Source organism: Rosa rugosa, chromosome 5, assembly GCF_958449725.1.
Source record: "Rosa rugosa chromosome 5, drRosRugo1.1, whole genome shotgun sequence".
Lineage (NCBI taxonomy): Eukaryota > Viridiplantae > Streptophyta > Magnoliopsida > Rosales > Rosaceae > Rosa > Rosa rugosa.
Window position 1 is genome coordinate 4,775,472 of NC_084824.1, and position 59,796 is coordinate 4,835,267.

General features: G+C 38.3%; 11 protein-coding genes and 1 long non-coding RNA gene across 13 annotated transcripts; 5 read left to right on the plus strand and 7 right to left on the minus strand.

Annotated features, from left to right (window-relative positions):
- Positions 1 to 1,566: 1,566 nt before the first annotated feature.
- On the minus strand, positions 1,567 to 4,726 carry LOC133709882 (transcription factor TCP15-like). The gene is made up of 2 exons (XM_062135820.1): positions 3,155 to 4,726; positions 1,567 to 2,073 (listed from the first exon to the last, which is right to left on the minus strand). Exon 1 carries the CDS (start codon positions 4,436 to 4,438, stop codon positions 3,161 to 3,163), a length of 1,278 nt encoding a protein of 425 aa, XP_061991804.1. The 5' UTR covers positions 4,439 to 4,726; the 3' UTR covers positions 1,567 to 2,073; positions 3,155 to 3,160.
- An 8,437-nt stretch (positions 4,727 to 13,163) lies between these two features.
- On the minus strand, positions 13,164 to 15,601 carry LOC133709935 (uncharacterized). 2 transcript variants are annotated; one of them, XM_062135894.1, is made up of 7 exons: positions 15,470 to 15,598; positions 15,342 to 15,377; positions 15,097 to 15,234; positions 14,870 to 14,956; positions 14,144 to 14,191; positions 13,969 to 14,045; positions 13,164 to 13,479 (listed from the first exon to the last, which is right to left on the minus strand). In XM_062135894.1, exons 1-7 carry the CDS (start codon positions 15,542 to 15,544, stop codon positions 13,332 to 13,334), a joined length of 609 nt encoding a protein of 202 aa, XP_061991878.1. In that variant the 5' UTR covers positions 15,545 to 15,598; the 3' UTR covers positions 13,164 to 13,331. The 2 variants fall into 2 exon arrangements, with proteins under 2 accessions (XP_061991878.1, XP_061991879.1); XM_062135895.1 differs by lacking the exon at positions 14,870 to 14,956 and having other exon boundaries at positions 15,470 to 15,601.
- Positions 15,602 to 15,788: 187 nt separating this feature from the next.
- Positions 15,789 to 18,858, plus strand: LOC133709931 (cullin-3A). Its single transcript, XM_062135891.1, has 2 exons — positions 15,789 to 16,257; positions 16,696 to 18,858. The coding sequence occupies exons 1-2, from the start codon at positions 16,097 to 16,099 to the stop codon at positions 18,731 to 18,733; spliced, it is 2,199 nt and encodes a 732-aa protein (XP_061991875.1). The 5' UTR covers positions 15,789 to 16,096; the 3' UTR covers positions 18,734 to 18,858.
- Positions 18,859 to 19,256: 398 nt separating this feature from the next.
- Positions 19,257 to 21,277, minus strand: LOC133709933 (uncharacterized). Its single transcript, XM_062135893.1, has 9 exons — positions 20,977 to 21,277; positions 20,808 to 20,890; positions 20,635 to 20,718; positions 20,475 to 20,550; positions 20,302 to 20,374; positions 20,132 to 20,205; positions 19,827 to 19,920; positions 19,484 to 19,566; positions 19,257 to 19,409 (listed from the first exon to the last, which is right to left on the minus strand). Exons 1-8 carry the CDS (start codon positions 21,242 to 21,244, stop codon positions 19,500 to 19,502), a joined length of 819 nt encoding a protein of 272 aa, XP_061991877.1. The 5' UTR covers positions 21,245 to 21,277; the 3' UTR covers positions 19,257 to 19,409; positions 19,484 to 19,499.
- A 416-nt stretch (positions 21,278 to 21,693) lies between these two features.
- LOC133709932 (probable hexosyltransferase MUCI70) lies at positions 21,694 to 25,580 on the minus strand. Its single transcript, XM_062135892.1, has 9 exons — positions 25,409 to 25,580; positions 25,100 to 25,329; positions 24,917 to 25,006; positions 24,473 to 24,828; positions 23,786 to 23,997; positions 23,419 to 23,675; positions 23,138 to 23,316; positions 22,224 to 22,322; positions 21,694 to 22,148 (listed from the first exon to the last, which is right to left on the minus strand). Exons 2-8 carry the CDS (start codon positions 25,287 to 25,289, stop codon positions 22,254 to 22,256), a joined length of 1,353 nt encoding a protein of 450 aa, XP_061991876.1. The 5' UTR covers positions 25,290 to 25,329; positions 25,409 to 25,580; the 3' UTR covers positions 21,694 to 22,148; positions 22,224 to 22,253.
- An 874-nt stretch (positions 25,581 to 26,454) lies between these two features.
- On the plus strand, positions 26,455 to 30,249 carry LOC133709674 (uncharacterized). Its single transcript, XM_062135489.1, has 9 exons — positions 26,455 to 26,613; positions 26,911 to 27,033; positions 27,240 to 27,437; positions 27,725 to 27,806; positions 28,189 to 28,334; positions 28,769 to 28,882; positions 29,215 to 29,346; positions 29,675 to 29,788; positions 29,911 to 30,249. Exons 1-9 carry the CDS (start codon positions 26,560 to 26,562, stop codon positions 29,959 to 29,961), a joined length of 1,014 nt encoding a protein of 337 aa, XP_061991473.1. The 5' UTR covers positions 26,455 to 26,559; the 3' UTR covers positions 29,962 to 30,249.
- Positions 30,250 to 31,049: 800 nt separating this feature from the next.
- LOC133712163 (origin of replication complex subunit 6) lies at positions 31,050 to 33,645 on the plus strand. Its single transcript, XM_062138246.1, has 10 exons — positions 31,050 to 31,228; positions 31,311 to 31,357; positions 31,433 to 31,537; positions 31,654 to 31,734; positions 31,942 to 32,053; positions 32,146 to 32,208; positions 32,316 to 32,403; positions 32,547 to 32,617; positions 32,940 to 33,036; positions 33,119 to 33,645. The coding sequence occupies exons 1-10, from the start codon at positions 31,109 to 31,111 to the stop codon at positions 33,199 to 33,201; spliced, it is 867 nt and encodes a 288-aa protein (XP_061994230.1). The 5' UTR covers positions 31,050 to 31,108; the 3' UTR covers positions 33,202 to 33,645.
- Positions 33,646 to 34,383: 738 nt separating this feature from the next.
- Positions 34,384 to 36,967, plus strand: LOC133709379 (sphinganine C4-monooxygenase 1). Its single transcript, XM_062135101.1, has 2 exons — positions 34,384 to 34,902; positions 36,144 to 36,967. The coding sequence occupies exons 1-2, from the start codon at positions 34,681 to 34,683 to the stop codon at positions 36,693 to 36,695; spliced, it is 774 nt and encodes a 257-aa protein (XP_061991085.1). The 5' UTR covers positions 34,384 to 34,680; the 3' UTR covers positions 36,696 to 36,967.
- A 1,727-nt stretch (positions 36,968 to 38,694) lies between these two features.
- LOC133712321 (protein PHYTOCHROME KINASE SUBSTRATE 1) lies at positions 38,695 to 40,886 on the minus strand. Its single transcript, XM_062138426.1, has one exon. The coding sequence runs from the start codon at positions 40,383 to 40,385 to the stop codon at positions 38,880 to 38,882; it is 1,506 nt and encodes a 501-aa protein (XP_061994410.1). The 5' UTR covers positions 40,386 to 40,886; the 3' UTR covers positions 38,695 to 38,879.
- An 838-nt stretch (positions 40,887 to 41,724) lies between these two features.
- LOC133712320 (probable methyltransferase PMT2) lies at positions 41,725 to 46,241 on the minus strand. The gene is made up of 7 exons (XM_062138425.1): positions 46,082 to 46,241; positions 44,992 to 45,643; positions 44,638 to 44,848; positions 44,218 to 44,512; positions 43,530 to 43,901; positions 43,057 to 43,134; positions 41,725 to 42,326 (listed from the first exon to the last, which is right to left on the minus strand). The coding sequence occupies exons 2-7, from the start codon at positions 45,634 to 45,636 to the stop codon at positions 42,101 to 42,103; spliced, it is 1,827 nt and encodes a 608-aa protein (XP_061994409.1). The 5' UTR covers positions 45,637 to 45,643; positions 46,082 to 46,241; the 3' UTR covers positions 41,725 to 42,100.
- Positions 46,242 to 49,103: 2,862 nt separating this feature from the next.
- On the plus strand, positions 49,104 to 52,300 carry LOC133709705 (uncharacterized). Its single transcript, XM_062135536.1, has 10 exons — positions 49,104 to 49,427; positions 49,500 to 49,591; positions 49,671 to 49,778; positions 49,998 to 50,080; positions 50,245 to 50,378; positions 50,553 to 50,602; positions 50,745 to 50,837; positions 51,622 to 51,713; positions 51,807 to 51,913; positions 52,048 to 52,300. The coding sequence occupies exons 1-10, from the start codon at positions 49,203 to 49,205 to the stop codon at positions 52,087 to 52,089; spliced, it is 1,026 nt and encodes a 341-aa protein (XP_061991520.1). The 5' UTR covers positions 49,104 to 49,202; the 3' UTR covers positions 52,090 to 52,300.
- A 4,735-nt stretch (positions 52,301 to 57,035) lies between these two features.
- LOC133713176 (uncharacterized) lies at positions 57,036 to 59,027 on the minus strand. The gene is made up of 3 exons (XR_009847852.1): positions 58,933 to 59,027; positions 58,421 to 58,745; positions 57,036 to 57,379 (listed from the first exon to the last, which is right to left on the minus strand). It is a non-coding gene; the product is annotated as an uncharacterized LOC133713176 (long non-coding RNA).
- Positions 59,028 to 59,796: the final 769 nt, after the last annotated feature.

The following is a 59,796-nucleotide window of genomic DNA, read 5'->3' on the forward strand; positions in this document are numbered from 1 at the left end:
TTACTTTCCTTTCCTGCACCAACCAAACATCGGAAGGGAAATCAAATGGTCTTTCCTGGATGCTTTCCCTGCTTTACCAAACACAAGAAAGGAAATCTGACAGGAACTTTAGTTTCCTTTCCCAACGGGAAAGACAAGGGAATTGATTTCCCTTCCGTGAACCAAACGAGGCCTAAAGACTAAAGAGGAAGCATATATGGAATCGACCATAAAGAAGGTGTCTGCAGCAAGTGAGTGTCGACTGTTGACTACAGGAGATCATCAAACTGCAGTACTATTACTGTAACGATCTGCAAATGTTCTAGAGCATGCATGCAGCTTTTGTAGCAATTAATTACCACAATGATCGAGGAATGAGCTCCATTTTTTTTTCGGGGTCTTATGAGGAGGAACGAGCGCAAGCCGTTTGAAGGAGGATGTTTCATATCAAAAAATTTAATTCTATCATCATAAGCAACAGATCGGTCAAACTTTTGTTAATTATCAATCATGTATGAAGCAGTGAAATTCTAATCTGGTGAATCATTAGCAATTTGTACGTTTGAACGAATAGAGAGTCGACCCATTCGATCTTGATCGATTTAGAGAACTATATACTTTGGATTTTTTCAAAGATTACAATGTCGTATGATTAGTTATCAAGATAATTAATATTTTGATGTAGAAAACTATGTTCACCAATTTCTCTGTGCTTGATCATATCCATAGATATTAATTTAGAAATTTTAAACTTTTTTATTTTTACAAGCCGTTATAAATCTTTGAAGTGAAAAGACGAACAACAAAACATCATGTGTACTGTAACATCATGTTTTGATATGAAAAATCACCTTAATGTAGTATATGCAATCAATGTCGTCTTACCTACCCAGTGCCGTATGAAATTGAAAAGTCTTATCACAATTCATTATTGATGCATCACTGTATCAATGTATCATCATCATCATCAATGGTTTTATGAAGTATCGATCAGACGTTATATTCCAGCGAAACTAGCTAGCTAGCTAGTTCATGTGCTAGAGTCCATCTAGCTAGGGAGAAGTAGAACCAACTAAACCTAGCTAGCTAGATAGATTGGTGCTACTACTCTAGGATTTAGCTAATTACAATTAGTAATGTGTGACCAAATAACGAAGGCATGTATAGATGGTTTATAATATGTGAGTCGCCTGCTTCTTATTAATGAAGGGCTATTGCTTTGACCGACAAAAAATTGGGTGATTATTAAGGAGGGCTTTTCCTCTCCTAGTTTAGATTTAAATGCGGATGATCCAAACTATTCGTCTTTTAAGTATTGTTTAGTAAAATTTATTATTGATCGATCGTAAATCTGTATTCGGGGTTAACAATTCATATTTTTTAAGGTACTTATTAATGATATAGAACAAATTGATAGATAAAAAACTCAATAATTTTCAATCTACCGCCATTTTCTCAAAATTCACTAACTCGTAATTTTTGTATTAGCACATCCATCAAACTCCACCATACACTACAAAACAAAACAATTTCGAATCATTCGAATAAGTTGCAAGCTTTAACCACGTTGCTAGAGGGAAATAATCTAGCTAGCAGTGTATGAATTACAGGAATTACAAAATTTAATACTACGTACTTGAAACTTTCCTCTCTGAATGCACAACTAAATGCTCTCGGACCATAAGAATTGCAATTCAACTACGTTCTTAAATACACAAACCTATTTCAGTCCTATATATGGGCAAGCCTTGATTTCAATACTAACACAAGAAAGAAAATAAAACCCACGGAACACAAGAAATTCACAGCTTGCAACAACTTTTTTTTTTTATTGGTCAAAAGCTTGCAACAACTTTGCAGAGACACATTTAAACTCGACATCTCTACGTACATGATCATAGATCATCGAAAACTCAGAGAGGAATGCTCTAGCTCAATCAACTCAAGTGATCGATCATCGTTCCATATATCGATCAGAATTGAGAGGTCGATCAAATACACATATTTTCATGAAGCTCATAAATTAGTCGTTTACCAGAAAACTGCAGCAGTATCGCTGTCCCATAGCTAGTACTAGCTATACTAGAACGGTCCCTGTAAATTTCAATCGTTTGTATAAGAAATATGACGTACATGGTGCAGAAGAGGCAGTTTAATTAACACATGCACCCCTAGCAAGCTAAAGTGCGTACCAATTAATATGAATCAGGTCTAAATGTGGTAGCAAGCAGTAAGGCTTTAATTATATATACGCAGAAGGAAACTAAGCAAGTCCAGAAAGATGAGCAGAGCAGTGACAGTCAGCTTAGTACTACTAGAACTACTGCATGCTCAGCTCAGCTTGTAAAATAATTATGCATAATTGTTTGCTTTAATTTTTTAATTTGGCAAATTTGGCAGGGTCTCACCCACCACCTGAGCTAGTCCACTCGCTCAGTGCCTCCTTAAATTATGTGTGGGCTCCTTCAGCCTTTATAGTGGGTTCGTACAACTGCAGTTGTACAAATATGCATGTATGATCATAGCAGTCGATCAATATTAATTTACAGTGATAGATAAGATAGATTGATTATGGGAGATAGAGAGGATTTGCTTCAAACCAATCAGAGTGGGACAAGATGTTTATTTTCATTAAGTGAATTAACATTGCAGACTGATGCAGTGAGAAACCTAGAACAATCAAGTCCTCGATCACTCCACCAGATTAGTGGAGCTACCGCAAGTAAATGTTTCTGATTAGATTTTCTGAACAACACACACGGAGAAAATTAAAGATGATCAAATCAGATCGAGAGAGAGATATATAGATCAGTGCATGCATGGAAAGTTCATAAGCAAACCATGGAGTCATTGTTCAGTACACACACCCAGAAAAAATCAACCCATCTTGTAAAACAACAAACAGCTCGCATGTTAATATATAGTCTCTCTCTTTCTCTCTCTCAAAACCCTAAACTCTTCTCACTGGTACTTGATCATATATAGTCTCACACTAAAATCCAACATTCAACTCAAATCCAAAGCAATCAAACTCGCGCGCACCTCAACTTGTTGCAAATGATCGAACATATATGCACTTTTAGAAACTTAACTAGCTAATTGCTAAAACAATTAGAAAACGAAAGCACTTAATTAAGAATCAACCAACTAAGCAAGCCATACTCTTGTAGCTGACCTAGGATTAACGTTGACTAGCATTTGAATGCTCATCATGGTGTCCCTCATCTGCATCGTCTGATGGATGCTGCCCATTCACCGGAGCGCCACCGCTGAGAATTGGCCTATACGCGTTGAGCGCCGCCAGCATACCCAAGTGGCTGTCCGCCATTGCGCCTCCTCCTCCGCCTCCACCAGTGCTCAATACCGAGGTCCCCAATTGCACTTGACTTGGTAATATTGCCATTGGAGGAGCAAAATTCATGAAATGCAGCCCATGGTTACCGTTGACAGTAGTGGGAAATGTCCACATAGGTGGGTCTTGATGATGAAGATGAGCACCGCCACCACCACCACCACTCATATTCCCAGCCTGGCCTTGATTGCTGTTGTTACTAGAAGGATTGTTCGCCACCATCCAAAATGTCGCCGGAATCGTACTCTGGCTTGCCGGAATCGACCCCGTGCTCGATTGCAACATGTAATTCCCCAATTGACTATGACTAGTATGGGACGATGATGACGATAACAAATCTTGCTCGTCAGGCCTTCTCTTTCTTCCTATACTACTCCCCTCTCTGGACATATGATCAAGATCAAGAGTAGTAGTAGCACTAGTATTATTATTACCTTGATCGCGCATTTCTTGCTTGGCTTCCAACATGGCATTCACATTTCCGGAGTTGAAATTCAACAACATTGAAGACGGAGACAAATCAACCCCCGGAAACAAGACCCTGCCGCGCTGTTGCTCCTCCATCAACTGCGATGCGCCGCCGCCGAACAACAGGTTGCTACTGCTGTTGGTCGGGTTGAAGTAGCCGCTGGTCCTCAAGTGCGACGGCGCCGACATGCTCGAGCCGGAGCTCCTCAGCGAGATGTTGAGGGATGTGAAGTTGGCGGGAATAGTGCCGGTCCCGGTGGCGGCGATGACGGCCGGCTCGGCCTGCTGGAGCAGCCACTCGATGGTCTCCCCATCCGACTTGTGCCCTAGCTCTCTAGTCAGCTGAAAAACCCTAGCGGCGCACGTGGCAGGCATGCGGATCCGGCGGCCACGACCGTCCACTTTGGTGTGCCTGTCTTTCGTTGACGTCCTCTTGGGAGGAGCAGGCTTCTTTTCTTGAATGCTGGAGACATCGGAAGTGGATCGGGCAACGACCACGGCCTTGGAAGAACCTGCAGGCTCAGCGCCACCGTAGCTGGAGGAGGAGGCAGCTGCTTCTTCCTCCTTTCTCTTGTCGAGAAACTGTAATGGAAAATTGGGCCGGATGCGGATCCCATTTTCATCACCTTCCATGATCATATGACCCGGTGTGGGATCGATAGATACTATTTTTTTAATTTTTTTTTGAATTGTTTTTTTTCTTTGCTGCTGCTGCTAGGACAACTGTAGCCGACCCTCAACTTAGTGGTGGCCTAGTGGGTCAAGCTCTCTATCTCTTTCTCCTTGTGGAGCATGAAATGAAATTCTTTTTCAGATGGGGGAGAGCTGAATTGGCAGCTCAGCAGCTGAGTTGTTTTTTCTCTTTTCTGAGAGAGAGAGAGAGAGGATAAGGGTCAAGGGGAAGAAGGCAAGCTTTAAGCAACAAAAATAATGAGTGGGAATTATATGGGTGGTGGTGGCCTCTGCGATCAGATATTATTTTTAAAGCCTATTTTTTTTCCTTTTTCTCTTTTGTTTTGTTTTTAATGGAATTATTGGAGAGGAGGGGTTTGTCTGTAAATTTTTCATTTTCATACACTGTTTGCTTTTCATATTTTCACCCCCCAAAAATAAATGTAGTTGGACAGTTCCTTGATTCAGACTCCACGTGCGGTGCTCTTTATCATTCAATCTATAGAGACAGTGGTGGCCGGAGAGGTGGGGCCCAGTCCCCCAAGTCAAAAAACCTAAGAGACTGATTGGTATCGTAGTAAAGAAGAAGATGATCACAAGTGGTTCCCATCTCGTTCGGGGTAATCATTGCGTTTTGCCTTTAATTTGCAGCTTTGCCCTTTACCATTGGAGCCCTAACTTCTCCAAATTCCCTAGCCTGTACTGGAATCCATACGTATATATTACTATTCCGGCGTCGATGAGGTAATTTCCATGCAGCTCTTTTGGAAAAAGGTCTGAATTCACTTTCTTGTAAAAATGAAATTGCAGTTACTTTCATTTGTTAAGAATTGATGGTAAGAATAACTTTCTCTTTTCGGTATTTTTCTTTTTTGATTGGCCAAGTGAGGAAGTCGTATAGTAAAGTAAAAATAATAGGATCCGACTAGTGTAGTTTACAAAAACTAGAATAAAAACAAGTAACAGTTGATTTAGAATATAGATGAAAAAGAAAGAAAAAAAACTATAAAGAGCTAAGAACGAAAATATGAAAACTCATAAGCTAAGAAAATGGTGTGACCCTTCTCCATTGGTTGACACTAGATGTCGATGGGGTTGGGAGCTCGCGGTCTCCACCCCTTTTGTCTGGATTTCTTAGCGACGAGTGATGGGATTTTGGCAACCGCCCATAATCTTTTCAAGCAATTTCTTGCTTCCTCTCTTCAGTTTGAAATTTCGAGCTCAGAACCTCCAAATTATAACATTCGAGATGTTTCAAGAAACCTTTTTCACACGTTAACTCCAAAGTTTACAATTAACTCATTCCGTGATGTTTATGCGCTACAATTTCATTTCTTTATTCTTTGGTCTTCGTTTTTTAGTAAGTTAACCTCATTTTGCCTACATCATGAAATTGAAAACGGTCACAGTAATTAATTTACTCAAATATATTCGGTGAAAATTAATCATTTCATCTATTCTTGTAAGAAAAATATGGTCGATAAAGTGAAAATACTAACACAGTTCTTGGCCAATACCCTACATTTTACGGGCACTCTCTAGGCCTAGACATGTGATAGAGCCACAGTGCGCAATATATGTGGTCCTCATGATCCCTACCTCACAAACTTGGATTTTGAAAGTTCAAAGTTCAAACTCTAAAATTTGCTTTCTCTTTAAAGTTTTAAAGGATTCATATGTCACGCAATAATAATTTTTTGCTGCATCACCCCCAATTAACAAGGTTACAGAGCATGTGCATAGCTCAGTGGTCACTCATTGCAACTCAAATGGGAGCAAAAACAAAAAGGACACAAATGGAAACACATAATGCAATCAAGATGACCAAGGATCGAAGTGTTACATTGATATCAACAACCAACACACATATACCTAACTAAATGATCATCAATCGATTTCCATATGTGGCAGCAGAGTAATCAAGCATGTGATGTACGTACAAAAATAATTATAGATTTACACGTAGATGACACTATTAGCAGTTGACACTCGATAATGACATTTCCTGATTCACAGATCATTTTCCATCAATCTTCGATTACGTCTAATTTGTACTGAACTTGATTAATTTGGATGTAAGTTAATTGGTCATGTCATTCATGTGCCATACATGTACTTTCAGGGTACTCTCAGTACCTCACATGAATGATTAGTGCTTAAATGCTCACGAGTTAAATTATTTATTTGACTCTTTCATTTGTATATCAAATTTAGAAGCTGAGACATTGGTCTTTAAGATTCCAAAGTTACCAATGTATCTTCCTCAACATTCAACAGTTAAAATTCCGTAAAGTAAAGTATTTTTTTTGCCTATTCACAATAGTTTTTATGGTATTTTCAGTTTTTTATTTTTCTCGTTTTGAGAAATAATTATTTCTCTTTGCATGCTTTTTGAAAAGAAATTGATTGAATTGATTTCACTGATGAATGAAAACTTGCAATCGGGGAAGCAAGATGCTGGTCGATCTCATTAAAATCTTGGCCTATTAAAACTTTGCCCAAAAAAAAAAAAAGGAATTACAAATCCATTATGCAATCAAAAGCTATAAGAATAGCGATTACCTAATCACCTTTTTTTTACGCATGTAGGTCATATAAATTATGCTAAGAGCATATTTAGCAGACTCTCTATTTTGGCTCCTTAGCCATTTTGAGGAGTGTGTTTAGTTTTTTATATATTTTAGCAGCTGCATCAAACTCCTAAGTGGCTATCAATTATAACTTAGCTATCTGGCTCCTAAATATAGAGAGCGAGATGAAGCTCTCTATAATTTAAAACATTCATTTTGAGTTATTTTATGTAACTTGTAAGTACATTTTAAACTATTTAATATTCATTTAAAAAATAATATATTATAAAACTAGTTAAAATAGAGAGCACTGGTGCAGACATATTTCTAAAGTGGCTAGTCAAAATGACTTTTTAGCTACTTTGGCTAAAATCTGACTCAAAAATGGCTAGCATTGTTAAAGATGCTCTAACATTTTATATGAACTCCACGCACATTTTATGTTAGTTTTATTTTTATAAGAAGCAAAGTTGTTGTAACAATAACAGCAATAGGTTTGAAGACCGCAATTCGTTATATAGAAATAGAAGCAAGGTGAAAAATTAGACGTAGTGTTTGGCAGCACCATAACAAACTAAGATCGATATATGGTCCTCATGCTATATTGTGGTTCTATCGCCAACATCACAGCCTTGAATTGAAGCCAATGACCTGTTTGAAGGGATATGATATAGAAATAAACCAATGGATTAGTACTTGAAAATCATTGGCATGAAATCACGTGCCTCTGCTACCTAGCTATCATGACAGGTGATGAGGATGGCTTACCTTCCCCCCACATTGGCTAATCAAATCATATAGCCAAAATTGTCGGAATGTTGGTGGTTGGCGATCTATAAATAAATCATTTTCGTCTCTCATTTCTGGCCAATCCAATCCCCCTTTTTTCAAACTTGATAAATGCAATTCCCATATCTATTATCCATCCACCATTGTGGTTAAGCTGTCCTTCCAAGTTTTGATATCGATGACCTTGGTACCAAACTACCAATAGAAAGACTTTAATTAGTATTAGAAAATGATGTACGTATCAAAGCGTCTGATGTGAGTTTATTGAGAAAGTGCTTTTCAATTTGAGCAAAGCAAGTTAGTTTATGACGCGTGAAATTAATACACTAATTAAGGATGTAATTTTCTATATTCTTAATATCCATATTCCATAAACATATATATATATATAATTAGTACCGCGATTTGCGGCATATATTAAGTACGTGTGTTGTGTTATTCAATAATTTCATTTAAAACTAAAACGTATTATTATTTATTTGGCACACTAAAACTTTTTGTTTATTGTGCAAATAGTTTCTTTTATGTATATGGGCCAAAAAAAAAAAAATATGGGCCAAAAGAAACAGATGTATGTACAACTTGTGAGTACGTAGGTTTGTGTGGAGCATCACTTTTGTAGTATTGGAATACTATGTACGTGTTTGTGGTCTCAACAAATATAATAGTGCCACTTCTTTAAGGGCGAGTGATAGGAGAAAAAAGAAAGGCAATACATACATCTTATATAATTAAGTCAATTCTTCAAGGAATGGTTAAATTTTTGAACTACCATATATGCCCTCATATAATATAAATATTAATAAATAAATTATTTCTATATGAGGATAAGATAATCAATACACTATATTATATTTGAAAAATCTGCAATACCTCCTATGAAAAAAGCCTAAAATTAGGAGATAAGTTACTGTAACTTTTTTAATTTTAAAAAATAAAAGTCAATTGACATTTGCGGAGCACATGTTAAGGGGCTAGTCTATTATATAAAGCAAATTGTTAAATTTTTGATACTCTTATTATACGGTTTATACCCTTTATTGATTGAATTGTTTAAAAAATAAAAATGATATTACAAGGCTAAAATAGTAAATAAACAAAATCAGTTTCTTCTTTTCAAGAAATTACAAACAAAAAATAAAGGAAAAAAAAACCCACGTTTGTAATTGTCAGTGGTAATTTGCTGCCTTTACATTTTTTTCTTTTTGTTTAATTTCCTTAAAATTTTCAGTTTTTAAATTGTTTTAATAAAAGCAAATTGGCAAGCACGGAGTGCATGTCAAAATGCTAGTATTAGTATTAACATAACTGCCATATGAACTACTTAAATTGTCTCAAACCATAAACTCGTGATAGTTCCAGACAACAATATAAAGTCGAGGTGAATTAGTGAAATGCAAGCACCTTAATCGACAAGCTAGCCAGTGATTAATCGATACATAATCATACGCAGAGTGAAGTATTCAAGTACGAGTAGAGAAGCGCGCCAATTGGAAGAGTCCAGGTATCCTTTTGTACTCTGCACAGAAAGCAATGCATTGATGTATATTGATGCAGGTGTGGGTCAGTAATCAATTCCAATAACTCTCACTTATCACTTGTGGCGGTGAAATTTACCAGGTTGCTAGAAACTGTGTCTCTCTGTGATATATGGGCCTCTGGTTCCTGATATTTCTGATGCGCTTTGCTTCTGTTCTTCAACTCCTACGTACCGCGCGCTTTCATATTTTACAGGACGTACGGCGCGCCTTAACAGCTAGCTACGTACCTAGCTACCCTCGAGCCTTTCTGAGAATTCAATCGACTCAATTACTGTGTCCTGAAAACTCACCAGTACGTCAGTTTCAGAAAACAATAAATCAATCTACAGTTCATATATAGGCTCATAGCCTCATGCATGGATGTTATTTCTCTTCTACGTAGAATAAATAAGTTACTATGTTTTGATTTTAACAGCGCCATAACTAGTTAATTTCTTTGTTAATTTTCTTCACATATCAGAATTAGTCTCTGTCTATTTGTTTATGACTTTATGTCTGGTGCAGAATGGACTTTTGCGTAATGATCCTGATGGGAAAGGAATTGACTATCCTAAAGTCGGTCAAGGTTTTTCTGTTTTAGTGTAAGAAATCTTTTTATATTATAAATTCTCCATTAAAATATGAAAACCAGAGGATTCTAGCAAGCTGATCGAAGAAGATTAGTTCTGAAAAAAGGTCGAGTGCTAAAACCCTAATCCCCAGTCACGCTGACGTCACAGGAACTCATTTTATTAAGTTAAATTTTGGCACAGAACTGGTGGGGGAGGGTGGGCCCCACGAGCCAGCTCAGTAAATGGGAATGTCCTTCTCGACTCTCTCTGGAGTGATTCTTGCGTGGGGCAGCCGCACCGCCACGTGGTGCGGCAGGCCAATCATTCCCCTAGCAGGGGGTATTTTGGGTATTTCACATTTAAAAATCAGGGACAATTTCGGAACAAAGACAAAAATTTCTTAAATTTGATTGGGCAGCCGCACCGTACACGTGGTGCGGCTACCCACACCGTACACGTGGTGCGGCTACCCACACCTAAGAATTGGCCCTCTCTCTGGCGCAGTTGGTGGGTCGGCTGACAACGCCACATCAGACTCGGACAGTTGTTATCTACTTGTCTACACCTTAAAATAATTTCATGTTCTTTTCTTTTGATTACAGAAAGTTTACCTCTGCAAAAAAGAAGTTTAGATGTTGATAATCTTCTTTGTTTTTGTTCTCTTTTTATAATTTTTTTTCATTTTTTTAGGAGAAAAAGGAAAATCAAACAGAGAAATCTCTGGGAGATCCAAAGTTAAATTGATCTAAATTAAAGACATTCAACGCTGGAAAATGAAGTTTCTTTACCAAAGTTGTGGAGAGGAGGACTTAGAGTAACTCCAACAGCTTCCCCATATTTTAGTTTTTCTCTATTTTAGGGAAAAATGAGCATCTTTTGCTCCAACAGATTCCCTATAACTTTCTCCATTTTAGGGAAAGTGAGGAGAGAGAAAACAAAATTCCCTAAATTTACAGCAATCTCTAAAATTTTAAGGAAGAATTTAGAGATTTTAGAGATTGCTGTAAACTAGGGAATCTGTTGGAGTTGAAGAAGAAAAATTGCTTAAAGCTTTGACTTTTGCTTCCCTATAATACAAAAATTATAGAGAAGCTGTTGGAGTTGCTCTTATGAGCTATTGAAGTGATAGCATCAACAACAAATTTTATTTTATTTTATTTGTAAGCCTCAAGGCTTAGTTTTATGACTTGGGTTTTCCCTATCAGCGTGATACCTAAGGGTTGGTGGTCTCATGGTTCCTTTGCAGCAAGGATTTACTGCAGCACCACATGTTTATGGTTATGTTGTAGCCTTTTTAGAGTAGCCGATGGAATTCAATTTTTCTATCTTTTCTTTTTCTGCATTGTACTTGGGGGTTCATTTTTGCCCCATGTTTTTGTAATTTTAGCTTTTTCTTTAATAAAATTTTACGATAAGGGGACAGGCGGTGGGTTCCCAGAGTGAGCGAAATGGGAGCAGCCTAAACCGTGAAAACGTTGTAAAGTTTCTTTAACTCTTTGCGCAGTTTCATAATGTTCTTCACAAACAATCTGAGGTTGGAGCATAGTTGATGTTGAATCTAAAGGGATCTTCCCCAAGAGTTCACATCGACGGGAAGGTTTGGCACCTCGATGTCGGCTCTTCGCCACCTAGGGGCATCGGTCACGCATTCCGGTAGCAGCCTATTGAGTCTCGTGTCTGGGTGCGATTCCTTTTTGATTGGATGGGAATGAATGAAGAAATACTAAACCGTCCCATATCAAATCTTGAACGTTGGCCCCTCTCCCTTGGTATTGAGGGTGGGACTTGTTCCCTACATCGTCTACCTCTGAGGAACTAATATCGCCTAATCCATTTTCGGTTTAAAAAATAAAATAAAAATAATAATAGACATTCTTTTGTTGCTTTTATCTCCATTAATTTTAATGGCACAATCTATTTCTGTAAGATTTAATCTTAAATCTTTTCATTATGAAATTACAATGTTAAAATTGTTAGCTGTGGCCTCAACAGCAAAACACATTCATTTCATGATCAAAAGCTATAAGTCTTTGTCGGTGAGTTGTGACCTGTTGGTAAGTTATAATTCTAACATTATAAAGATTATGATCGAGTTCAATTCTTACTGACATATGTAAGGGTGGGGTGGGCTAAGGGATTTAAAAAAAAAAAAAAAAAAAACTATAAGTCTTTCAATAGAAGTGACATTCATAAGCCAAATGGGATAAATTCCCAAATTATACACTTACCTATAGTGAAAAGTAATCAATCTCAAATATCACGATATGACATCACCACTAGCATAGAGACAAATCACTTCATCTTCTTTCACATAGGATCTCAAAACATGTCAAATCACTTGCACGATTCATCATCACGTTGATAATCATAAAATGCCGACAATTGAACACATAGTTCATAGGAAGAACATCGTAGAATTGGCACAAGAGCAGGACCAAAAAGAAATCGGAAGAACTCATTCCTGTTAAAAGGCTGAAAGCAATTAAACCTTAAATATATGGAAAAAATGGCGTAAAAGAGAACAGAAAGAAAAGAAGAAAAAAAATATAAACCGGGTATGTAAATGAAAAATGGAATGGGCAAGCTGATATTATAGGCAAGACTGGGATAACTGCTCAAAACGATGCATTTTTTTTTTAATGAAGAAAATAAAAATTTCATTAAATACAGACAACAAACTCAGCATAATATAAAACAATGAGTCCCAATAAGGGAGTTTTGTTTCTGGTCTGAAAAAGGGAGTTCAATTCAACATTGTGGGGAAAAAAAACAAGAAGGTAGTGGTGCCGTTTCGATGACTTGTTGAAATAGGACTTCATTTGTCAGAAAGGTTGACGATGATGAAGCTGCAATGAAGATATAAAATTTGATATAAAATTTGCTCATTTCTTCTGGTTTATGATAATGTAATGTGAAACCTTCAGATTCTATACTTTTCAATGTCACACTCAAATTATTACATATAGATTTGGCAATGATTTGATGTGAATTTGCCACCCATAATTTCAACTAGTAGTCATCATCTGCAGACTATTATATGAAAACACAGTGCAAGGGCAACAATATTGTATAGGCTATTGGACCTACCAAGTGCATAATTCAAACAAGTTGCCTGCCTCGTGTTTTTGACTATAGTATAGGACCACAGGTTATCTTAATTTATGTATATTAAGTGCGTGGATTGTGATCTATTATGTGCGTCTCTCCTAGTATATGCTTATCTGAAGTGACCTAGACTACATTCAAGTAATGGTTGGATTTGATTCAAAACGATAACTGATCGACAACTGCAAATGGTGTGAGAACATCACGCTACCAGAATCAAGCTATAGCAGAAGAGGCCTTCACAATGAAATAAGGTCTATAACTACCCTAATACTCTGGAGTACATAACTGTTCGGAACACATCTCATGGCCCAGAACCAAAGAGATTCCAGTCATTGATTTTGAAGCTCGAGACAGCGAGTCTAAAGACCTCAGCCATTGGCACATGCCCAGATTGTAATGCAGGAGCAGCAAGACCAGCCCCGACTGTGTTAGCACTTTCGCTCAAAGGACTGCAACCAAAATCACACAAGCGTTTCAACATCAGAATGCACGAGTGACAAATAATTGCCAAATTAAGAGTTTACATCTACACAAATATTGACATGCCCGTATTCCATATTCTCTTTCTGAACTGTTTAACTCAGTACACTGGATTCTAAATCCTAGTCATAGCAACCATGATACTTTTTTAAAGATAAGTGCCGACAGAAGACTTCTTGGACCTAGATTCATTAAGGTATTTAAGGACTGTCATGGTGGGTCTTGTTTTATAGATGTGCAAGCACATCACAATACGAGGTCCAGATCTTTGATGATAACACCCCCACCTCCCAATATTCAGGAACGTCTACCATCAATCTTACTAGATCTGTCCATAGAATATCTATGTTCAGTAAGCACACAGAATAAGACATCTTTGTTTCTAAGAGGCAATTTCTTTATTCTATATTCAGTAACCAACAAACTATAATTTTTGGGAACTCACTCCTGATACTTACTTGATATGAATGGGTTCATATGCAGTAATTAGCACATCTGTATTAACTCCCTTAAGTCGTAGGTTTGCCACATAGACCTGCAGGACTCAAAACAATAGACCCTAGTTAGAATATTTGCCACAATCAGCATATCCTGAAACAGCTAAGAATGCTGGAGAACATGAGAATTACATACCCTCACAGTATTTTGTGCTTCCCTTCCTTGTCGCCCCTTGGAAATTGCCTACAACAAGAATGAAAGCATAAACTAGAGTTCAAGAGTCCAGAAAATGTGCTATGGTTCATGCTATTTGTTAATAAGCAAGAAAATGCTTCTCTTTGCAAACAATTAACTATCAGAAATTAGATCCTGAGGAAGTTTGGAGTTATATGAATATTGAAGAACCTCAATATCAAATTTATTTAACAGACAAACTTAAAATAGAAATGGTATAACAGAATCTGCCAGAAAGTTAATACAAGGGTAGAGTAAGGAAATCATCAAAGTTAATTAGGTATATGCGTGTCCAAAATTCAACATTAGATAGAGAGAGAGAGAGAATGTCCAGATAAGTGTTTCTAGTTCATAGTTTGTTTCTCATCTTTTGCTTTACTATTCTTCACAGTTGAAACAAACTTAGATGGTTGATTCTGATAAGCAAGTGGTATTTTCGAAATCCATTCAAAAATCATAACAGCAATGTGTGCCCTGATCGAACTATAGAAGTAAGATGCCATTGCAATGAGCCATATGGTAACGAAGTTACATTCAATTCAATATGGGTATACCTCCGTCATACATAATCACACATAACAACACTCAGGCCAATCAGAGGTAACATTTATTTATCACCAATAGCATTGAAAAGGTTAATTTGCAATATATAAACCGCACAAAGCAGGGCAATCAAACGCAATATACCATTTGGGCAACTGCAGTTGTAACAACAGCAGGTATGTTTCTGTAACATAGCCCAGGAGCCTCAACTACTCCCGACTGCTCAACCACCTGAAGATTAATCCACCACACATTGATAAATCATCAGCTGCTAGTGCGAATAATACCTCACACTCCATTCGCAACTCAAACTCGAAAAATAATTAAACCAAGCCACGCAATTCGTAATGCAGAAGTTGAGAATCACTCACCACACTTCCCTCAGCCTCTTGCTCAGTGGCAAGGTCCTGAAGAAACCAGGCAGCACTTCCATTGTCCCCAACTTCAGGCTTCAAATCCAACAGCTCAATGATCAAGCTCTCGTCGCGGGCAGGGTCCACAAATGCCTCCTTCAAAACCCAACCCAACCCAACCCAACAATAATCAACATGAATTTCAATCAATCCACAACACTGTTACACGCAGAAAACACAAAAAAAAAAAACCATTGACAAACCTGGTGATCAGGAACCTGACGAACATTGCTCACATCCTACAATTTTTTTTTTTTTTTTCCACACCAGCATCAGTACCTCAACATATAAAACACAGCCACAAACAAATTGCAAAGAAACAAAGCCCAACCTGAAATCTATTAGGGATGATGCTGGAGATGGCCCCGCCGAACAAAGCGCGTTGAGAATACACTTCCTGTGCCATAACCAAAGAGAGTTTTGGGGCTGTCTGCTTCTGCCGATCGCCGTTTGTTTGTTTGTTTGTTTATATACGAGCTTCCGTGGTAGCTTGAATTTCACGTCCGCGTGAAGTTGACGAACCGCGACCGCTTAATTTTCAAGCTAAATTTCGCGGGCTTGGCCCACGATGGTTCGGCCCAATGAAGCGTTTCGTTATAGACGCGCGCGCCGAAATATTTTTGACGAGGAAACGTCCAACAAAAGAAACGAAACGTTTTTAACGACCAAAGAAAAATGAAAAGAAAGGAAAGGAAAGCAAGCCCAAAGAGAAAGTTCTGAAATGAAAATCAATCACAGGAGCCAAAGCCGTTGCTTGCCTCTCTCCAACCTTGGATTCCCCTCGTAATTTAATCGTTAAATTTCCCCCTCGTAGTTTTTATTTCTTCGATCGCAACTGTCACGCGGTAAATCACCGACGTCTTTGTTGTTCTTAAATCCGAAGAAGCCAAGTTTTGGGATTCGATTCGAGGCTTGACGACTTTTGGAATCGGAGGTAATAATAAAAAGTAGAGAAACGATGAGTAACCAGAAGAAGAGGAATTTTCAGATAGAGGCGTTCAAGCACAGAGTGGTGGTGGATCCGAAATACGCCGACAAGACGTGGAAGGTTTTGGAGCATGCAATCCGTGAGATTTACAATCACAATGCTAGTGGCCTCAGCTTTGAAGAGCTTTACAGGTTCGTGCTCTTCGTTTTTGATTTTTTTTTTTGATGATGATTTGACTTTGCTTCTTTTGCCCGAAATTAGTAGTTAGGGTTTCGATTGCTTTGGTTTTTAATTTTTTTTGAGAGATTTTGGAATTCGATTGCGATCGCTTGTTCCTGTTAGGATTGATTGACCTAATTAGGTTACTGATGTAGATGATGGTGATCATTAGGTGCCTTGGATACATGAATAGGTTTAGTTTTATATAACGATTCGAGTTACGAAATGATCAAGGAAGAATTAAGATAAGTTTAGTAACAGAATGCGAAAGAATGGAGGTATGAGTCGTTACGATTTTACAGTTTTGCACACAGACATAAGCATATGCTAGTTTAGGGCTTTGTGATTTTGGTTCCTTTTGTGAGAATGGATTGTCACGTTGCTATGCTCTTGTTGTTTTATGGATATAGAAATGCCTACAATATGGTGCTTCACAAATATGGTGAGAAGCTGTACTCGGGGCTGGTTAAAACTATGACTTGTCATCTCAAAGAAATATCCAAGTGTATTGAAGCTGCTCAAGGAGGGATGTTTCTGGAAGAGATGAATAAGTTGTGGACGGATCATAACAAGGCGTTGCAAATGATTCGAGACATACTGATGTACATGGACAGGACTTACATTCCGAGTACCCAGAAAACCCCTGTTCACGAGCTTGGGCTGAATCTTTGGAGAGATAACATTATTCACTCGAGCAAGATCCAGACGAGGCTTCTAAACACACTTCTTGAACTAGTACTCAGAGAACGGACCGGTGATGTTATCAACCGGGGTTTGATGAGGAATATAATTAAGATGCTAATGGACTTAGGTCCTTCAGTTTACCAGGAAGACTTTGAGAATCCTTTTCTTGAGGTTTCAGCCGAATTTTACAAGGGTGAATCTCAGAAATTTATTGAGTGCTGTGATTGTGGGGATTATCTGAAGAAGGCTGAGAGGCGCCTAAATGAGGAACTGGACAGGGTGACACATTACTTGGATGCAAGGAGCGAGGTCAAGATTACTAATGTGGTGGAGAAGGAGATGATTGCTAACCACATGCTGCGACTAGTCCACATGGAGAATTCAGGCTTGGTGAACATGCTTCTTGATGATAAGTATGAAGATCTTGGAAGAATGTACAACTTGTTTCGTCGGGTTGCCAATGGTCTCTCAACAATACGAGAAGTGATGACTTCTCACATCAGGGAAACTGGTAAACAGCTGGTTACTGATCCAGAAAGGTTGAAGGATCCAGTGGAATTTGTGCAGAGGCTCTTGGATGAGAAAGATAAGTATGATAGCATCATTAAATTGTCGTTCAACAATGACAAGACATTCCAGAATGGTTTGAATTCCTCTTTTGAGTATTTTATTAATCTAAATACTCGTTCACCTGAGTTCATTTCACTGTTTGTTGATGACAAACTCCGCAAAGGGTTGAAGGGGGTCAGTGAGGAGGATGTAGAAGTTATTCTCGACAAGGTGATGATGTTGTTCCGTTACTTGCAGGAGAAAGATGTGTTTGAGAAATATTATAAACAGCATTTGGCAAAGAGGCTTTTGTCCGGTAAAACTGTCTCTGATGATGCAGAGAGAAGTTTAATAGTCAAGCTCAAGACAGAATGTGGGTACCAATTTACTTCAAAATTAGAGGGTATGTTTACAGATATGAAAACTTCCCAGGATACGATGCAAGGGTTTTATGCTAGCCATCCTGAGCTAGGGGATGGCCCTACATTGACCGTCCAGGTTCTAACAACAGGGTCCTGGCCCACTCAACCGAGCGTGACATGCAACCTTCCAGCAGAAATGTCAGCGCTCTGTGAGAAATTCCGCTCATATTACCTAGGAACCCATACAGGTCGGAGGTTGTCTTGGCAGACAAACATGGGCACAGCAGATATAAAGGCTACCTTTGGGAAGGGCCAGAAGCATGAGTTGAATGTTTCCACTTACCAAATGTGTGTCCTAATGCTATTTAACAATGCTGATAGACTTAACTATAAGGAGATTGAGCAGGCCACCGAGATTCCAGCTTTAGATTTGAAGAGGTGTCTTCAATCCATGGCTTGCGTGAAGGGAAAGAATGTTCTTCGGAAAGAGCCTATGAGTAAAGACATTTGTGAGGACGACACTTTTCTCGTTAACGAGAAGTTCACAAGCAAGCTGTATAAGGTGAAGATAGGAACTGTGGTTGCACAGAAAGAATCAGAACCAGAAAAACAAGAGACTCGTCAAAGAGTGGAGGAGGACAGGAAGCCCCAGATTGAAGCTGCGATAGTGAGGATCATGAAGTCGAGGAGGACTCTGGATCATAACAATGTAATATCTGAGGTTACAAAGCAGCTGCAATCACGATTCCTGGCCAACCCAACAGAGATTAAGAAACGCATTGAGTCCCTTATTGAGCGAGAGTTCTTGGAAAGAGACGGTACAGACAGAAAATTGTATCGGTATCTTGCCTAGAGAATTTGTTTACTTTTCATGGCATTGATATCATAAATTGTACCTCAATTAGGTAATGTAATATTGTTGTCTGCAATCACGATTGATTTTCATGAATATCAATTTATTGCTAGTTTCACAGTTCACTGTCTGACTTGTCGGATGAACTTTAACAAGCTGAAACTTTCTTCTAAAATCTAAATTCTGACCAGATATATAATTGATTGTCCATCAAATTCATAGTAAGACCAAAACTGGGTTCTTATTAGATGAGTTCTCATGTATACTCTGCTTTTCACTCGCTGTTTTATTTCTCCTACTGACACGTGCAGCAATGGTTTACCATATTCTGTGATTGCCTGTTTACTCTTTAGATTTCTGATATGGAGTGAGGTGGAGCTTTTTCTCGTGCAATTATTGATTCGTAGTGAATAACAATAACCCTCCTTTTGGCCACCTTGTCACTTATTTCTCTATTGACTTAAATTTATCATATTCTATGAAGCTGTGAAGAACAAAAGTTTAGAACAGAAATTCAATCACATTTCTAATAGCGAGGCAGCTGAAATCTTATAATGAATCACTAAAGAGATCAGAAATGTTGGTTATTTTGTATGTTACATTGTAAAACCTTCTTCTGAAGCAATGGAGGTTATTTTACTACATAGATTCAGGAAGTTTGTCCTCGGTGTGATACCTGAAAACAACGAAAACAAGGAATGGTTAAGGAACAAACAAGTTTGAAATACAATCAACAAAACAGTGTGGTACCTGTTCCTTTTGAAAGCTATGACTCTGAAATGAGAATTCTATTTCGAATGTCGGAGAATGTCTTCACCTCCTTGCCCCATAACCTGCTTATTCAAATGAGTGGTAACTACTAAAGTATCAACCGTATTAGAACTAAGAGCTATTTTTGTAAGCTAGCTCCCAGTCAACCGCAAAATTCATGAAACAATCCTATATCATGAAATGCAGTGAACCATATTTTAATCTGCCTCGGCAAAAGAGGTTTTCTAATCTACTTCATATGAATGTTCATATCATGACTAACGTTCACATCAGAGAGCATTTAATAAGGACAGTCACGTGTTTAAATGAAAAGAACTCTTACCAGCAATCAATTCCAACAGCATTGGCCCCAATCTTATCTGCATTTTCATCATCACCAACATGTACTGCCTTGCCAGCATCCGCATGAGTTTGATCTGTAAATATTCGAGAATTTGTGATATGCTTGCCAAAACATGTTTTGCAACAATTTGATCACTATTGGAGTTTAAATTAGCGGTTTACTTTTGATGGAAAACATTGAAATAATAAAAGGAAAACCGAAGAATGTACAGTTCATACCAACAGGTATAGAAAACCATTACACGTGTACAGTTCAACCGCTGAACATGGTACTGCTATACATACCTAAAGCAGCTTTAAATATGTTTGCATCTGGTTTTTCAGAACCAACCTCTGAAGATATGATAACAGCATCAAACCTGCAAACAAAGCGAACACCAAAAAACACTTCATTTCTGCTCCCTGTATAATAATTACCAAACAGAAGAAACAAGGTACAACGCCCAGTTTCTCACAGATGCAACACATTCAGCTCCTCGAGTAGCTTCCTTAAGCGGGAGTCAAAATTCGATACAACAGCAAGCTTAACTGTATTTCAATACAATGTAGGTACAGAGAGAACTTATTATGCAACGAGAATAGTACTAGTAGCAAGCAAATAAAGCGGCAGAGCATTGAGTAAACTAACCTCCAGCATCCTTGAGATGTACCATTGTTTCATAAGCTCCATCGGGTAAACGCCATGAATCACCTCTAGCATAGTACTGATAAATGAAGCAACCAGACTCATCATTCATTTCGAACCTTTTAAGCTCAGATAGTGTACTATCTATCCTCAAATGAATTACCTGATAGACGTGTTCGAAATAATCAAGATCAGAACAACCAGTGGCTTCTGAAACAACTAGTTTCCAAAATGGCCTCCCATCTCCCTACTCATCAATACACAGAAAACAATGATTTGGTCTACAATAATATTACATGAACTAGATATACAGAAATGAATATCGATTTTCGAGACCTGGTATCGGAGCTTTTGAGGCCAAGGAGCAGAGAAGGCTCTTCTGAACCCCTGCTTGATTTCAGCTGGAGTTGCAGTCACACCTGTGCGGAACAAGAAATCAAAACTAGATTCTGTGATGGGATTTTTTTCAAGCGGGAATTGGAAGTATTGTGGTATCGAAACGCACCGTATTGGGTTCCTATGGAGGCGTAGACCTCTTCGACGGGGTTGGCCAGCTGCAAGAGAGTGCCTCCGGCGTCCAACAACAATGCGTCGTAGGCTCTGCGAGGCGATCGGAGGGCTTCGCCGGAGCGAATTGGCGTTGAAGAGAAGCAGCGAATGTGGGTTTTGGGATGATGAAGAGGTTTAAGGGTTTTCAAGAGAGCGCTGCCGCCGTGAGAGCATTTGATCAAGCAACCCTCCATTTTACGGTCGCTCCCATTTTTTCCATTCATTTCAAGCTTCGCTGGAACTTTATAACTATTGCTAAAAAACCCAAGATCTTTCTAATATTAGAAAGGAGGACACCGTTGCGTAAGTAAAATATATACGTTGTATTTCCACTATTGAGCTCAAGCTTAATAGTGGAAATACAAGGCAAAAAAGCAGTGAATAGTCTTGACCGGTTAAGCTCAACGGTGGACTTGCCCTTACTCGACATTTTGAAGTCACCAAACTTAGGACATGTCATATAATTTTTCGTTCAGTTGATCGAAAAAAACACATTTGTTTTTGGGAAGCTTCACATGAAGAGGTTTAGGGATTTCAAGAGCACTGCCATGAATGTGGTTTATAACATTACCCAGCTTCAGTTTGTTTCTTTTTTTAAGTTGCTGAAAACCTCAATATTTTTCGACAATTAAAAAGGAGAACAGTTTTACCTTGACAAAGAGAACCACACCACATTTTGAAAACCAAATGGATTCATTCAATTTTGGGGGTGAGCTACTTTGTATACCATACAAAGAACAAAAATGTATTACAACTTGTTAGTTTCTAACCCTTCTTTCATGAAAATTAGAAAGCTGGGTTTGAAAATGTATGAGAATTCCTAGAGAGGAAAATAAGCCTCAAACTTATATGCATTTTCAGTCACTAAAAGTGTAAACCACCAATGAATTGTGATTATGACTTGATGAGGGATGACTAAAGTAACAACTCTTGCGTGGTCTGTCTTTCCCTGTTTGAAGTATTTATACCAACCAAACAGCACCAGCAGTTGAGGCTTATCCCTATGCATGCTATGTGCTCAGGTGGAAGTGCAACAAAATAACCCTCCAGCCATTAATAGCAGCAGGACAAGACAACTCGATCAATGTCTAGCAAAAAGAGCTGAAATTGGCTTGGTTTTTGTCCATCCTGCAAAAATCTCAAAATATGGTCACACAAATATCGACGAACCAGGTTCACAGATAAACATGACCTTAACCTTACCAGGCATACACTAAATGTCATAACTTTTAATCAAGTAACAGGTGGAGACAGCTCTGCCCTGTGCCGGAATAGCTTTGCTAGTGCTCTGCGCTCACAGTCCTGGAAAAAGTAAAACAGTAAAAAACTAGTTCAACCAATGACCTTGACACTGACAAATTTTTTTGATTCAACTTAACACGACTGAATATGTATGATAAAACCTCCCAACATATGCTCGTATTTGGGTGAGCACAATTGCCTGCAAAATCTCTTATAATAGTGAACTGACAAAGTTTTCTAATCCTTGTGACAGAAAAGTATGCTGAGCTCAAAGTGTTTCAAAAGCAGCAAGGTTTCTACAGAAGAATCATTATACAATAGTTCTGCAGTAGAAACGAGGAAGAAACAACTATCTAGCATTTTCACTTTGGTAAACATCCCAAACCAAATCAACCTCCTCTCTCATCAATTTCCTCTCCCTCCCTTTCATCAATCCAGATCTATAGAATTTTATTTTGTTTGAAAAACAAAAAAAAATCCGTTAAGGTATCATGGGAACATCTGGAAAGCTGAATCCTAAAGAAGGAGCACCAAAACTATTCTACAACTACCCTGCTGAGAATAATATTTGCACAAATAAAATCCACCATCATTTTAAAAGCAATTACTTCTAATAGCAACCACCATTTTCAAAATAATTACTCACACATAGCAACCAGAAGTCATCCAATTTGAAATTTCTTTGAAACGCATCCTCAAAACCAAATTGCTAACCTAAAAACTGTCGCGGATGATCAACATAGTTCAAAATCATGATAAAGGATACTTCATTCAAAGAACACAAATTGCATGCTATATTCAGTAGAAATATGATCTAACAACTAACAGAAGTATATGCAATATATATTTTTTATTTTTCTAAGAATTTCCAGTACCTTGAACATATTTAGGTAGAATGGTCTATCTGGGTTCATTCTTCTCAATTTTAAGAAAGTATATGCAAAGCTTAGCTGATCGCGGGAGGTAAACCGGTCAACTTCATTAAACCAGAGGCATGAAAATAAATTTGAAATAGGTGTATGTGCACGGACAATAAATGAACCTTCGGGAACATCTGCAGGGTAAAATGGCACACCAAATCAGCATATAATATGGTTGAATTCTGACGAAAGGAAAGTACTATCTTTACAAGTAACAAAATGTCAATAACACTTACAACTTGGAAGAGGAGTATTTGGGTCTGAAGAGTCAAACTTGGTGAGGCCATCAGATTGGTAAAATGTGAACTGCTCATCAATCACTGTGTGATTGTACTTATTTAGACGCTTATTTTGGAGCACCTCCTCCCAAACACAATGCCGGTCATAGTGATTGGAAATGGCATATTCTGATTTTGCTCGCCATAAAAAGTATTCGATAATCTGCATCGGATCAGTATTAAGTCGCATCTTGCTGTCAACCCAAATGGAATACCTGTAAACAGGAATTAAAAGGGCAAGGAAAATGCATTAAAAACCCAATCAGAATTGAACAAGCCAAAACCTCACCAAAACTGTATGGCTGAAACATGGTGTGAGAATTACCATGATGAGGGAAAAAGGCGATGTGATAAAAGTTTTGGCACCTTTCCGGTTCTCCGCATATCTGCATATGGTAAGTTCTTCACTATAACTATCCTCCACAAGCCAATATGTCCTGTATCATCAGGAAAATGCCCTTCGGATGATATTTTTGCCAGGCTTTCTTCATCCACAAACATTACAAAACAAACATTTTTCTTGGAATAGTCACTGATCTGCAAATAAGGATACATTATCATCAACACTGAAACAAATAAAATCTGTAAATCTTCTAATGCCAAAACATAAAGTATCATACCACCGTAGTCATAGATTAACTTATACTCGCAACAATCACTTTAGCACTCCTCAGGACCTATAACGTTGGGATTGTAGAAAAAAGTTATGCTTTCCATCACTCTTTTTCTGGTCAGTATACTTCTTATCAATACCATTAACATAACTTATCAAAACACCACTAATTGTTTTTCATCTCTTCACACCACCATTCTGTAATGATTAGACTAATGAAAAGTGCTGTCCAAAAGAAAACTCTTCAACTAAGCCTTTATCTATTGATTTTCTTGTACAAAATTAAGGGCCTGACGAAAGAAGTTAAAAAGAGACCAAAAAACTATTTTACCAAAGCATTTGATTACATGCTTTACAAAATGAGGAACAGAGAAGTTCAAAAAGGAGTAGCACATTTACCTTTCTACTTGTAGGCCTTCTTAGAAAATCAGAGCTCCCAAAAATGCAAGAAGATACTGCAACCTTACAATCCTTCATATACGCCTTGTCCTTCATATCTAAATCAAATCCAGTGCTTGAGGACCCTGGAGGCCCGTTGACAAATCCGCAATGAAGAGTTTGATTTACGGCATAAAAGGACTGCTCTCTTTCCTCAAGGGTCGGATGCCCTCCAAATCTAGGTTCATATATATCACTTGTAGGAAGTTTTTCCTCTTGGTCAATGTACTCTAGTGAAAACTGTGTAAAGTTCATAACTTCCCGGGGTTCCTTAAAATAATCAACTGATTCCTTTAACGGAACGTCGCAAGAAGTATCTGACCGAACCAAAAGGGTGTTACTTTATGTTTGTTATACATCATTCAATTGCAAATTCAATGCAAAACTAAGACAAAGAGCACTTACATTTCCTACGATGCTTGCTTGCACCATCAGTCCGCGAAGATTCTACCTTTACTGAAATATCTGCACTTTCTTCAATCTCATGATTCTCATCTACAATGAGTAATGAAGATGAACCACCATTGTTACACTGTATTACATACATAAACAATACGGACTGTGTATAAACTGAATTGGTGCACATACCTGTAGACAACATTGTGAGGCCGAAGAAGATGAAATAAAGCAGAAAGATTGCTGCAAAGACAAAAACCCAGAGCGAGAATTGAAGTGTAGAAATGCGACTAAACCTTCTTCCTCTGCGAACAAAGCGAGGAGTACCATGCTCACTTGGACCAAGATACATCAGAACCGCTCCGATCAGAACTCTTCTCATCTCTCCAAAGCCAAAAATTCACTACCGCGCCTCATCAAATCTGCCAACAAATTCAATTCGAGTCTGTTTACAACAAATATTGGATTATAGAAATGTATAAAACGTTTAAGAATACGTACATTTTCAGACAGGGGAGCATTGTGGCGTCCAGAATGTTCTGTTTTCAGGGGAGGTTTACTCGGTCGGAGATCTGACGGTGGAGAAGTGGCGAAGTGGGAACACCATGGGAAGAAGAAGAAGATCTCTGTCTTGTTTTTTTGATGAGGAGAAAGATCTCTGTCAGCGATGATAGAGGCCGGAGTTTTTTTTTTTTTTACTTTTTAATGGACCCCCGAGTTTCTTGTAAAAGGTTATTTTCTCCGCTAAATACAGTAAAATTTTGATAAATCAGTTAATAACTTTAGTTCAAAGTTAAATTTTATGGTCACTTCCAATTTGGACATGCTTTAAATGTTGTTATTCCATTGCTCTCATTTTCATCTCATGTAAGTAAATTTCAGGTTCAATTACTTAGAGGTGGAAACAAGAATTATTCTCATCTCTATTTAATCATTTAATGGTATTATGTTTATCGAAAAATAAATGTTGTGTGACCCGAGGGGTTTGGTCAAGTGGAAACTTATTTAGGCCTGTAAGTCGGGCAAATATGAGCTAGATACTCAAAGAGGTTCAGGGTTCAATCATCCGCTTGTGAAGAACACATTTTGAGGAGAGCTTTATCCAAATTAGATCTCGACTCGGAGTGGTAGCATACTTTACCGCAATTTTTGTAACCAAAAAGTGAATGCTGTGTTTAGACACTTCCCTAAAAGTTAAACTCTAAAACTTATAAAGCTAAGATCTACGAGAAATTAACTTGAATATTCTCTGCTTATAGAATCGTGAGCGAAGCGGTCGGACCAATAGATTTGTCTGACCGTCTATAAGTTCACAGTAAGGAAGAACACTTTCGAATTTTCAATGTTAAACGATAGTGTATTGAATGTGATCGGTGGAATGTACATGTCGACACAAACGTCTTTTTTCATTTTTTTTTTACTGTCGAATGATTTACTGCCAGTAGTTTATCGTCGCTCGATATACATTCGGTCAAAACGGTAAAGATTTCTTACGCTGCCTTAACCGCAGCTGGTCAGAGCAACTTTTCGGGGAGGAAAACGGCGTCGTCTACCCTAGACTGTTGTCTTTTTTGTTGGTCTGGAATTTATAGAAGTCGGGAGTGTACGAAAAAGTGACCGTGTCTGCGGCAGCGGCGAAAGACAACCAAACCATGGCGACGGAACTCGAAGAACTAGTGGGATTTCTATCTTCCCCATCTCCAAATGTAAGCACTTTTCTTTCTCATCTATACCCACTTACTTAACTTGCTTACAAATCCCACCACAGTAATTAAATTCTTAGGCTTTAATTCCATGGAAACTTAAATTTTTGGTGACTGTTCTGGGTTAGTTTCATCTTACGTACATATTTGAGAGATTAGTGTCATTGAGCTCCTCTACTTCTAGGATATGTGGGTGTCATAGGCACGTTCTTGTTCCCAAGTGTTTTTATTTAACTGGATTTTAGAATGCAATTTGATTGATGGTAATGGATAATTGACCAACTCTTTTATGTTTATTAGTTGACAAAGGCAGCTGTTGATATTGTTCATGGATTAACCGGGTCCGAAGATGGCTTGAAGTCTCTAGCCAGTCATGCAGAGATTCTGCTGCCGCCATTATGGCGGCTCTTAGCCGGAAAGAAGGTGTTATTAGCACGATTCCTTTTGGAAACTTCTTCCTGCAATTGTTTGTAAAGTTTTTTCAACTTGATCATTGCGCAGTAATGCAGAAAGGGCTTGGAATTTGGGTTTTTTATGCCATTGTGCAAAGCTTTTACTCATTCTTATCTTGTCATCGTTCTCCACCGAATAGTATTTCGAATGAAAAAAATTGGTTTCATGTTTTTCAGGAGGTCTCGGAACCTGCAGCAGTAGCTCTTGTTAATCTTTCCCAGAGGTCGGCTGTAGCAGCAAAGATGGTTGATATGGGAATGATTAACCTGGCTATGGACCTTTTATTTAAGTCAGAACCTAATATAAGCCGGTTGCTGGTAATGCTTTTAGTTAATCTCACACAATTAGAAAGTGGTACTGCCTCTTTACTGCAGGTGTGTTTTTTCTCCTCAGTTCATATTATGATAGATCCCCTAGAAATACGCATAAATGAAGATGATAACATTAACCCCTCATTTTTCTTTTTAAGAAGAAATTGCAATCTATTATATGCATTTATACTTTTGCTGTTTGGGTTTAAAAAACAAGGCATTTTTTTTTAATCATTGCCGTACATGTATATTTACATATTTTGGTAATGTAAATATTATGGATCTGTATTTTTCTGCTCTGTCACTTTAAACATAAATTACTAATCATAAGAACTATGTTTTTGTTCTAGACTGGACATGAGAAAATGCAAGGGCTCTATGTTATGAAGCTTGTGAGATCATTTTGTAGATCCTCCTCCAGTGAAGATAGCGGTGTGTTGTTCTTTTCTACGTTGTTTCTCTTTTATGTTCTACTTGGTACATGACAGTGAAAAGCGTAAAAATGAAGCTTGCCTTCTCGTTCCTCTAGATCATTTTAGGTAGTCTTGACTCTTGAATTTCAGCCATAACATCCTGAAAGTTGATGTTTTTTTCTTTGGACACAAGTGCTTTGGCTTTCCAAGATGTGCATCTTTGATGGTCCAAGATCACATTTTAGTATTCTGGACAAAAATTACAAAAACAGAAGTTGTACCTCTTTAGAAAATTCTGATGTATCTCCAAGTTGTTCTTTTTGCAGTCATTCAAATATTGGCATTTGTATATCACAGTTATCACTATATTGCTCTGATTTTTTTTTTCCCACATGTATCAGAAGATCCATTTGAACATGTTGGGTCTATACTTGTGAACATCTCAAAGAAAGAAGCAGGCAGGAAACTTTTACTGGACCCTAAGCGAGGACTTCTGAAGCAGATTATTAGACAGTATGACTCTTCTAGCCCATTGAGAAGGAAAGGGGTATGTACAATAGATCACCTCAATGAATTAGGATAAGGAATCTTGCATTGTCTACTAGCATGTATCTTTCACCTCTGATTATCAATAGTTAGTAAGAGACAATTTCTTGTACACATGACAACAATTTCTTTATGACTTGGCCTGAGTTGTAAAGATGAAGTAGCTCTAGGACACCATAAAACATTAATTTTTTTTATGAGATCTTTAAAGAAACTGTTATTGAAGTACATTTTACCATCAGGACAGCTGTCATTTGAATGTTGGCTTCCTATTTATCATTAGTTAGGCTTTCTTAATGGATTCAAATTCTTCATCTATCAAGGACAGCTTACTGTGGTTTGTGATTGAGCAGCCAAACATAGTGCCAATCTAGTTAAGGAAGTGTAGTTAGACACACTGCTAACCTCTTTAGTACAATGATTGTTTGCTCACAGGTTTCTGGAACTATTCGTAACTGTTGTTTTGAAGCTGCGAGCGAGCTTCAGAATTTGCTTTTGATTTCAGAGTTTCTCTGGCCAGCTCTGCTTCTGCCTGTTGCTGGTAACAAGGTAAGATAAGCACCTGCTTCTTGACTTTAGAACTTTCTTATCAATTAGGCTGAGGAAAGCTGGACTCTTTACTTTTTAGTGCAAGAACGTTAGATGAAAAGTATCCTTTATTTACTAAAACACATCATATAAATATTCTCTCCCGCATTTGTCTCCTGACTTTTATTTTTAAAGAGTTATAGAATCTTCACAAATTTTGTTATAGATAGCGTTCTATAGTTCTATCTGCTTACGAGTTGCAATACTAAAATATAAAGAGTTCTGTTTCTTTCTGCTACTCTTCATTTTTTCTTTTTGTTTCCTCTTCTGTTGATATGGTAAATGGTGCCCAGATTTACAGTCAGCAAGATAGATCAAAAATGCCACTTGAGCTTAGTAGTGCTCTCTCAATTGAGCGTGAACCAGTTGATGATCCTGAAATTCGTGCTGAAGTCCTGGAGGCAATATACATGATCACATTACAGGTCGACTAACTAACATTTCGTCTGAGTTCTTTCTAAGTGTGCTCTAGATGCAGTCATTTATATCTTGACTTGTTTATTTAATGGATGGTATTTTGCTGCATGCTTTCAAAGTTAAAAACAAACATGTGATATCAAGGAATGTGATTCAATAACAAAGGGCCGAGTCTATACTATAAATGTTGTTGGATGAATGCGTAGATAGTGCATTTGTGGAGTGCTTTCTCTTGACATATGCATGTTATGCAATCAGTAGAGCTTTATAGAATAAGACGTACAATATAGCATCTCAATAACTTTTAATCTCATGTGTGGCTCTCCGTCCCTCCAGGAGGCAGGTCTAAGAGCCTTTTGGTCTGTCAATGGACCAAGAATAATACAAGTGGGTTATGAAGATGAGGAAGATCCTAAAGTAATGGAAGCATATGAGCAACTCGGCTCCTTGGTATGTACTAGTTTCTGCTTGCCTACGCACATAACACTTGCCTTTCTCCACTTCTCTTCTATTATTTCTTGTGCTTTTTCCTCCAACACTAACGTTACCGCTGCCTTCTATTGTTTTACCAGTTGATTAATAGCAGCGGGACGGAGGAATCAGCAATTGAGACATCAAATTAGCAGTAAGAAGATCATCAATTTTGATCCAATGGACCCTCAGCAGGTTTGCAATGCTGGCCGTCAGAACTCAAAGCAATGCTTTTGGTGATGTTTGTCGTGGCATAACCTTTAGCCCTTTCAGAATAGAATTGTTCGGCTGGTTAGGAAAAAGTGTTATGAGTTATGGAAAAAGATGGCATTCTAAGCACATTGAAATAGATAACCTTGTGCTATGTTTGAATCCTTAAAGTTACTCAGTTTGGATCCCATTAAAACTCAAATTTACCATCGTTGGAGTCTTCATTTCCAGTAGACTTTCGATATTTTACTTTAAGAACAGTCCTCTCAGAGGTAGTAAATGATTTGCTAAACACATGGTGCAGCCATAAGAAGCCCTAAACTTGTTCTTAGCATTTTTACCAAAATGCAATACTTTCTCATCACTCGCAATAATTACTTTCATATTATTTGCTAAGAGAAAAAAAGAAAAAGAAAAACAAAAATTACGAGTAATTATTGCGTAAAATTATGGTAAATATCCTGGTCAAATTTACACAATTACCCTCTGTAAATAAAGACGTCCATTTTTAACTTGCAGGCGCCAAAAGCTTGTGCTAAGGGGATAAGTAAATAGCATTGTTAGCACATTTTAGTAGATTAACCTTGTGCTTTGTCTGAATCATTCAAGTTACTATGTTTGGATCCCTTGAGAACTGAAATGAACTTTCGTTCAAGTCTTCCATGTCCAGTAAATTTTTGATTTTTTCTTTTTGAGAACAGTCTTTTTAGCTAGTAAATAATTTGCTAAACACATGGTGTAGCCATAACGAGCCCTAAAACTGGTTCATAGCATTTTACCAAAAAAAACAATAATTTCTCATCACTCTCGCAAGTCGCAACAATAATCAAAGTACACTTAAAAAAAAAAAAAAAAAGAATTATGAGTAGTTATTGTATAAATTATAATTATCTCGGTCAAATTTACACAATTACCCTCTGTAAATAACGACATCATTTTTAACTTGCGGGCGCCAAAAGCCTACCGGGAAATCCCGGCAAGCGCGAAAACTCGTAATTTGAGTTCCCGCCTTTTCCACGTGCATATATGGCACACCCTTCTCTCTCTCTCAGATCCCTAAACCCTCAAACCCAAAATCATCCAACGAAGATGGATCTTTCAGACATAGCCAAGAAGCTCGACCTCTCCGACTCCAAGCAAGTCGTCCGCAGAGCCGCCGAGCTCCGCCGTCTCTGCGACATCCAGTTCGACTCCTCCGTTATCGGCGTCGTGAGTTTCATTTCATTCTTAATCGTCTTATTTAATGAACGTTTAGAAATTGGGTATTTATAATTTCGGTTGTAATTTACAGGGAGAGGTGTGCAAGGCCGTGATCTGCTTAGAAATAGCCGCAACAAGGTAAATCGATTTTCATGGGCTCTCACATTTATTTTGGGGGATTTTAGGGCTGTGGTTGATTTGGATTGTTTACAGGTCGGGGATTTTGTTTGATCGGCAAAAGGCCATAAAGTTGAGTGGGATGTCGGAAAAAGCTTACACCAGATCCTTTAATTCCTTGCAGAACGGCCTCGGCGTCAAGTGGGTTTTTCAATTTTTCTCATTTGCTTGTTCCAACTTCCAATTTTGTTGCTGTTTTGAAATTTAGTGGAGACTGATTATTGGATTGGATTGCATTGTGGGTTGTGGTGGTGCAGGAACAAACTGGATGTTAGAGAACTTGCGATTCAGTTTGGGTGTGTTAGGATCATTCCCTTTGTGCAAAAGGGTTTATCCCTGTAAGTTTTGATTTCCTTCCTGCAATGCAGCTTTGTTCTCTTGCAGTTTTCAGTGTATACATTATGGGGTTTCATATTACACTGAAGGTGTTTGATAATATGTTCCCGAGAGTCATGTTTTGTTAGTTTGACGTGGAATTTGATTGTGTTGGCTATTGGGGATATTGTCTGATTTGGAAAATCGGTTATTTTCCTTTTGTGCTTCAGTTACAAAACTCGGTTTCTTTCATCATTGTTGCCTTCTCGGCGGGCAGGTGCTGACTTCACTCGACCTGTGTTTGTTGCTGTTGCATTTTATTTGTGCGCAAAGAAACACAAGGTATCGTGCGATTGTTTTGTGTCTTGCACAATTCAGTGACAGGAGGAGTGGCTTCCTCAACATTGACTAATTATATCCTACATGTTTTACAGCTAAAGGTAGACAAGATTAAGTTGATTGAGCTCAGTGGTACTTCTGAAGCTGAATTCTCTTCTGTAAGAAACAGAGTTTCCTTCTATGCATCAGTCTCCTATTGCTGATTGTAATATTATTTATAATCGTTACTTATGTACAAGTGTTTGTGTACCTCCTCCTCCCTCAGGTTTCTGTTTCCATGAAGGACTTGTGCTTCGATGTTTATGGGACTGAAAAGGAAAAGAAAGATCCCAAGGAGGTTAAGGGGAACCGAGGTAGGTGTCTGCTGCTGAGTTTGTATTGAATCTTTGCCGTGGTGCAGTTTATGTAAAAGACTGTTTGATATAATTTGTCATCATAAAACTATGTTTTCAGACGACTTATCTCTGATATGTGTTTCTTGTTGACTTCCCTGCAGAACTTTTAGATGTTTTGCCAGAGAAAAGGAAACTTGAGGATGGTGGTTATTCATCTGATGAAGGATCTGAGGTACTAATTAGCTAATTCTAGTTTCATCATTTGTTCCCTGAAGAAGGAATTCATTATGCTTGCCTCTATATGTTGAGTCCCGACAATGGTTCTTGGTTTGAGTCTGTTCTGTCAGTCCACATGTGATACCTTGCAAAAGTCAACTGATCCTTGAATGCTAGTGAGATATGTTACCATGTCCTGAAATCTAATAGGATCACAATGTACCGAACATTGAGGATTTTCTTGTTTCTTATGTTCTTTAACAGCCTCTAGACTTGGCATTTCATTAGTTACAAATGAATTTCAGTACTGAAACTATAACCGTTTTATGCATTTACAGCCTTCATGCTATAAGAAGCGCAAAACAATAGACAAGCAGGCCTATGAGGGTTGGAAGAAAACTGTCATTGCATCCAATAAACAAACCAAGGCAAAAGGTTTGAGGGCATTTCCTTGTTTCATATATTCTTCACAAGTACATTGAGATGGAACCTAACTATTTTCTCTTGCTTTTCTCAGTTCTTTGCAAGCGGACCACACAAACTGGCCTAAGCAGCTTTCTTAAGAAAGCACCTGATACCCAGAAGTTGGGTGCTACTTAGGACACTTGTTTCTCTTATTTTTTCAAAAGATGCTGGGCATATTTTGCTGGAACAGCAAATGTGAAAAAGAAAGAAAATAGAACAAATTTTGAATCCCCACGGTTGGCTATTGCAACTGAGAGTGTATAGAACTGAAATTTCATCTTTCATTTTGGGTGAGGAGATTAAACTCTCCCGGCCCAATTGTACCGGTCATCGTGGTAATTTAGTAAAAGCTCAAATAAAGAGTAAACCCTCGAGTTAACTTAAGTGGCTAGGAAGGGTTGAGAATTGAGTTAGGATTATGATAGATTAGGAGTTCGATTCCTTTCTAATGTAACTAAAAGAAAAAAAAATGAGTTGAATGGTTGATGGGTTAGTAATGTAGTTTAGTTTGTCATCTAAATTTGATTTTCACTTAATTTTAAAAGAGTCGGTATTCTCAGTGTTAGTGGAGTTTGGTTGATAGGTTAATTGCAGGATAAATTATAAACTCGTATATTAATCTTTTGAGTTCTTGATGACTTTGCGTTTATTACTTATTTACTTGTTGCATGAGTTTTTTTTTTCCTTGAGAAGAAAAGGAAAACAAGCACAACGAAAATCCTCTAACAACATCCCTACCAAACTGGTTTATATTGTAAGGAGAGAAATATGCGGATTTTGGTCTGCGTGGTCAATGACAATAACTACATCGGTTATAAAATTTGCTTCACGAAGAACATGTTTAAAAGAAATACTCTCAAAGTTTTGAGAAAGAGCTTGAATATGTTTAACCAGAGCTCAGATGATCAAACTAGGAGAAATTTTGATCATCTAGAAAAAGTTGTTAGTCCTATTCCATGGGTATACAGCTGACACGCCACCCTTTAGCGTCGACTTGTCCAATTTCAAACGTGAGCAAAAAAAATCTTTAATCGAGTCAAACTCGGTGTCCTTATTTGTCCGTCCACAGAAACGAGGCAAAACCCAAACTACCAAAAAGTCCCAATCCTCTGCCTACACAACAGCCCACCTGGCTTTTCCAATCGCCTCCTTACCCACTGTAAACTCGCGATTCCAACTCACTGTCCATCCCGGAAACGCCACGTAACCGCGTCCCCATCGCTAAAAATGGTACCGCAAACACCGAAACATTAGATGGTTCCACAGTTTGAATGTCTTTGATATTTCTGGGTCCCCTCTTTCTCTCTCTTATTGATTCCAACGAAAGCCTGCTCCTTTTGTTTTAAAAATCCAAACTTGACCCACTTTAATGGTTTTTATCTCAACCCAATTGTTCATTTTAAGCTAGGCGTCAGTAATAGTAGGGAAAGCAGAAGCCTTTTAATAGTTTAGGGTTAGGTTCTCTGTTTTTGGATTTGGGTATTTGGGGAAGAAGAATTAGAAGGAAAAATCATCACCATCCAATTATTTGATATGCAAATTTAGAATTTTGGGTTCACTTGTTGATCCAATTTTTGGGGGGTTTTTATTTATATATATATATATATATCAAAGATGGGATTTGAGGTTTCTGATGAGTTATTGGGAACTTTCGTCCCAGTTTTGATATATTGGGCATATTCAGGGATTTATGTGCTTCTGGGTTCGTTTGACAAGTATCGACTACACACCAGGAAAGATGAGGATGAGAAGAATTTGGTGTCCAAGAGAACCGTGGTTAAAGGCGTTCTTCTTCAGCAGACCATTCAGGCCATTGTTGCTATCATTTTGTTCAAGGTATTACTTGAGCTCTCTTCCTTTTCTGTAGAGACAGATTTTTGGTTGGTTTAGAGTTGGCAGAAGAATAGAATTGGTAATTAACGTGATCATTGGATAAATTAGGAAATTTTAGTTGGTTCTTTTGGGTATTTATTACTGTTTTGTGAGAGTGAATTGGGATTGTGTTCAGGGTTTATCATTGTTTGTTTTTTTGGGGTGAAATTTAAGCTTTAACTGTGTTTATGGTGTGATTAGTGTAGCTTAGAGGATACTAAACCTGCTAGATAGAAGCTTGGATTTTCGGATGGTTTGACAAGTTGTTGGGATGATGATTGTTGGAGTTGGTATGTTCATGAATTAGAGAAGTTGTTCGGGTTGACTAACCTGTTTGTCTTTTTGGTTACAATGATGAACTAAGCTTCAGTTTTTAGTGATTATTACCCCCTCCTTATCATATTTTTTTTTTTGCTGATCCGTGTAGATTATCCAACTAATTAAGCTTTAGTGTCTCAATGTATGACATGATCAAGTGAGAAAATCTGGGCCGTCTGATCTGTAATAGCTCAAAGTAACCAGCATTACGCTGCTAGTACGCTTGTTGTACCTTCAGGCAATGTGTGTGTCTACTTCATGTAGGAGCTGTTGTGGAATTTTAGTCATAATTGAGTGTCATTAGGTGCAGAAAATTAGGTTTCTGTCTATGTTATTCGATTTTTATTGATGGTATTTCACTACCAAGGTTTGCAGTAGAAATTAGGTTTGCCGGCTTCCCTCATGATGATATTCATTATTTTTATGGAGGATAATTAGTAAAGGGGAGAGTAAAATGGTGCTGTATATATCGTCACTTGCTTTTCATGTCAACCGGCTGACTGATGGTTGAGATTTAGTTGAATAGCACAACTAATCCTGACATTTTGCAATTATATTCATTACTATGATAGGTAGAATTCTCTTTTTGTATAAGTTTCAAATAGATAGTTGAAAGAGAATTATTACTATGATCGTTTCAATGATGTGGGTATAATGACATAGTAGTTTTGTTTATGCTGCATCTGATGATTGTTTTCATTATTAATACCCTCTGATCTCTGCTGAGTGTGTTTTCCAACTCCCTATACTAGTTGTTTTTGTTATTACATTGTGAATAAGAATCCATACCTGATTCCTCATTTATTATATGCTAATAAACCTCATGTTTATTTGCTCATATTCATATGCAGATTAAGATTTTTTTTGTCGATTTTGTTATTGTTTAGGTGACAGGAGATGATGGTGCAGCTGCAAGTGTAAAGCCTTCATACATAGATCTAGCGAGACAGTTAGTTACTGCAATGTTGGTTTTGGATACCTGGCAATACTTTATGCACAGATACATGCATCACAACAAGTTCTTGTACAAGCATATTCATTCTCAACATCACCGGCTTGTTGTGCCCTATGCATTTGGAGCCTTATACAATCACCCTGTAGAGGGTCTTCTCCTTGATACAATTGGTGGGGCCTTATCATTTCTCCTCTCTGGTATGTCTCCTCGAGCCTCCATATTCTTCTTCTCCTTTGCCACCATCAAAACAGTAGACGATCATTGTGGATTATGGCTTCCCGGGAACCTCTTCCATGTACTTTTCAGAAACAATACTGCTTACCATGATGTCCACCATCAGCTCTATGGAAGCAAGTATAACTTCTCCCAGCCGTTCTTTGTCATGTGGGATAGAATACTTGGTACCTATATGCCGTACTCATTGGAGAAGAGAACAGGTGGGGGCTTTGAAGTACGACCTGCAAAAGAAGGGAAGGAGATTTGATTCTTACTGAGGAACACGAATGCACTCAAATCGATTGTACCAGTATTATTCTTTTCCTCTTAGGGAGCCACACTGCTTATATTTTGTATATACATATATAATGTTGTGCCTTATTCTTTTGAGTTCCTTTTTGAATGAGTGTTAAAAACTTAGTGTTATGGAATTGAGAATTCTTGTACCCACTGTAGCTCTGGCGGTTTCAGTCTTTACAGGCTATGTTGTTATGCAGTACATTTGTTTTTAAATCTGATATGGAACAACTGCCTTTTTTATTTTTTTGTTTCTAATTGCTGTACATGATTGATCAACACTCTGGTAGTGTGTTATGATTTGTATTCCGGTTGGTAAAGTCATTGTAGCCTTTGTGGGTTCTTGTTTAAATTTGGAGACTATCATCATCTTTGAGAAATAATCAAAACATCCCCCTGACACTATAAACAAACCTTCTGACAACCATGAGGAAATCCTATACACCATTCTATAAGCGACCGACAGTAGTTTACCGAGTGGTCCACAATCCTTACCTCAATGTAATGCTCGAAATGTAAGCCTATTACCTAACAAGATGATCAGGTATGCAGTTTTGAATACTCTGATCTGAGACAAGACTTGCAACTTGATCTGCTATTCTCACCCACGAAACCCAGCTACAAGCTCGGCACAACCCAATTCACTTGTGTGTTTGATATTGGTATAATGAACCTTTCAATAGCATTTATGACACAACGGCTACCTCTTTCCTGAGTTACACACCATCACCATCATCATCCTTGCACATAGCTATCGTCTTAGCTGTACAGTCTTCTCGTGGCAATATGTCATGGTTCCTAAATCTTATATCTTCGCTTGCATTTTACATCATGAGTCATGAGAACAGAATAGGAATGTTTCTAATGCTACTTGTGGCAAAGGACTTGCTGATAGAAACTCTTATCTGCATAACAATACACAATTATCACAGCTTTGATAGACGAAAAAATAAAAAAAATCAATCCCACATTGTTTGCTTAGTTGAGTTAGTTCCTTTCAGCTTGTTCCTTTCTACATCCACAATGTCGGTCCAGGCTATTGAAATAAGGGTTTATATCTGGGTCACTGTATTAATAAGGTGGTTACAGATTGATGGGAGCAGTCTGCTTATCCTTGTGGTTACAGATTGAAATGCTTGTGATTGTTTCTCGGGCTGCGTGTCGTTTTGGACGACATTCCTTCCTTTATAATTGAGATCTGGACATTAAATAGCACTAAATTATTGATGGTATTATTAACAGGACTTTGGAGGTTTATTCAGTTCACGCAGCAACACATGCAAAACCCTTCTGGTCCCTTCAGAGTTGAACTTTCTTTTTGAAACCTATGGAATCTTTCAAGCCCCGAGGGGCCATAACCAAGGCACTTTATATAAGTGATAGGTTTTTTGAGTTGAAAAACAAAAGGAAAACAAACCTATCCACTACAACTGGATTGGTGATGGGGAGCTTTTTCTGGTAATACAATTGAATTGGATGCAAATTCATCTGTTTCTATACTTATGTTACTGTCATTTTTTTTTTAATGGGGGACTAGAACTAGGGTTTATTGATTGTCGACAATCGGAAGAAGGCGATAAATGACTATCTAGAACTCTGTATTAGATGTGCCCCATGGAATGTGGTATATAGACAAAAGATTTGACAACTCGATCATGTAGGTTCCGGTTTAACTGTTTAAGTTGCATTTTCTGAAGCATTGAAAGTGGGATGTTTGTGGCCGCAAGTTTGGATCCACAAAAGAACAAGAACAAAGAAAGCTAGATTTGTTGGATTCTTCTAAGGATGTCATGGAAGAGGAAGCACTAGTAAAGTAACTTTGTTCCTTTGCAGTTAAACCAGCAACTTACATGAAAAAGCTTCATTTCTCTAGAGTTCAAAAAGGGTTTGGCAGAAGTTGTAGTATGGAATCAAGTTGGAGACAAAATTAGGTAGAGCCCTTATGAACAGAAAATGGATAGAATTCCATGTGTTTGAAACTTTGAACAATGTTACCTCTGATAAGAAAAAAAAGAAGATGTAGCTTTAAAGAAGCAACTTTGAACCCTATTAAAGAAGCAACTCTTTGGAATTAACCACTACTATGATCAAAACATATGCATGGTAGAGAACAATTAGTATGATCAAGTACTAGCTTAAGAACTAGTCTAGATCCCTACTGCATGAACAGAAGATGAGAAGCATGTGGTGAATGTGCACGAGGGAGCGACCGTGGTGCAAGTGCATGTTGCCCTTGTACTCTGGAGTCAAAGCCTGTCAACTTAGAGGTTGTCTCAGCTTGAAACCTTGTTGATGGCATGAATGGCATTTCCGGCTTGCGAGGCATCATCTTTGGGTCAATAATGGTCTTCTGGTTGTATGGTCTGTGCGCATTTGTCGCCACTTTCACAGCTTTTTGACTCTTGCAACCTAACAGATCAACAGTTGGACGGTGCCTAATTGGCACCATCTCTTTGTTCATACTAGCTTCTTTGACACTTGTGGTGGTGGTTGGACTTGGCCTGACAAGGTCTTCACAATCTGACATGGCAGAGCTGAAATCTGCAGCACTGGCAGTGACCACACTCCACTCTATGCTTGCCTCACTAGGCGCGTAACATGTTGTAGGGGTGGCACAACCATCTGATGCTTGCCTTGCAAGAAAAGGGTTGTTCTTGCCTGTGAGGCTCTCAATCTCAAACAGGTCTGAACTTGCATCACTGTCTGACTCATGAGTGTAGGTTCCACCAGATTTTGCTGCAGGAAACTCGGCATCCCAAGACAGCATTGTTAGCCTTTTCTCAAGGCCTAAAGCCTTTTTCCTTTTTTCTAACACGGGAGAACCAAACACCTCTATAGACTTCCTCAGTTTCTCATCTTCTATTTTTTGAAAGGTAGGAATCTTGATAGGCAAGTTACTCACCTGCCCGGATTTTGAAGCTGGGAAAGTAAAGCAGTTTTCTCTGCTCAATCCAGTTCCCAACTTATCCATCTTTTCGTTGTTCATCAATGTCTCCTCCTTCACCCATGAATCCGGGGTTTGTTTAATCTTGACTAGAGCTTCACCAACAAGGTCTAGACTTTGTTTAATGTGGGGTGTTGTGATTCCAGAGTTGGCAGCAGCACCATTCTGCTTGAAGCTGATTTCACCAACATGGTCTTCATTAACATCAACAGAATTCTTATCAGTACATGAGCAACCAAGAGTTGCAAAGAAGCTTTTCCTCTGTGCCTTGTTGCTTCTTGTCTTGTTAGTCCTTTTGGGATTTCTCGAACCACTTGTAAGCAGTGCACTCTGGCTGTTCCAACTTGATTCGGAACGAACACTTGGAGTCCCGGGCTGTTGTACCTTTAGCTTCATGTGATCTAGATTGACTCGCTGCTGATGAACATGGAACTTCCTTGAACTACAGGTGCTGCTTGAACTTTTTGAGCTGTCCTCGTCCATTACTCCATTGAAGTATTTTTCAGCTCCAAATACTCCAATTTCTTCCTCTTCTTCCTTCTTTCTAGTTCCCAAGTGCTTATGCTGATCTCCTTTGGAAGGACTGGTGGTTGTGATGACTGGACTGAGGTTTCGGTTTGACTTCTGATCAACGAGTTGACATAGAAAGGTTTCCTCATTAGTACTCAAGTATGAAGAAAAGGAGGCGTCTCGGATATTAGAGGTAACCATAGCCATGGAGAACTCAAGCTCTCAAAATAGTTCAATGCAACAAAAAGAACACACCTAAAAGGGAAATGAGAATCTAGTTTCTAGAGGCTAGGGAGAACCAGATAGGCAAGTAGCACAAAACTACAAGGAAAAAATGAAAAAGACCCAACACTAGCTAGAAGCTTTGCAAGAGCAATCTCTGTTTGATAAAGTGGTATTTTAGGTTTCCTTCAGGTAATACTGTGAAAGAAACCCAACATGAAGGAGCTAATTTTGACTATTCTTCTAACAAAGAGAGAGGGATTGTATTGAAGGAGAAGAAACGTTGAGAAATTATGAGAGGCTTAGATAAGATAAGGCTGGCTAGGAAAATGAGAAGTGTAGATGTATATGTAGGCTCATGCAATATGCAAAGATTTAAAGAGAGTAGGGTCAGGTGTTTGTGGCCGAATTGACCAGAGTTGTCATTTTTTTCACAACAGGGAAATTCATTAGAATTTTCTTGACATGATCTGACTATTTCTATCAGCTTTGCCATACTACAGCATGTAATTTGGATCCATTTTCCATATTTGTGGATGTGGTAACATGGTGCTCTAGATCTCAATTATACATGTTAGGTGTGCACGCAATTGAATCACATACCAGTTGAGATTTGAGACTCTTTAAAACACGAGGGAAGACCAATTCTGTACGAACTGTCTAAATTTCGACAAGTCATTGGTAGATCGTAAATCAGGACCGCACGTTCAACTAATCGACCGTGTTAAGTCCTAACTAACATTTTTAAGAAAATAAACATGTCAGGTCCAGAATCATATGAAGAGTAAGGTCCATATGAGCAACTAATATATGTATTTCTTTGCTGTTAGGAAAACTATAGTTCATGACAGAGAATTTCTGAAACAGCATCTACCAAACCTACTGATATTTCGCCCAAATCCACAGATTGCAGTATCTGAAGTCTGAACACCATTCATCTGTCAGAAAATAATATATAAACAGAATGAAAAGATTGCAAACAAACTCTTTGTGATCTCGTTTAATTGCCTCTGCCGTTTGGTTAGACTTCTATTCTAACTTTTTCTTTTTCTTTTTGAGAAGACTTCTATTCCTACTTTGAACTAAATGACTTGAAAAATTATGAGGATAGCAGTATTACACGAAGACAAAAGCTCCTTCCATTCTAATCCATCACTATCTGTACATTAAATTCCATAACATACCAACAGTATCTTTTGATTTTGAGAATTTTAGTCCACACAAAGTTTTACCATGAAAATCCAAGACCTGTTCAAAGACAAAGTGACCAGACCGAACCACCTTCACGAGTTCTACAGCCAAAACTGGAGAAAAGCCAACGAAATGTCTAGTGGTTTCAAATCGTTAAAAGAAGTAAAGAACCAGTCCCTCAGCTCAATATAAGTGCTGTGCTAAACAGTAGAAAACATATTTCAAACGTACACGATAAATCAAGGCAGTTTATAAAATGAATGATACCGTGAACATTACAAGCATTAGCTACATAGCTAATCTTAGCTTTGTCTAGTTATAAGTTACTACAAAGAAGCATGGTCAAGGATGATTGGCGAACATAGCTTTGTGTAAGCCCTCCTCCCTAGGAAGTGCTCGGGCAGCAAAACTGCTCACTGGAAAAATACACATCCGAGTGGGGAATTGTAACAGAGACCATTGCCAACTTAGAACCCTCCAAAGCTCCTCAAGGTTTCGTTTCGGGCAATTCATTGTGTGGATGTGGAGTTTCCAACCCAGTACTGCTTGACGGCAACCAATACCTTCTCCGGAACAAGGGGACCATCTTCATGGTCCACCATTTTAGTGTCCCACCTCATCCCTCCAATTATCTTCTTCACCTTAATTAATACATCAACTTCATCACGGAATATTACAGCACCTTCTGGCCTCAAAATTCGGTCCATCTCTAGAAGAATGTCTTCCCAATTGCATCTGCATGTGTTACATTGGTCCATCAAAAATTTAAAGAATATCTGGAATAGATATGGTTGGTTCTACCATTGCAAGTATGACATCCTCATCAGCACTTAAACAACTACCCCTCATTACAGAAACTCACAGCTTACAGATGCAAAAAGGATGATTTCATACCATCACTGTCAAATTCTAATTATGACATGTAGAAAAGTAGTTGGCATTAAGTGTAAATATCCTCGAAACTGAACCAGAGTAACCACATTCAACACAGCAAAAGCAAAATGCCTTGTATAGTCTTTAAGCATAATGCACTCGGGAAAAACTTCACGGCTGTATGAATATTTTACTAAAATCTACTGTATAGCAAACTTTTTCAACTTGATCTAACAAGGCAGGCCAATGAAATAGTCTTTAACAAACATCCAGGCCACAGCACAAAGGTAGAGTGAGCCCAGATTGTAAAAAGCTAAACTAGTTGAGCGTCACAGGCTCAAAGCACCCTCTACAATCAGCTTAACACTTCTCACTGAATATGGAGCCACAATAGCTGTAAGGTAATATCTCATTATGTACTAATTATCCCAACATCATGTGAGGACTGTGCCAAGGTTTTGTTACTTGAAGTACAATAGTCTAACTTTTCTTGTGTACTGTTTTGACATATATACATCACATCCCTCTGACAAAAGGCTAGAAAACCACACATAAGAAAACCTAAAAATAGATCATTGATGGAGATACTTACTTGCCATTGTACAAACTGAAAACACCATAGGCATGAATGAGGTCATATGTCCTTGGGTATGTGGAGAAACCTTCACACCTGAAAGAGAAACAATACATGCAGAAATGACTGAGAAATGAACAAATTATTAAAAGGTGAGCTTCGCTCCACTCACAATTATCTAGCACATCATAGTAGCACTGAACCCTGAGATAAAATGGAGTAATCCAGGCAAAAAAAAAAAAGCTATATTTTAATAGATTTGCTTCCAAGATCTTTTCAAACAGACCCCACACGAACTGTCAAATACACAATAATCTTTCACTGATATGATTGAGCAGACTAGATAATATTGGCTGTTTTGAAAGCACGTACTCCAGAAAGCATGTACATGCGCATAGATGGTAAAATAAAGGTGTCAACAAAGCATGCTGAAAGATGATACTTTAGAGAAGCAAGTATCCAAACAGGTGAGAGAAGTTCAGAATAGGTACCAGTCGTGATAGATTCCGATCAATCCTCGCTCATATACAACACCCAATGTATTTTTCTCAGCTATAGTGGGCAACACATTCATGACCCACAATTTTGGAGATGTAAGTGCTGCAGCAAAACCACCCAAACCAGCATTCATATCCATTATGTTGCGATACCTTCCAGAGTCAATTAGTTTGTTGATTCTTTTATAAGCACTAACATGCTTCTTCCATTTGTTGTTATCCTCCAGGTAGGACTCAACAGAAACTCCAGGAACCGATCCACTAGCAATTCTAGGTGGTACAGCATGAAGCCTTTCAGGAAATGGCTTCAGTTCTCCACCAACTTCGTCAGGATATGGAGTTATACATCCCTCCATTTTCTTATACCTAATAACCACCATAACGAAGCAAGATAAGAAAGTAGAAATAGTATGTTAACATAAATTGATGCAGAACGCAAATGCGAGATTTTTCCTATTTTTTATGTGGATCAACAATACCCATGTTACTACCAAAACATTTTAAAGTAATAACATCACTACCATTTACATTATTTATAGCAGTTAGCAGTTGCAATATGTTGTTCTAGAATGGTCTCATGGATGCTGATATTTGAAACAAATTAGATGCATGTAATGATGTAAAGATATAAAGCTAGGAATATATCCATCAATTTCTTTTGTCAATAAATACAGGAAAATACCAGACATCATCTGCTTCATTAGAGTTGCAAAAGGTAGCTCGGGAGTCATCTTGTCTGCTGCTGCATGAATCAGAATTCACCCTCTTCTGCCAAATGGCGGTTTCACCCTTCTCAGACTTCTTCTCCCAGCAAAGAAGTTTAGCAACTTCTTCAATCTTTCTCTGTTCCTCCTCAAGTTCCTCCTTGGGTCGCTGCCATGATTTGTAATTATTCTTCCAATTGATTGGGGGACCCGAAAGGACCCAATATCCCCCAGGCCTAAGGACTCGGTCAACTTCCATGAGATATTTTCCATCTGTACATAAGTTCACGAATTTAATACCACTGCTGTTTATTAGATAACAACGATCCATCCCAAGTATTAGGCATTTTTTTATTACATAAGATCCTGAGTATCAGTTTAGCATTTACAATTCTCACCATTTACTCCCCAAGGAATTAAGCAACGAGAACAGTGAGCCATGTCAAAGGCTCTGGATGGATATGGCAGCTTTATTGTCCCCAGAACACCAATTACTGCAGGTACACCCCTTTCAAGAGCAAATTGTACCTGTGCTTCATGTGAATCTCTCGGTGCAAATGACATGGCTATAACACCTCTACTCAACAAATACGCACCCCAACTAGCAACCTAAGAAAAAGAGTGCCATTGTTAGCATCATATGGATCAAAAGACAATGTGAATAATCCTCTCAGAAAAGAAAAGGAAAAAAAGGAATTAATGGTCTGAAGTCAAAGATAAAGAAACAGGTATATTGGAGGAAAGCAGCATACCCCACAACCAGTGTCCAGCGCAGTTCTAACCGTGCCATTCTTAATTGGTATCACCGAGGCAAGCTGATCAATATATTTATCTGCCCCTTGAGGAAACTGTGTTCCCCCGCCAGGGAATCTGAATACATTACCCTCATACTGGATCCAGTTCTGGACAGCCTTCTCAACAGTCAAGCTCTTATACGGTGCATTTGCATACGGCACATAGTCACGGCTCTTTGGCCAGGGGAACGGAGTTACATATCCCTTTGGTGCCGGAATGAGGCAATGCAACTTTTCTTCCTCGGGAGGGCAATGCCTCTCTCGATAATTCATATCCTCTCTCGGAAATGTCATTGCACGCTTTTGATCTTGACACGGCGTGTAATCAGTGTAACGAGGATGACAAGGTTCAAACACTTTGGGCTTGGAATCAGACTCATCAATCTTCCCAGCTTCACCGGCATGATGAGATTCAAAACTTAAACTCGGAATTATACTGCAGTCGGCTTTAGTCTTAGTAATCTCTAAAGCAATGCTGTCTCCCTTCCCAAAACCACTCCTCTGCCAAGCCCCCAATATATAGAAAAAACAGCACAAACCAGCTACAATAAAAATCTGTACAGAACCCCTAGTCCGGCCATCGGCGTTAGTTTTCGTAGCCATCTAGAGCCTGCAAAAGAATTTCACACAACATCTCATTCCCACAGAAAACCTCAGTCTCCAAATCCATCACAAATCTTGGTTTAATTACTCGCAAAGTCTTGGCTATCAAAGCAGCTCAACTTAGCAACGCAAATTACAGCAAAATCACACCATACAGATCCAAGATTTACCACATTAAGTATCAAAGCTTATGCACTACACATCAAATTAAAATAATAATAATAATAAAAACTCCAAAACGCAAACGTTCATTCGAAGCAAGCTTACTGTTGAAGAAGTAGAACAAAAGCCGAAAACTCAATAACAAACTAGCTACACTCAGCCAAACTAGTGGATTTCAGCTCTAATTAGCCAAAACCAATACTAATAAAAGCAGGTGATTACTGACTAAACACATAGAGAAACAAAGAAGGCAAAATTGAGGCGCGAAAATCAGATCGCTTACCGATCGCATAAAAGCAGGTCCAGATCTACCAGACCTATCAGTATCACAGAGAAAAAAGAAAAGAAAAAGAGAAAGCCCTGGGCTCCTTGTTTCGCTGTGGGAAATAATGAGGCAAAGTGGAGTGGAGGTGCTATCTAACTATATATATATATATATGTCATATGTGTGTAGGCGTGTAGCTACTAGCTAGCTATATATATATATATATTATATTAGATATTTGAGTATTTATTTCAGAGTGAAGTGAAATGACGGTGCGACGTGTCGTTGAGTTTCTGAGGAAACGAAGGTCTGAACGTGAATGTGAGTGATTCTGATCTGAAAATAATGATGGGGGAAATGAAGAGACATTCATATGGGGAATTGGATTGTGACGCAATAGAGAGAGGATTAGCTGTGTGTTTTTATGGAATACGACATGAGACATCACGGTCGTCTCTCCCCGTTATTAATGGAACTCTATTAATATATCACGACCAATTTAAGATGGGAGATTTTTGTACGCAAAATCAAATATTTTTTTATTTTTTTTTGGGGTTTGAACTATTTAACCGTGGATCGTGATGACTCGCAAGCAATTTCGGATGAGAGTATAATTCAATTCGAGTGAAGCTTGTGTTCGGCTCGTTGTTAGTTTTAATTCAGTGTAATTTTGAATTTGATACTAAGTTTGATAGTCGACCTTGAACACAAATATTTTTGATTTGTAAATATGAACTTGAGCTCTTTTGACAATCGAGCTGAGATAAATGGGCAAAAATTCAAGTTTAAATTGAGCCCGAGTTGGATAAAATATGTGAATCAAACTTTATTAATTTAATATTTAGTTCGACTGGTTTATGCTTATACACCTAAATTTTACTGAGAAGAGTTAGGAGTGTTCTCCAAGAGCATAGGATAATTTACTAAAAAATCCCTTTTCTCATCAAAATGACAAAATCCCACAGATCTTTTTTTTTTCGTTTAATTAAACACCGAGTTCGATTTGGACTTATCATATTGTAATTTTCAATCTGGTTAGTCAGGAAACGCGGGACCCACGCGGCAATGGAGTTTGAATTCCATTAGTTTTACAACTATGGGCGAGATCAGACCGGATCAAAAGGAAATTAAGGCCCACACCTGGCCCATAGTACTAGTTTTTTCTCTTTTAAATCAAAATCAAATCTCTGCATGTTCTTCCAATAATCCAATTTAGACAACCCCCAATTTTGGTTTATTCTCCATCTCTGTTAGGGGATTTTTCAATTCCATTATTAGTAATCAAATAGACCCTTGGGTTCATAGATTTTTGGTACATAAAGTCATAAATGGTGCCAAAGTGTAACTTAGATCCTGTTTGAATATCTTTCCGAAAAGACTAATTGCGCTTTTAAATAAATTAAATTTATTGAATGTATTGTGCCGTTTTTAAATTTCGACTTTTATACAGTTTTACTTGCCTAAGGAACTGTGAAGAATAAATCTATCTCAACCACATGTATTTAATTTAAAAACTGAAAATATAACAACTTAAAACTGTGCGTTTATTTTTAACCGTTATTCCGTTAAATTCACTGTCCCTTAGATGAAGGGCCGACACTGCTTTAAACTCCCGAAACGTTTAACTAGCAACAAATGGCATGTCTTTGTTAGCTAGAGTGAGAAAAAGACTTAACAAGCCAAAATGGGGTGATGACAAACACAGAAGGTTCCGAGGCCAAAACCGACATGGCGGCAAGAAGCAAGAACATGGATGGATAAATAAACTTCAAGATTCTTACAATACTCGTAAACGTTAATGATTCGGATCGACTTTCGTTTTCAGATTATGATTATAGTAGAGGTTATTGGTGACCACGCTGTTTCATTACCATAATTAAAGAATCAAACCCATTATTAATTATAAGGATGGGCGAGTCGACCTCTTTGTTATTTTATATGCTATTTATATTCTGTACCGTGCTTATGACACAGAATTGATGTTGAGCACTTGTGGGTTCCAAACCAGGGGTGGAGTTTTGCTTGATTTAGATCAGATCGAGGATAAAATAAGATGGTCAGATCCCACTTAAACATGATGCTATTATCTTTGGGACAAGAAAAAAGTCAGCTCTCCACATGAATACTTAAATTAATTAGAAGGAAAAATAATTAAACATGTCTACACACTATTATATACAAGTTGGATAATACCGCCATTGCCAATAAGTTGTTAGATTAGTCTGTAATAAGATTGGTAATTGTGTGACAAGAGTCGTTTTATATTTACGGTATGCTATTTTTAGAAATATAGTCATTTTGGTTCCCTCCAATACTTGCAGTTAACTTAATTAGTTTGAATGTAATTGGGGTCATTTTGTGACAAAGCTTTCATGAAACCTCGATTTGCCTGTTGAATTGTAAGTGTATATTCATATTGAACTGTATAATTAGAAAAACTAGTAATGTTCGGTTGCTCAATTCTATCACCCTTACATTTATATTCGATTGTGGAACAATTATTAATGTTCAGTTGTTTCAATTTTCATCGTTGGATCTCAATTCAAAAATAACTAAAACATAATTTTCTTACTCTACTCACCTACTGAGCAGGTGAAAATCACTATTAGAAAAAACATAATTATGAGACCATATAAAGAATACATTTGGCAACTCATTAAGGTTCAGACTTGGTCATAGAGAACACAATGTTCAAAAATATAAAAATTGGAAAAAAAAAAAAAAAATCATGGGCTCATATATTCGACCACATGAAAGTGGGTTCCATGAAAGTGAAAGAAAGAATAATCTAGCTCACAAGTGTTTAATTTTTTGTTTTTGTTTTTGGTGGCTTAATAAATGTTATTGAAGTTTAATGTAAAGACATTAAGATATGGGGATTGACTACTCCGTTGTCGTTAATGGGCTGATTTCTGACTGCAAGAATCTTGGTCATTTCAAATGATGATTGGGCTGCAGTTGATCTTAGCCCAAAGATTTCTGTTATTTTGGGCCTAGGCCCCTTGGCAACTGAAGAAAAAGATTTCTGTTAATCCTGAATAGCCTTATCCCCTGTTTCAGTACCAGACTACCAGTAGTCTTCTCCCTCCCTGAAACAGAGGACCATTAAAACCTTCCATTTCTCACACATTAATCTCCAATGGTTTACACCCTCTTCACATCTCTAGTTCAATCCCCCCTTCCCACTTTCTCACACACCCACAACTTAAATCCCTCCAAAACCTTCCTCAAGCGAACCCACACACTTTTCCTCAATGGTCACACCAGGTCAAACCACCTCTCACGGCTCAGAACCACCAGGCCGCCGCCTCATGTCTGCTTTTCCAGCGGCGGAGGAAAACCCAGACCCGATTTCCAAGAAAAGGTTATAACTTTTTTCAGCTTCACTGGATTAAACCCAACTGAGTAATCAAAAAAGCAAGCATTTTTATTGCAGGAAAATGAAGGGGGCTTGCAAATTTTGAAGAGGTGGGATGTGCCTTGGGAATGGCAAACAGTGTCATTGACATCACTGGCTTGTGGGCTGAGGTGAGTTCATCAGTGTTCAAATGGCTTGCTAGTGTTTACTTTGTAGAGATTGGAGCAAAATTAATTTTGGCCCAGCCAGTTTTGTTTTGACAGGATTGGTAGAGGCAGCAGTTGTACCCTATTTAGGATTGAGCATTCAGGATTTGAGTCTAGATGAGAAGGCAGAGTTTCTGTTGGTTGCTCAAGGGTATGCCGTATGCATATCACATTTTTAGTTTTATTTAATATTCCTTTATGTTGAAATTCAAGCAATGGTGACATGTATGCTGTGTCTATGTTCAGACTTCAAATTTTTGGTCTTTTATCTGGCTTGAAGCAAAATGCTTATTTCACATACAGTTCTGGGTTTACTTTGTGTATTTAGAAATTCCTAAGGGTCTAATTGGTTCTGTTCTTGTTTGGTTAGTGTTACGACTGCAGCTATACTTGGAGTTCTGTATACGGTTGCCGGAAAATTCCAACCGCTGCCTCAAGATATTTATCGCTATGGTACTAGTCCTTTGTAACTTGATATATATTTCAAGATGTTTTGTATGCATAGCATTGCTAATAATTGCAAAAGTTAAACTTTAGAGCTCCTTTTTGCAAGATTTGGGTTTGTTAAGCCTGGAGAATGTGATCCTTTGAGTTAATATTAGCTTGTACTGTTGCAGATTGGAGGGAACCTTTCAGTCTACAGAGAGGGTGGCTTTTGTGGGCTGGGATTGGTCTTGTTGGTGCTGTAGCTGCTGTGGCATTGACAGGGGCTGCCACGTCCTTTTTCAGTGGGCAAACCCCAGAAAGAGAGGTTTGGAGTTCATCTGATAATTTCTTTTTTTCATTATAAAGTGCAGTGCACTCAATTCCTTATTCGCTCATGAAAGTGAATTGTCACTGAGTTGAAGGGAGAAGATATTCTGAAGTAATTTCAATGTATAAGAGATCCTGGATGTAATCTTTATTTTTTTTCTCTTGGTTTCAGAAGGACGCTCTAGTTAGCTTGCTCCCATTAATTGGATCATCAAGTATTAGGTACTTTATTTAAGATCTTTGCATTTTGTAAATGTCCTGGGATTTATTGAACGCATCAACTCGAGTGTTGAAAACCTTTCATCATCACTGGCACTTGAGGATTCAGCAAAGTGGATTAAGCTGTTGTTAATCTTCATTGCAGCACTGCTTGCTTGTTAGGCATCACTGGAGTTTTGGCTCCAATTCTTGAGGAAACTGTGTTCCGCGGGTTTTTTATGGTCTCCATGACTAAGTGGTATGTTGTTCTTTGGTTTTTTAGAGTTGCATAACATGATCAAAATAATTGACTGTTCTCTACACTGCCATAAACTTTAGGATAGTTCTGTTCCCTCAAACATGCCTGCAATTACTCGGAAACTTTTCTCACTAATGATGGTGCACTGAAATATTTTTATTAGTGTCAGAAGTTAAATCTACTGATTTGAAAAGTGGAAAGTAGGGAATAACTAATAACTAGGAAACCAGTTTGGTTCACTCCTACAACTGCTTTGCATGCTTGAAAACCACCTCGACCAAATCAGAGTAAACAACAATGTCGAATCAGGCTGCCCATTGCCTTGAAAGAATTCACATGCGGCCACCAGTTATCTGTACATGAACAACTAGAAAAGAGATAAAAGGAAACACGAGCAAGAACTTGCATCAGTATCTCAATTTCAATCACACTTGTAAGGGGTGGACAATTAGCTAGAGCCAGCCAGAATGCAGAAACAGTTCAAATAATATGTCCTGTCCTAAATAAAGTTTAATTAATAGATTATCTAGAAGCAAGATTGACGCAGGAATAAGTCTAGAGACTGAGAAATGTATGGTAGAAGAAACTATTTTCATGGACCTTATGTATCGTGGAATGGCCCAAATCATCCAAGTAAATGATACAAGTTCAGTTGTGTTGGTTGTAGATGAGTTTAAAATTCCTTGGTTTCAGCAGTTTTAGTATAGTCTCGTAGATTATTACCTGTCAACTGTTAATTCCTAAATCCTGAGCATCTTCATGCCTTTTCAATTACTTATTGCAGGGTACCTACACCAGTTGCTGTCGTAATTAGTGCAGCTGTATTTGCACTTGCACATCTCACTCCTGGAGAGTTTCCCCAGCTGTTTGTGCTAGGTAACATGTTTACAGTTTACTATTGAAATCAAAACAAGATTTGAACTGTACAACACACCTTAGGTTTTGTCTTACACATTATATCATGTATAGGCGCTGCTATGGGATTGTCGTATGCTCAAACTCGCAACCTTTTGACCCCCATCACAATACATGCTTTCTGGAACTCGGGAGTTATATTGCTTCTGACCTTCCTTCAGGTAAACCGTAAGCCAATATTTCTCTTGTTATGAACTTATGACATTTTATAATATGAGTCTGAACTATGAAGGTTGGAGGCAAACATTGAGTAATATTTCTAAAACTGCTCTTCCGGTTGTTTGTGTGAGTACAGCTTCAAGGGTACGATATCAAGGAATTGTTGCAGGCAACCTGATAGGAGTAGATTTCTTTTGCATATATGATACGGAGCATTGTCATAAGGGTGAAAAAAGTTACTAACTTGAAGGCCTGCATGGATTGTAAAGTTGCCAAAATTTAGAATATAAAGGCATTGAACCTACTTTCAGCCCTAACAATGTTGGCACAAAACGTAAGTGGATCATTGGTGTTGTGAATTGAGGATGAGTTTGTACTTTCCATTTTTATTTTTGTAACTTTGTTACTTCTCGGCTGTCCACAACGTGACTGTAATAGTATTAGGGAAATTGCTCAAAAATTCTTTTTTTCTTTTTTTTTGAAAGGATTCTTTTTTTCTTATGACATGAAAAAATTTCAAAACATAGGGTCCTTGATGTAATTTAGGGCACGTTTACTTACTTGGAAGGAAATGGAATGATTACGGGGTAAAAATATTCATGCGTTTACTAACACATAAAGGAATCAGAATGATTCCGGGTAAACGAAATCCTGCGTTTACTAACACATGAAGGAATCGGAATGGATGTAGGTCCCACCTCCTTATCCGGAATCAATACCGATTCCTTTCTTCTCCCATTCCACTTGTCTACAATTCATGATTATTCGAAACATTGATTTTATTTGAGACTCTTTTGGGCTCCTTGTCTCCATCATTTAGAACTACCATATTTCTCTATTACGACTTTCCAAGGATTCCGATAAAATAATTTATTGGGAATAGTTCTCTCCAAAAAAAATCCTACCGGCGGCTCCTTTATAGGCTTTCGCTACCTTCCTATCCATTCTCGTCCAGCGGCTCCCGCGCCGAGCCTGGTCTCTGGCCTCGTCGGAGTGCGGTGAGTACAGTCGGGCAGGGAATTTTTTGAGGGGAGCTTGGTGGCTCCTGCAAGAGGCTGTTAGGCAGGGACAAAGGGGGAGGCTGAACCGAGGGCGACCGGCGATGCAGGTGGTGGCAGGCAGCACTGTGGTGCGATCCGGTCAAGGCGATCCAAGGGGAGGTGTGGTTGGCCAGTCGGGCGACCCGTTCTTCCTCTGGTCTCGAGTTGATGATGGTTGTGCTGATGGTATTGACTGGTATTTGGCTGAACTAAGTTGGGCGGGGAGGATACTAGGCGATCTTGTAATACCCCGAAAAATCCAAATTAAATTCCGTGGATTTTTAGAAATGATTTCACGATAATAGGAGCGAGTACGAAGCTTGGAAAAGTTGTGGAATTAGTTCGAACGATTTTATTTCGAAAACGAACGTTATTTAGGGGCTCGCCAAAGTTGTCTTTTTATACGTTCAAAATTTGGGAAAACTTCCTTCATGGAAGTTGTAGAGCTTGTCGATACGATCTCGTGCATATGTGGAACGCAATATTCGGAGTTCGTATGAATAAGTTATGAATATTTGAAAATTGGGAATTTTCTATAAATATCAAAAAAAAATGTTGACTTTTTCATTAAGGACGAAAACTTGTTGAATTTGCGGAACAGTCCCCGCGTTTTCTCTCTGTCTCTCTTCAGAACCCTCGGGTCCCGACCGACCCGACCCGGCCAAACGACGGCCCTCCGACTTCCTCCGGCCTCGGACCCGGAGCTTTTCGAGGTCGCCGCCGCACGCTGAGCAGCTCCCCAGCCTCGCCTTGCTCCGCCGCTGCTCCAAAAGATGGATCGAAGCCACCCAGACGCATGATTCTGACCCGGCCGGAAAACCACTTTTCCGGCGTTGCATGGGCCGATCGTCCCCAGTTTCGTGATCTCCTCCTCCCCCTGATCATCCCTATGTAAGTCTTTCATCACGATTTTGAGTGTAGACCGCTAGATCAAGGTTTGACTTTTTGGACGCCTCTGATTCAATCTAGGATCTGATCGTGCGACCGAGATTAATCCAACTTCAACGCTTGATCTAGGACGATCTAGACCTTGTCTCAGAAAAAGTCAGGTATTAAAGTGGTTCAATTCTGTATTTTGAAGAAGTTTGTAGTTGACAACTTTAGCATCTGAAGTGGTTAGCCGGCGTTGACCGCCGCGTTGACCGCCGTCTGTCCTCCGCATGTGGCGGTGCGTCGGACCATATTTTGAGTTTATATTATCTGGGCGATGATCTATGCATCCATACGAGCGTTTTGATATATTACAAGGTTATGTTAGAAAAAGTTGGTAAATAGTGGATTTACGTTTTTACGTTACTATTTACGGTTTTTACGTTTTATGTTCGGTTTACGATCTACGAAGATCAGACCATCGGTTTTACTTCAAATTTTAATATGTTGATCGTATGACTGTCCCGGTGACTTTGTGAGGTCACGGGCGAAGATCCGACCGTTGGATCTTCGTATATTTGAGAAATAGTGATTCGGAAGGCGATTCGTGAGAATCCGACCGTCGGATTTTCATATAATTTTGTGGAGATGTTAGTAAGGGCGATTCAGGAAGATCTGACCGTTGGATCTTCGTGATAATTTTGGAGGATGATCCTAAGGGCGATCCGTGAGGATCCGACCGTTGGATCATCATATAAATTTGATCTGACCGTTGGATCATCATTAAATTAGAATCCGACTGTTGGATTTCTGTATATGTGTGGTCTATGAATGATTTCTAAGTTAAGATCGTGTTTGACTAGGTGGTTGATGGATTGATTGGTGAACGATTTCGGATCGTTGTTTTTGAGCTGTTAAGAAGACGCAGCGGGAATTTAGAGATGAGTAAACCTCACGTGGTTCATATTACGAACCGAATAAATTTAATTACCTTATTTTGTCGTAATTGCGTGAAAATATTTATGGAATAAATATTTGTTTTAAAATCATATGGACTTGATCAACTACGGTCCATGGGTAAGTAAAATGATTTTTACTATACAAATGAATTTCTCGGTTTTATTGCATGTGAACTATAGTTGGTATTAGTGATTATCCCTGAGCGGATAATTACGTATATATATACTTACGTGATTATATGTGAATGGTGTGACATTGAAGAGTGTGGAATTGGGATGATTAAATTATTATGAATTGACATGTGACTTACCATAATTATATGTGATGAACATGATTGATGAGTTCTTGTTAATATTCATGATTTACATTGGAGGATGTATAGAGTTAGAGAATGTAGGGTTCTGAGGATGAGGTGTCTGAAGTTCGACGGTTAAGGATAACCGGAGTGTTTGTGTGCTGAGGACGGGGATGTCCAAAGTGCGACGGTTTATTATTAACCGAAGTTGTGTGCTGAGGACGGGGATGTCCAAAGCGCGACGGTTTATTATTAACCGAAGTATATGGTGCTGAGGACGGGGATGTCCAAAGCGCGACGGTTTATTATTAACCGAAGTATGTCGCATTACTTGCACCTAGGCCAAGGTGACTGGTAGCGATGTGGTTAGAGCTCTAACGTGCTGTTGGGATGGACCAAAGTGGTGTTATGTGGGTTGGGTTTTTGCAGGACCAGTGTGGTGTATTGTGATTTGAGGATTGTGAAAATGTATTCCTTGTGGTTTTACATGAGTGGTTTGATGTCTCTTTGCAGACGTAATACTGTTGAATTTTACTTGAACTGAAATTTAATAAATCAACAGTTCTTTCTTTTTACTCATACGGGCTGTCAAAAGCTTACCGGGTTTTGTGTTGTTGCAATCCCGGTACACTATTCAAACGGTGTAGCGGATAACCCTGCAGGTCAGGAGAACCAGGACGGTGATCGGGCAGCTTAGAGTAGTGTTATGTGAATTACAGCATTATATTGTGAGGTTTGTTATGCTCATTTAGAGCTTTACAATTTTACTTTGTAAGAGTGAATTGTAATAATTAACTCGAGGTTTTCGAGTTTTGTGTTGAGTGGCGAGTGGTGTGTTTGTTTCTGAGAAAAAAATTCAGAACGTTATTTGTATTAATTGTTTATTCATGTTTCGGATTTGAATTGGTTATTCAAAATTCGGGGCGTGACAGATCTTGACGGCGATAGGAGATTCGCCGCCTTGTTGGGTTGCGGGTTGGTGCGACGAAGAGCGTCTGGTGTTGCTGCTCCGGCGACGAGGTTCTGTCACGGACCTGTGTGGGGTCTGGGCTTGAGCTAGGCATGTTTCTCTGTTTGGGCCTTGGGCTGGATTTTGGGTTTTTAGCTTTTTTACAGATTTAGTTTTTTCTAAATAACTCCCTACATTTTGGGGAACCTAGTGGGTTTCGGCCCAATCAGGACACTTCGTGTGTTTCTTGTCTACAAGGTTCTTTTTACACCTAGTTAATGAATCTTCCGGAGTACCACAATTGAGTGCATTGACGAAGGGAGATTCACAATAGTTTTCTTTGTGTTGATGGAATTGTCATAGTTTGTAGGCTTTCAAATAAGTGAACTTCATTGTACTAGTGGATGGTATCCGTATTCCCTTACCTGCTTGACCACTAATGTAGGGTACAAGCATACACTACCAGAAAAAAGGTCTTTTACGGCCCACAATGTGCGCCGTAAATGATCTTTTACAACCCACAAATGTAGGCCGTAAATGGACATGCCGTAAAAGACAATTATTATTTACGGCGCATATGAAATGCGCTGTAAATGAGTCACAATGTGCGTCGTAAATGAGTCAAGAGTGTGCCGTAAAAGAGGAGTGTATTTACGGCACATATATCATGCACGCCGTAAATGAGTCAAATGTGTGCCGTAAAAGATGTTATATTTACGGCACACATACCATGCACGCCGTAAATGAGGGTTGAAAATAATAATAATAATAATTATAATAAAAGCCAAAAATCCACAATTTACATATTATTTCATGTTTCTATATTTTTGTTGGTAAATAAACTTCATTTATATAATTATTGTACATCATATAAGATTTGCTTACAAGCAAATAAAAATCCATAGAAGCAAAAAGAAACCTTCACAACTACTTTACATCCATTTCCTACACTACTTTACATTCATTTTTCTCATCCACTCTACAAGATAAGCATCTACTACACCAGTTGAAAGGGGCTTATTTGAATTACCTTCTTGTATCCGATCAGAAGAAAAACACATCATCTGCCCTTGCTTAGCACTTTTCTTAACCTCGAACCAGCTTCTTCTCTTACCCTCAGAAGGCTTGTCCTCTCTATTTCTCTAATAGAACTGTCCATCATCCTCTTGTTCTCCAGCTAGAGTTCGCAAACCCAAAGCTTCTTCTCTTGCCCTCAGAAGGCTTGTCCTCTCTATTTAATAGAACTGTCCATCATCCTCTTGTTCTCCAGCTAGAGTTCTCACACCCAAAAATCCTAAATAGAACTGTCCATCATCCTCTTGTTCTCCAGCTAGAGTTCTCACACCCAAAAATCCTACACATAATAAAGTCCAGCTTATAAATGATATATAATCTTAAGAGGAAATTGAGACAGCTAAGTTATGTGCCTGAACCAATATATAATCATAACAATCCCTTGACTGCATGCTCAGGAACCACCTTCCATATTGGAGTCAAATAATTAAATCTGAATTGTATGTTCTTTGCAGAGTGTATATGTGGCTTTTGAACTAAGCATTCTATATATGAAGTGCAAACTATTCTTAAAAGAGCCAAAAAAGCTAGATTGAACTGAAGTCATCGATTTCTTATAAGTAAAATTCATCTTCACATACACTACATCTTCCAACTAATCATCACAACAAAGAGTGACTCGAAGCTATACAAAAAGCTTAATTAGAACTCTAGCTAACTCTTTTCCCTTATTGATTCATAATTAAACTAGAACTTCAGACACTCCATTTAATCCAAACACATATGGTAAGCTGGGCTTGAACCACTGACTCATTTTTATCATTCATACTTTAGTACAAGTGCATCACGTACGTGATCTCAATTCAGTTTACAATATTGGAAGTAACAGTTTAGCATATGTAGAACAAGGATATGTGCATTTGGTAGCATTTGGCAGAACTAACTTAAACTTGCTTACTAAGTCCTCCGATAAAGTGCATTTTGGAAACCCTTGTATCGATCATTTAACAAGGATATTTGTTTCTAACAAAAACGATTCCAGCTTAATTACTACTTAGTAAAAGTGCATGAACTGAGAAACACAACTAATTGATCAATGAACCTAATTGGTACATCTCATATATCATACACATTATTAGAGACTCAAATTGACCAACTCAAAAAAACATAGAAATTGATCAACCCTGTTCAGCAATTAACAAAACTGGGACTGAAGTACTAAGATATTGAATGATCATGAGAAATGAAAGCCAAAGTGGGTTTCTTTTACTTTTCATTTTGTGTTTGACTTTGATTCTAACCTGCAATTTACTTGTCAAAGTTCTAAAATTTAAGAATATTAAAGCAAATACGAAAAACAGAGAGAACCCAAATTACATACATATCTGAGAACCCATCTTCCAACCAGCAAAGCTCAAACTGTCTCTGCGTCCCAGACTCTGCTTCACCCCTGTTTCCAATTTCTACACACACCGCTTGCTCTTCACAAATTCACCAAAACCCAAATTAGCAACAACAAAAACAAAACCACCAAAAAACCTAGAAAGAAAATTCAAAGACAACAATCAAATGATGATGAAATGAATTAGAAAACTCGGAAAGTGTCCATCTCCAGGTTCCCAGAGCTCAGGAAATTTCAGTTTCTGGAATTTTCAGTTCAAGATGGGATGGGTTTCGACGGCATAGAAACAGAATAATCACAAACCCTGAAAACCCAAAAAGAAAACTTAATCAAAATTAGATCTTGAGCTCTAAACAAACACAAACGAAATCCACCCAAAGCTCTTGGGTTCAAAATCTCTTCGCTGCCTAATCAAATTTGAACATCAATACCGAATATGCAAGGCAAAATTGAAAAATGAAAGGTAAAAGAAGGGTTAGAGAGAGTTATACCAGATCCTGATGATGTCAAAACCCAAAAAGAGAATTGGAATACCGAAGCGATGATGTTCGTCTCCAGATCTAAAAGAAACCCCAAAAAGTGAAACCGAAATTTGGAGGGAAAGTGCTTGTGGTGGCCAATAAAACCCCCTTCCATTGATATGCAGAAGTAGTCGTCTGGTAACTCCCGTTGGAGTAGGCAAGGACAAGATCAGAGGGAGAGAGAGAGAGAGAGAGATGAAAGGATGGGAACACTTCCCTTAAAGAGTTAAAGAAAAGGGGGGAAGTTTAATTGTTGACCGAAAATATGAGCGGGCTCTTAAAATTTGTGAAATTTGCGGCACACTTGAAAGAACGCCGTAAAAGACTTTCATTTCTAGTCTTTTACGGCACATATATGAAGCACGCCGTAAAAGGTTTTCTTCCATTTACAGCGCACATGAGAAGTACGCTGTAAAAGACTAGAAATGAAAGTCTTTTACAGCCCACAAAAAACGTACGCCATAAATGTAATTTGTCATTTACGGCACACACGGGAAGCACGCCGTAAATGACCAGAAAGAGAACTCTTTTACGGCTCATAAAAAAGCATGTCGTAAATGACACTCTTTTACGGCGCGCATGATATGCACGCCGTAAATTGTGCGTCGTAAAAGATAAGTTTTCTGGTAGTGATATAGGGCTTATTTGTATGTGCCGTTCTGGCTCTGGGATTAAATGAAATCTCTATTACTCTGTCAAAAAAAAAAAAAAGATTCCGATAAAATATACATTGATTAGTTTTTACCACCAGAGGACTTTGGCCCCATTTGTGTCAAAACATTTTTTTTTTTTTTTTAAACATTCATGGAAATGGATCCTTTTTTTTTTGTTAAT

Coding starts and splice junctions, on each gene's coding strand:
- LOC133709933 (XM_062135893.1), bottom strand. CDS start 21,244: ATGAATGGAAAAAATGGGAGCGACCGTAAAATGGAGGGTTGCTTGATC. Junction 20,551..20,634: donor ATTTCGAACACGTCTATCAG/GTAATTCATTTG, acceptor TTCATTTATCAG/TACTATGCTAGAGGTGATTC. Junction 19,921..20,131: donor CATATTTAAAGCTGCTTTAG/GTATGTATAGCA, acceptor GAATATTTACAG/ATCAAACTCATGCGGATGCT.
- LOC133709882 (XM_062135820.1), bottom strand. CDS start 4,438: ATGATCATGGAAGGTGATGAAAATGGGATCCGCATCCGGCCCAATTTT.
- LOC133709379 (XM_062135101.1), top strand. CDS start 34,681: ATGGGATTTGAGGTTTCTGATGAGTTATTGGGAACTTTCGTCCCAGTT. Junction 34,903..36,143: donor TTGCTATCATTTTGTTCAAG/GTATTACTTGAG, acceptor GTTATTGTTTAG/GTGACAGGAGATGATGGTGC.
- LOC133709674 (XM_062135489.1), top strand. CDS start 26,560: ATGGCGACGGAACTCGAAGAACTAGTGGGATTTCTATCTTCCCCATCT. Junction 27,034..27,239: donor GGCTCTTAGCCGGAAAGAAG/GTGTTATTAGCA, acceptor CATGTTTTTCAG/GAGGTCTCGGAACCTGCAGC. Junction 29,789..29,910: donor ATGAGCAACTCGGCTCCTTG/GTATGTACTAGT, acceptor TTGTTTTACCAG/TTGATTAATAGCAGCGGGAC.
- LOC133712320 (XM_062138425.1), bottom strand. CDS start 45,636: ATGGCTACGAAAACTAACGCCGATGGCCGGACTAGGGGTTCTGTACAG. Junction 44,849..44,991: donor CGCTGGACACTGGTTGTGGG/GTATGCTGCTTT, acceptor TCTTTTTCTTAG/GTTGCTAGTTGGGGTGCGTA. Junction 44,513..44,637: donor AATTCCTTGGGGAGTAAATG/GTGAGAATTGTA, acceptor ACTTATGTACAG/ATGGAAAATATCTCATGGAA.
- LOC133709932 (XM_062135892.1), bottom strand. CDS start 25,289: ATGAGAAGAGTTCTGATCGGAGCGGTTCTGATGTATCTTGGTCCAAGT. Junction 23,676..23,785: donor CGCCTTTTTCCCTCATCATG/GTAATTCTCACA, acceptor TCCTGTTTACAG/GTATTCCATTTGGGTTGACA. Junction 23,317..23,418: donor AAATACTCCTCTTCCAAGTT/GTAAGTGTTATT, acceptor TTTACCCTGCAG/ATGTTCCCGAAGGTTCATTT.
- LOC133709935 (XM_062135894.1), bottom strand. CDS start 15,544: ATGGCACAGGAAGTGTATTCTCAACGCGCTTTGTTCGGCGGGGCCATC. Junction 15,378..15,469: donor TCATCCCTAATAGATTTCAG/GTTGGGCTTTGT, acceptor AAAAAATTGTAG/GATGTGAGCAATGTTCGTCA. Junction 14,192..14,869: donor CAACTGCAGTTGCCCAAATG/GTATATTGCGTT, acceptor TTCTTGTTGTAG/GCAATTTCCAAGGGGCGACA.
- LOC133709931 (XM_062135891.1), top strand. CDS start 16,097: ATGAGTAACCAGAAGAAGAGGAATTTTCAGATAGAGGCGTTCAAGCAC. Junction 16,258..16,695: donor AGCTTTGAAGAGCTTTACAG/GTTCGTGCTCTT, acceptor TTATGGATATAG/AAATGCCTACAATATGGTGC.
- LOC133712321 (XM_062138426.1), bottom strand. CDS start 40,385: ATGGCTATGGTTACCTCTAATATCCGAGACGCCTCCTTTTCTTCATAC.
- LOC133712163 (XM_062138246.1), top strand. CDS start 31,109: ATGGATCTTTCAGACATAGCCAAGAAGCTCGACCTCTCCGACTCCAAG. Junction 31,735..31,941: donor GTGCAAAAGGGTTTATCCCT/GTAAGTTTTGAT, acceptor TTTGTGCTTCAG/TTACAAAACTCGGTTTCTTT. Junction 33,037..33,118: donor TAAACAAACCAAGGCAAAAG/GTTTGAGGGCAT, acceptor TGCTTTTCTCAG/TTCTTTGCAAGCGGACCACA.
- LOC133709705 (XM_062135536.1), top strand. CDS start 49,203: ATGGTTTACACCCTCTTCACATCTCTAGTTCAATCCCCCCTTCCCACT. Junction 49,428..49,499: donor GACCCGATTTCCAAGAAAAG/GTTATAACTTTT, acceptor TTTTTATTGCAG/GAAAATGAAGGGGGCTTGCA. Junction 51,914..52,047: donor TGCTTCTGACCTTCCTTCAG/GTAAACCGTAAG, acceptor GTGTGAGTACAG/CTTCAAGGGTACGATATCAA.